The sequence below is a fragment of the Neomonachus schauinslandi genome, chromosome 10 (assembly GCF_002201575.2).
Source record: "Neomonachus schauinslandi chromosome 10, ASM220157v2, whole genome shotgun sequence".
Taxonomy (NCBI): domain Eukaryota; kingdom Metazoa; phylum Chordata; class Mammalia; order Carnivora; family Phocidae; genus Neomonachus; species Neomonachus schauinslandi.
Window position 1 is genome coordinate 35,007,422 of NC_058412.1, and position 70,984 is coordinate 35,078,405.

Below are 70,984 nucleotides of genomic sequence, written 5' to 3' on the forward strand. Positions count from 1 at the left end.
TCCAGATGAGGAAGCTGAGCCTAGACTTCAGGGGATCAGTTCAAAGTGGGTCCATGCAGACAGGCAGAATCTAGTGGTCCAACCGGTTGGCTAAGGCAGGTGCAGGCAGAAAGGATGAACAGGAGGCATCTGACAGCTGAGATCAGAATTCCAGTCCAGGAACCTAGAAATCATGGGGATTTCCTTCCAGAGAGCCAAAGTTCACAGGAGAGAAATAGCAAATTTCTTATATTAGTAATAGCTTGGTTTGTTCTGTCTTACCTTTTCTCCCAGTACCCTTTCTAACCCCAACCTAAGTCACTTTATATACCTGGACACCTGCAACTTTGTCGCTGATCTTTGCTTAACATCTATCTTTCTTGTGTATCTTTGCCATGGTAACCATTCTTATCAGTCTGTACCCACTGCCCTGTCTGAAAGCCTTTGTACTGCCTACAAGATAAATCCTCACTGCTCAATTTGGCATTTAATGCCCGCTCCACTCTGCCTTAACCTCCTGCTGCTCCTGACAAGAACTTCTATTACAGACAAACTAATTTGCTTGCCATACCTCAGACATACCTTCAGACTCCCCTGCCTGTTCCACCAGCCTGGAATGCCCTCTCCACTTCTCTGAAGCCTAATAATTAGAACCCTGTTCAAATACCCTCTCATCAGGGAAGAATTCTCTTGAACACTGATGTGAAGTCATATCTTAACTGATTTGCAATTATAAAAGCACTTGTGTTTGCTTAAGGTTTTTAAAAATGAAAGATGTCTTGGGATAGTTCTTATTACTGTCTTGATCTAGTTAAATCATTTGTTTATCAGCTTGCCACTTTCTTGTCTCCTGAACCAGATTATCAGCTGCATCAGATAATTTCTCATACTTCCTCTCAGAAATGAGCAGACAGTAGGTACTTACTAACCATGTGTTAATTTGGGAAAAACTTGTATTACCCATGTTTTCTCACTGCTTCTGACTTCACACTTTTTTAAAAAAAATATTTTACTGTATAGATATATCCTATTTTAAAAAATATTATTTATTTAAGTAATCTCTATGCCCAACATGGGGCTTGAACTCACAACCCCAAGATCAAGAGTCGCATGCTCTTCTGATTGAGCCAGCCAGGTGCCCCTGACTTCACACTTTGGTACTAGATGAAAAACTTTCCTTCTAGAAAACTACCTATTAAATATTTTCTTAAAAAATACAATGTTGCTTCATGTAATTATTTTTCAAATTCAAATATAGATTGACATTGTTCCATCTTTGGGGGGTGGGTTGGTATGTGTGTACATAAAAACTCATTGCTATTTTATTTTGTAGCACTACAATGAATTCTCATATCAACTACCCAGAATTAGGCCAAACTCCACAGGTTAAAGTACAGTACCCCACAAGACTGCTCTCATTTCAGACACCAGCCACAAATTTGGGGGTCCCTATGCTACTCTGCTGACCAGCTGGCTACAAATTTGGGAGTTTCCACTACTCCTTCAGGTTTGATAATTCTCTAGAGCAAATCTCCGAACTCAGGAAAGGGCTATATTTATTATGATAATTTTATTATAGCAAAAAGATACAAATCAAAATCAACCTAAGGAAGAGGCACATAGATTGAGGTCTGAGAGCATCTCAAATGTGAGGCTTTCATCTTCCCCAGGAACACAGCACCTGCTGGTATAGCAATGTGTAACTATGCAGAGTACCGCCAACTAGGGAAGCTTACCTGAGCTTCATAGTCCAGTTTTCACTGGGGTTTCATTATGTTGTCATAGTTGGTTGACCACACAGTTGAACTCAATCTCCAGTGCCCCTTCCCTTCCTGGAAGTCAGGCTGATACCACATGGCTCAAAGTCCCAACTCTCTAATCACAAGATTGGTCTTTCTGACTTGGTCAGCCTTCTGACTTGGTCAGCCCCCATCTTGAATCTAATTAGCATAAATCAGGGGCAACCAAGAGTCATCTTTTTTTTTTTTTTAAGGATTTATTTATTTGTCAGAGCACAAGCAGGAGGAGCAACAGGCAAAGGGAGAAGCAGGCTCCCTGCTGAGCAAGGAGCCCAGTGTAGGACTTGATCCCAGGACCCCGGGATCATGACCTGAGCTGAAGGCAGATAGATGCCTAACTGACTGAGCTACCCAGGCATCCCAAGAGTCATCTCATTAGCATGAACTATCAGGTGTGGTCCCAGAGACCCACTATGAATAACAAAGACACTTATCACTCAGGAAATTCCAAGGATTTAGGGGTTACCTCCCAGGAATCAAGGACAAAGATGAGCCAAGTTCTTTTTTTTTTTTTTTTAAAGATTTTATTTATTTATTTGACAGAGAGAGATAGTGAAAGCAGGAACACAAGCAGGGGGAGTGGGAGAGGGAGAAGCAGGCTTCCCGCCGAGCAGGGAGCCCGATATGGGACTCGATCCCAGGACCCTGGGATCATGACCTGAGCTGAAGGCAGACGCTTAACAACTGAGCCACCCAGGCGCTCGAGCCAAGTTCTTTATGACAGAAGCAACAACTCAAGTCAATGTGAAAATGCTTCTTCGATTATTTTTTTTTCTTCTTTTTTTAATCCAAGTATTTGTCAATGGGCTGTAAGTTGTAAGGAGACTTAATATTATCTACATTCTTTTGCCTTTGTTCTCCACATCAGCTGCACCAGTTTGCATTCCCACCAATAGTGCAAGAGGGTTCCTTTTCTCCACATCCTCAATTCTTCAATTATTATCCAAATAAAGCATAAACATTTAGACTGTACTTTAGATATTCCTCAACAAATAACTGCTATATACCACTTCTGCTTACAGATCACTGGCAAGAACTTAGATACAGGACCAGAGCTGATGGCAAGGGAAGCCAGAAATTGGTCTTTGTCCTGGGCAGCAAAGAGCCCAGTAAAATTTGGGGGATTCTGTTATTAAGGGAAAAGAGGATGATGGATATTGACAGATGACCAGGAATCTGTTTCTCAAGACCCAGTACTGCAAAGCCATTTGGGTGTGAAGTCACATCCTTAATTCTCTGGGTCTCAGCCGTCTCTGTAAGATGAAGGGCTCTGTACTTGTGAAAATAAGTGAAGCCCACTTAAATGAGAACACAGGCTATTCAGAGCTTGCTATAGCAAAGGATCAGCTACTATCACCCGCCTTTGGCAGAGATCCAGAGGCATGCAGAAAGTAAGAAAAAGAACGAAGCTTCAGGTATGCCCTGATTGGAGATTGTTGGTATGGGAGAGCTGGAGGTAGGTTAGCTAGGAGCAGGACGTCTTATGTGATTGGTTTGGGGAGCTTATTTGGCTCTCTATGGTTGATCCTAAGTTGAAAGTGGGGGCAAACAAAATAGGGGAACTAGCAGTCATTGACCAAGTTCTGGCTGTTCAGAGCTGATTGCTGTAGAGGCTGTGGTTTGCCTTTCAGGCTGGTTGCTGCAGAGGTGTGTGTCAGAGTTCTATTGTCATATATGGTGTGTCCACTGTCACTTGGTATATTTAGTTCTTCAGTTCCCCCTCTTCGGTCATTGGCCAATTCAGAGATACTAGACCTCCAGATCTTCACAACTTGGGGATTGTTCAGTTGTCCCCATATAAACTGTATCCTATTTTTGTTGTTGTATCATCACAGCAATCATTTAATAATAGAGCAGTTGTGCAGAAACACTGAGCCAAGTAGTGTTTTCTTTAAGGCAATATATAGCCAGTGCTACCATGTCTATTTCACATATCTAAGAACAGCAAGAAATTATAGCCATGGCACAGATACCACCATGGTTAGTCAATTAGAAGTTTAGAGTAGCGCAAGTGCCCGTAACTACTTGTGCAAATGAAATAAGGCAGATTTACAGATCTTCCATGTAGGGAAGAGGTGATATCATTAATAACTTCTGCCAGAGTCAGTGATAGGTCTTTATTTATTTATTTATTTATTTATTAAAGATTTTATTTATTTATTTGATAGAGAGACAGCGAGAGAGGGAACACAAGCAGGGGGAGTGGGAGAGGGAGAAGCAGGCCTCCCGCTGAGCAGGGAGCCTGATGCGGGGCTTTCTGGGATCATGACCCAAGCCGAAGGCAGACGCTTAACGACTGAGCCACCCAGGCGCCCCAGTGATAGGTCTTTTAAAGTCTTTTTAATTCCCTCCGTTGGAAATACTGCTCTGATTGTTCACATAAACAATGAGTTAGCAATTCGCCCGAGTGCCTGAATATTCAAGCTCCTCATTCTGGAGCTCCTATCTGAGTTAGAATTTCCAGCATCCGTGACTTACAGTTAGGATTTTTGTACAAAGGATTTCTGTACACACTCAGATCTTAGCATACTATTCCTAAACTGCATTAGGTTTTAGTCTGAGAAAAACAAGACAGTTGTCCTGGCTGCAAAGGAAGCAGAATATACTAGGGACACATAGAAATCAAGGGGAAAAAGGCTGTTCATGACATGAGATTGGGACCAAAGCCTTACATTAGCTTTGTTACCTATTTGGATTCCTATTATCTAAGTGATAAGTAACACCCATTACACTACAAAGGTTGTCAAATTCAAATTTACAGTTACCTGTGGTCTGATCATTAGATTTTAATAGCTAGCCTTTTATGGGAGACAGGGACACTAGCAGTCACAGGTTGATTTAAGGTCTTTTGTCCCTGTAGGTACAACTGGAAAAACCATTGGCTGTAATTCCCTATAGTCTCATTTGATGAGACCAGAATTGGTAATGGTGGCCTGGCAATGGATGGCATATTTAGCAGGTGGTATGACTGAGAGTAGTGCTTACTGTTCGGGATAATTTAAGAATGGCATTAGAATGAATATGTCTGACCTAACAATTATATTAAAGAAGAAAAAAAAGAGAAAAAAGAACCATTATGGGTGGATAACAACCAGAGACCTATAGGAATGAGAAAAATAATATAAGCAAGCAGAAGAAAAACAAAACAGGACTTTGACAGAAGTCTTGGTCTGACATCTTGGGCAGAAGCTATTCATTATGAGGTCATCGATTTATTACAGAGATCTTTGGTTAGCTATATACTTCTGAAGATCAGCTGCTTCTAGAGTATCTTGGAGAATCCTGTCTGAAGTCCTCTATTGCAGTAGGCTTCCAGTTGTATCACATCTACTTTCTGAAGATGTCTTCTTTAGTTGTGAAATATATACTGAAAAATTGACTCTCTGGAGTTTCACTGCTGTATTATTTTTTTTTTTTAAGATTTTATTTATTTGACAGAGACAGTGAGAGAGGGAACACCAGGAGGGGGAGTGGGAAAGGGAGAAGCAGGCTTCCTGCTGAGCAGGGATCCTGATGTGGGGCTCGATGGGATCATGACCTGAGCCGAAAGCAGACGCTTAACGACTGAGCCACCCAGGCGCCCCTAAACTTCACTTCTTGATGGGAGGAATAACATATAAGTTAGAGGCAGAGAAGGAATTGTTGGGACCATCTTTGCAGAAATCCTACCATCTATGAATTTTTTAACTGAGCAGTAATTTTCCCTCTTTAATCCACTGTTTGAGTGCCTCTTACGCAAATCCCTGCCAGCGCTGTGTGATCAATCTCTTTTAATTTAGCCAACTTGATATGTTAAGAGTCTACTAAAAATGGGATGCATCAGGTGCGCCTGGGTGTCTCAATTAAGTGGCTCCCTTCTGCTCTGGTCATGATCACAGAGTCCTGGGATCAAGTCCCAGTCGGCCAGCTCAGCGGGGGAGCCTGTTTCTCCCTCTCCCTCTTCCTGCCACTCCCCCTGCTTGTGCTGTCAAATAAATAAATAAAATCTTTTTAAAAAATAAATAGAAATGGGATGCATCATAAAATAGGGGTGAAACAGGTTGTCTAATTCAGCAAAGAAAAAGGAAAAAGAGTAGATGAAGCGACCCAGTCAGTCTTAATTTTTGGAATCCTAATTTGTCACTGTTTTTGTTTTTCTGTATGTTTGAAAATTGTTATACTGAATTTGAAAATCGAAGGTCTGGCTGAGCAGGAGTATTAGCTTCTTACAAGAAGCCTGTATCTTCAATGAATCATGGAACACTACATCAAAAACTAATGATGTACTGTATGGTGACTAACATAACATAATAAAATAAAATAAAAAAAAAGAAGTCCGTATCTATTCTCCGGCCACATACTTGGGCAATCCGGGCAATCCCAGGTGCTATGAAGCCATGAGCGGGGTTGGTGAAAACACCATAGCGTAGGATTGGGAGATGAGTGTGTGACCAAACGTTAGAATCAGAAGAATAGGTAAATGCGTGCCAAGGTACCTGACGTGCTTAATAAATCTAAAAACTGCAGAGCTTTTCTGGAGTTGGGTATGAACGACTTTATTATACTGTCTTACCTATTTTAAACCTCCTCGAGACATCACCCCCTGCACCTTTACTTAGACCCTTTCCGTGCTCGTCTGTACCTCGCACTTCTTGTTGCCAACGGTCCGCAGCCCCATCTCCTGTCAGCCCTAGGCTGACCTTACCGAACCGAAGCGCCCTGGCCTTTTCAGTCTGGTCACTGTCCTCCCCTCCCGACAGAGTACGCTATGAGCCAGCTCCGCCCACACTCGCAGCCAGCCCAAGCCCCGCCCCCGGGTCCTAACGCAAGGACCCCAGAGGGGGCTGTCCGCGGCTGCGCCGGACTCACTGTATCCTGCTGCCGGTACAGACAATCCCCACCCGGGTCTGCGCTGCGGCGCGGCCCTCTGGCCTCGGGAATTCAGCCGCAGGCTGTGGCCAGTCGTTCGGGAGTTGCAGTCGCTGCAGGCGGTGGAGAAGGCGGTCCTGACGGAGGCGCTCTCAGGGCTCCACCATGGCGGCGGCGGCGCTACGCGCCGCTGGCTGCCTCTCTGCGCTGTGTGGCCTGCGGGCGGGTGAGAGCCGGGATGCTGGGAGAGGGGCTCTGAGCCGGGGCGGGAGCGGGGGCTCGCCCGCGGACTGCAGATACACGGGCGGAAAGAAGCGACAGGACGCGGCTCCTGGGTCCATCATGCTCGGCTCCCGTCCTTTCCAGAGCCGCTGTGTGACCTTGCGGGCTCCCGCGCCTTCTCTGGATCGCAGGGCTCCTGTCTGTAAAGTGAGGGTGGACTGGACGCCGTCCAAGGCTCCTTCCAGTTCACCAAACTGCTCGTGCGTGCTTGGCTAAGAGGCGCGGGGAACTGGGAAGCATGCATCGTCCTCCCGGCGGGCGTGATGGTGATTCATTTGGTGGTGGGTTCATGTGGAGATGTCGATGTGGGTTCGAGGCAGGTGGAGGCAGTCCTCCAGCTTGAGTCGGATAAGGTTAGTATCAGTCATTTTAGATTCCGGGCTGATCAGTGTCATTATTGAAAAGGAGGATGTTTTGAATGTCCGTGGTTTTGCTGTTAAATTGTTCTCTCCCACCTTTGTTGGTTTGCAGCCTGAGGAGGGGCAGTCTGCTATATATCCTTTAGCATAAGGTCTATTTCTGTGCTTCATGATCGACTTGGCCTTTTTTTTTCGCTCTATTTTATTGTAAATCCACAACCCAGCATTCGTAATTCCGAAACCCAAAGACCTCTAAAAACCGAAGATTTTCTTGGAATTCATTTTGTTGGGAAACTTAACCTGAAATCATCTGGCAGAAAAATCTGTCCTGAACATTCTTTACCTCTGTCGGTGTTGTGACTACCTCCTCCTTTTTCAAGGCTCCATTCAAATAGCACCTGTGGCACTTGGAGCTTTACTTCATGAGCTCTTAACTGTGTTCCAGGGACTATCTTAAGCTCTTTATGCTCTTCCTTACTTCATCTGCACAGTGCCTTTGTGAGATAGATGCCTTTATTATTCCCATTATACAGATGAGGGAATCAAGACACGGAGGTTGGAAAATGTGTTCAAGGTTACACTGGAAGAGGGTCAGGTTTTTGTATCCATACCACTTGGCTCCAGAGCCTGGTTTTTGTTTGTTTGTTTTGTTTTGTTTTTTTTACCCACCCCCTTTTCTGGTATATTATAAACTTTTCTTTTGGTAGCAGCTTTATTGAGATGTAATTTACACACCATACAATTATCCTCTTAAAGTGTACAATTCAGTGGTTTTTAGTATATTCACAAAACTATACAACCATCACCATATAATCAACTTTTAGAACCTTTTCCTTACCCCAAAAGTATGCCCTTTGGCTGTCATCTCCCCAGTTCCTCATTGCCCCCAGCTCCGGGCAACCACTTATCTTTCTCTCTCTATAGTTTGCATGTTCTGGATATTTCATATACTATGTGGTCTTTTGTGATTGGCTTCTTTCACTTAGCATAAGGTTGTCAAGATTCATTCATGTTGTAGCATGTATCAGTACTTCATTCCTTTTTATGGCTGAATTTCTGTTGCATGTACATACTACATTTTGTTTATCCATTTATCAGTTGATGAATGTTTGGCTTGTTTCCACCTTCTGGCCATTATGCCTGATGTTGCTATAAATATCTGTGTGAAATATTTTTGTTTCTCTTGTGTGCAGACCTGGGAGTAGAATTGCTGGATCAAATGGTAATTCCATGTTTAACTTTTTGAGGAATGGCTAAATTGTTTTCTCACATAGCTGCATCATTTTACATTCCCACCAGCAGTGCATGAGGGTTCTTCTTTCTCTACATTCTTGTCAGCATTTGCTATTATCTGTCTTTTTGATTATAGTCATCCTAGTGGGTATGAAGTGATATCAGTTTGTGGTTTTGATTTGCATTTCCCTGATGGCTTATGAACATCTTTTTTTGTGTTTATTTGGCCATTTATAAATATTCTTTGGAGAAATGTCTGTTCAAATCTTTACCCATTTCTACGGTTGTTGTTTTATTAGTGAATTGTTAGAGTTCTTTATATATTCTAGATGCAGTTTCTTTGTCAGATATATGATTTGCAAAAATTTTCTCCCAATCTGTATGTTATCTTTTCACTCTCTGAATATAATGTCCCTTGAAGCACAAATGTTTTAAATTTTGGTGAAGTCCAATTTATCTAATTTTGGTTGCGTATGCTTTTAGCATATCTAAGAAACCAAAGCCAAATTCAAGGTCATGATGATTTACCCTTAGGGTTTTTTCTAAGCGTTTTATAGTTTTTCCTCGTAACTTTAGGTCTTTGATCCATTTTGAATTGATTTCTATATATGGTATGAAGTAGGGCTCTAACTTCATTCTTTTGCATGTGGATATTAGGTTGTACCAGTACCATTTCTTGAAAAGATTATTCTTACCCCACTAATTTATCTTGGTACCCTTTTCAAAAAGCAGTTACCAGTAAATGCTGTCAGAGCCTGTTTGGAAGCACTGTTCCGAGTGAAGTGGCTCACAGTATGGTTGCGGCCGGGTGCCACCGGGGCTTCGGAGGAGAGAGGAGAGCAGAGGCCTTGGGGAGTACTGTGGGAATTAGGGAGCCTTCACCCAGAGACTTCACCTCTGGGTGAACATGTCAGAGACTTAAAGGGATTGAAGAGCAGAGTGTGTTCAAGAATGACTAGAAGTCTGGTGTAGTGAAAGAGGGTGGAGGGGGTAGTGGTGGCAGGTGAGGCTGATGTGGAAGGTTAGGGCCATGTTGCAGTCCTGTAGGCCATGTTGAGGAGTTTTGACTTTGTTCTGCAGGCAGTAGGGAGCCAAAGAATGATAAATTGGGCCTGGGAAGTGACCAGGCGTTATTTTAGAAAGGCCTGCCTGACAACAGATAGAGAATTAGAAGGGAGCAGCAAGACCTGCCAAGGGACTATTGTTATCTTGTGGCTGAGGGATGGAGCCTGAGCAAAGAAGGGGCAGTAAGACCATGGGAGAGGATGCGGCTGATAGATTTTTGAGGAGACTTTATAGGGCTTGGTAACTGGTTAGATGTGAGCATGAAGGAGAAGATACAATGTGATATTCAAGTGATCATGGACCCGGAAATGACTCATTTACTTTTCTTGGTTCTTTTATCCTATAGATATGAATATTCTTTGGGTGTTAAAAATGTTCCTTTTAATGTAGAAATGTATCTTAAAAGAATTTTTTTTAAATTTACAGGTCACATATGGTCCAGACAGCTTTACCAAAACACCTTTCCAACAGCTTCCATTTTGGCATTGAAGACTGTTCTCAGCAACGGTGAGATTCGTTTATCCAACTGCCTTTTCTTGTAAGATCTAATGCTAGAGTACTTTATGTAGGCATAAACGTAAATGAACAACACACATTCTTTTTTTTTTTTAATTATTTTTTTTATTCTTATGTTAATCCCCATACATTACATCATTAGTTTTAGATGAAGTGTTCCATGATTCATTGTTTGTGCATAACACCCAGTGCTCCATGCAGAATGTGCCCTCCTCAATACCCACCACCAGGCTAACCCATCCTCCCACCCCCCTCCCCTCTAGAACCCTCAGTTTGTTTTTCAGAGTCCATCGTCTCTCATGGTTTGTCTACCCCTCCGATTTCCCCCGCTTCATTCTTCCCCTCCCGCTACCTTCTTCTTCTTCTTTTTTTCTTAACATATATTGCATTAACACACATTCTTTATAGTGGAAGCGCATAAGGGCTAGAATAGTTTTCAAGTTTTTTTTTGATTACAGTTGTTATACTTCAAGGCTTTAAAAAAAATAATAGCTATGATTTTTGGAGTAATACCTGTGTGTCAGGCTTGTAACATGTTATATTGGTTAATTCTCACCAGTTTTTATGAGGGGGTTTCATTTCCATTTTGTAGATGATCGAGTGAGCCTCTGAGAGGCTTAGTGACTCGCTCAAGATTGCATAGCCAGTAAATGGCAGGACTGGGTCCAGAGCTGTCTGGGTACTGTGATGCATCCCAGTAAAGCTGTGTCTTTGCAGAGGCCTTTGCTCCCACACTGACACAGTACAGGGCCCTGTCTTCAGTTACTCTCCAGTAGGGAAGGAAGCCAGCCTTTCCGGAGCCCATGTTGTGTTTGTGGTCAGTGAAATGCCTTTTCCTATGGTTAAGGCAGAATTGAAATCTCATTGTGTCCTTGACCTTCTGGAACTCTCTGTGCTGAACTTTACTTTTAGTCTCAACTGCCTTTTATCTTGTTAACCCCACTTGTTGAGATGCCTTCATGCCTTGCTTGAGGGGTCCAGAGCTTACCCGAGCTTTCCTCTCTCCCCCTCCTCACTTTTCTCATAGTGACTAAATTCTCCATTGAAATACAAAGCTGGAGTGTGTGCACTGTTTTTGTGATCAACATTCCCATTTCCTTGAGTCCTTGATTCCTGTCACCCTGCCGTCTCTCTCACAGGACACTACCATCCATGGGATTGGTCAGATGGCTGCCTCTAAGACATGGCTATTTGAAAACACTTTCTTATGTGACACATGCATATGGTTAGAAAAATTCCAAAAAAAACGCAAAAAAAAAAAAGGAAATCTCTCCTACTAACCACAAACACATCAGTTTTCTTCCTCAGAGGCAACCGCTGTGACCATTTTCTTACATATTGCTTCTGAAATTAGTCTATAAAGTATATTCATGTCCCCTCCTTGTTTTTTCAACATGAAGGGTAGGCTGCTCTAGTGTTAGGCACTGTGCTCTTCTAACCAGGCCATTTACAGGTCTTTCCACACGGGCACATTGCCTGCTGAATACAGCAGAGGTCACCATTTGCCCAGAGTAACAGTGCTGATCATGGGGTTGTCAGGGCAACATAGCACTGTGGGGACCCCGGGAAGGACAGATCTACTTCTTTCTTTAGACAGCTGCATCCATTATGTGGATGAACTATCACTTCTGTAACAAGGATGGGCAGTTAGCTCAGTGGTCTAAGTTTTGATTTATTTTTTAAAGAAAAGCTGTCCTCAGGATTTTAGTGACTTACTTGCATCAGGAACGATTAATTATTTGGTGCTGGCAATACTTTTTCATAGGCATGGGCATCTAACTCGGAGTTTTATTCCATCACCTACAGGCCCTCTCGCGTCTCCAGGGACCAGAGACAACCATCATTTCAGCAGCTTGACCTGTGCACCACAGACACTGTGCTGTAGTTCTTCTCCCAGTAATTTGATGGGGCAACAGTATAGATCCTATAGTTTCTTCACTAAATGTACGTAGCCTGGCCACAAACTTCCCATTTCGTGAAACAGGAAAATAAAAGGTGCTTTTGTATCTTAATTTTTCTTCTTTCTTTAATGAATTAACACATTAGAAATTAGTATATGATGTGCTATTAAAATAAAAATATTCCTCAGTGTACCTCCTAGAATTATCTCACATACTACTGACTGTACTTTGTATTTGTACTGTACTTTGGGGCGCACTAGTTTACTTTAATCCCCTTGTTTGGGGCACCTGAGACCTAAAGAGTGTTGAATTGTGGGCCGAATCCCTGCTGATTTAGATTCACAACAAGAATATACTCAAAGTCTGTTTTCAGTTGCACTTTTAGCTGGGGAGATAGTACAAATCAGTAAGAGTTAATTTTAACTAGACATTGTTTTGCTAACACTACTCCTACTTGCAGTGGTATTTGAAATAGTCAATCTGAACTGAAATTAGCTTGTAATAAATGGAGATTGATTTCAGAACTCACAGTTAGGCAAATTAAAAGAAATTAGAATTGGGGTGCCTGGTTGGCTCATTTGGTGGAGCATGCAATTCTTGATTTCGGGGTTGTGAGTTTGAGCCCCACATTGGGTGTAGAGATTACTTAAAAAAAACAGAGTTTCTGTTTTTTTTTTTTTAAAAAAAGAGGATTATAAAGCCAGTTCATTTTAGATTATTTGGTAAATACAGAAAATCAAAAAAGAAGAAAATGACCTATAATTTTACAGTGATACAAGTGAAGCTGGCCTCTTCTGGCCTTTTTTATTAAGTAGGGGACCATAGATCATTGCTTGGTAATTAAAAAACCAAAAAACCTGTTTCATTACAGTGACAGCCGATGAGCTTTGGAAAGGCGCTTTAGCAGAGACTGGAGCAGGAGCAAGAAAAGGAAGAGGCAAAAGAACTAAGAAAAAGAGAAAAAAGGATTTGAACAGGGGTCAGATCATTGGTGAAGGTAAGCTTATTTATAAAAAAGCTAATGTGCCTTTTAAGGTTTTCCTCCTAGTTGTATAGAGATTTTTATAGTCTAGAAGCCTCATACATTTCTCAAGAAGGGCATTAGGGTCTGTAGCTTTACAGTTCAACCAGATGGCCCACTTAATGCCCCATGATTCTGGGGGAAGAAAATCCCATAGAAAGGAATTCATTCAGTTTTTCATTCAACAAGCCTTAAGTGCCATTGTGTCCGCATCTTCTGCAACAGTCACTGCCCTCAAGGAGCTTATGATTCATTGAGAGAGATGGCAAACTTTATCTGTAAAGGGCCAGTTAGTAAATATTTTTAGCTTTAGTGAGTCACTAAAGCTCTGCTCTGTCCAACTATTCAGCTCTGCCGTGGGAGCTCAAAAACAGTCCTAGATAATACGTGATCAAACCGGGATAGCTGTGTTCCAGTAAAGCTTGACAAAAACAAGTGGTGGGCAGGGTTTGGCCCCTGGGCCTTAATTTGCCAACCCTTGGAACACATGATCGTTTATACTTGTGTTTTTTGAAGAGTAAAAATAGTACAGTGTACTTGAGTGGATATTTTGTGCTGTTGTGGCTGACAAATTATCCTTTATTGTAATAGGCTTCCAGGCATAAAGAAAACACTGTTCACTGCACTTGCTTGTCTATTTGAATGTTTTTCTCTAGTGACTCACCTTGTATCTTATTTTTTAACGTTTTTAAAAGTTACGACAATCGTATTATATATACCTTCTCAGTAAAAAATTCAAAGATTATAGAGAAATCTAAAGTCCCCTTGATGCCCTTTCTATCTCTTCCAATCCCAGTTGCTGCCCCCAAGCAAGGCATTGATCTCATTTTGATGTTTCCTTCTGACGTTTTTTAATATTTTTATATACATAAATACCCTCAAAAAACCATATATTTTCTTAAATTAAATTATCTCATGGTATGTACTGTCCTATAGTTTACTTTTTTCACTCAATAATAGGTCTTAGAAATTGTTCCATATCAGAATCCATATCGCCACCTTACTCTTTCAGCTTAGTGCAGAATATTTCATGGGTTGAAGATGCCATAGTTCATTTAACCAGTCCAATATTGCTTTACATGTAGATTGTTTCCACTCTTTGCCTTTACAAGTAACATTTCAGTGGCCCTCCTTGTCCAAGCACACTTATGCCTTGTACTTGTTTAGGACTGTTTCTCTAGGTAATCATGAAGTGGAATTACCAGTTACAGGACGGTACACTTAAAATTTTAATAGACAGTGCCAAGTGGCCTGCCAGATGATCGTTAGTTTAAGCTCTGTCCAGCAGTGTCATTGTCTGTACACCCGTTGCCTGCCATTTTAACATTTAAGAAATGAATGATTTTTTAAAAAATTCTTATTAATGTATTTTTTTAAACCTTCAGGGCATCATGGCTTCCTCTGGCCTGGTCTGAATGTCCCTCTTATGAGAGAGGGAGCTGTGCAGACCATTGCCCAAAGAAGCAAGGAAGAGCAGGAGAAGGTAGAGGCTGATCTGGTCCAGCAGAGGGAAGAGTGGGACCGGAAGAGGAAGACGAAGGTTAAACGGGAGCGAGGATGGAGCGGAAACACATGGGGAGGTGTCAGTCTTGGCCCCCCTGACCCTGGTCCCAATGGAGGTAGCAGAGTCCTGGTGTTGCTTCCCTTTGTGACAGAGAGAGCACTTACAGTTCTAGAATTCCTTAATAGGATTTTATTTACTTGTCTGTTTAGATTGCCTTTTTCTAAGAAAGGATTTGAGCATTATTGGAATAACTTCACATTATTATTCAGTTGTAGTTTATGGAACTTTAGAGGCCCATAACCAAGAAGTATTTGACACATAGGAAACAAAGTACTGGCTTTTGGCATCCTTACTGTGTGGCTTCTCAGAACCTTGAATGTGGTAGTATGCATTTTGGATCTATACAAACCACTTGTAGGATGCAGTTGCCCGAAAACAGTTTCCCCTGGGGTACCTATGGAGCAGCATGGTTTGGGAGTGCTGTTTTGATAACAGAAGGTAAACCAGATAGTTGTCGTTCAGCTTTATTAAAGCATACATGAAATAAAAATTGATAAAACTTATCAGGCCAAATTAGAAAACAGTCCTCCCCCCCCCAACCCCATTCCAAATATGTAAAGAAGTAAAAATCCATCTGAAAAATTCACTCTTGTCAATTAGTAGGAGATGAAGAAATAGACAAGAGTTTGGCTACTTTCTCAAGTTTGGCTTAAAGAGGAGAGGAGGAGTTGAGATGGAGAGATTCAGGTGAATGTGCTTAGAATGGAGCAAAATGCTTCAGTTGGGAGGATGAAGGTATGGGTTGGCGAGAAAAAACCCGTAAACTAAATCCCTAATGAGGGCCCAGATCCAGAATGGATAAATGGGTTAACTTGTGCCTACGGATTCAGGGGAGCCTGTGCGGTCGGTAGTGGAAATGTGTGCATGCTGGGGGCATGGTGTGTGAGTGCTGTCTGTCTGGTGGCTTCAGTTAGTCTGTGAGGAGGACGTGGGGTCATCTGTTGAAAGTAGGATGGGGGCATTGATGAGCATGGCCACCACAATCTTTTGATGAAGAGGCAGGGTATCTGGGACTGGCTTCAAAATTATCCAGTGGAATAGGAGTTAAGAGTTTAGAGAAAAGAAGATTGGCTATGAGTTGATAATTATTGAAGCTGGCTAATGGGTATGTAAGATTTCATTTTGCTGTTCTCTCTTATTTTTTATATGATTGGAATTTTCTATAGGAAAAATAAATAAAAATAAAAGAACTCAGAGAGTGTTTGAAATGGCTGCTGTGGTGAGTAGAAAAAGACCTAGAAGGACATAAAAGGCCAGTGGGCAGCAGGGAGGACTTGATTGAGTTGGAGACCATGAATCTTCAGTGGCCCACATGTGTACTGTGCTTTGACTTCTCTCCAGCAGCACCCAGCAGGCCAGGTGTGGCCAGGCAGGCACATTGATTCTGGCCTGGATAGCAGGGTGGAGAGAGAAGAGGGTGAGGGAATTGAGGACATTTGCAAGATCTGGTGGAAGTGATGGCTTGTGGTGTCTTGGCTGAGTGGTAGAGGCTGTGAAGACCAGAGAGGGTTAGAGGGAAGGGAAGATAGTGGTCAAGAGTCTGGAGGTGCTGGGGAGCTCCAGGAACCATCACCATGTGAGTTGTTGGGTGAGAGAGCTGGAAAGGTGGGATGATGCAGTCAGGGAGAGGGTGGCGGAGTTTATGAATTTAGTGTGGGAGCAGTCACTGGTGATGGATGACCAGGGAGTGGCACCAAAAGATCTGAGATTCTTTCTCACTTAAAAATTGGTGGTGGTGCCTGTGTTGAAAAATGCTTTCATGCACTAACTATATAGACACATTAATCTGTGTGCCTGCTTCTTTTCTCTCTACAGAAACATATGATGATTTTGATACCAGGATACTTGAGGTAGGTATGCAGAATTAAATACCCAGTTGAGCCTTTGGAGAAGTTGGGGTGGGTGGAGTGGGAATAGCACAAGAGGAACCATGAGGAAAGCTCTTTTTTTTTTTTGAGAGTACAGGGTGGGGGAAAGGGGAAGATGGAGGCAGGGGTGGGCAGAGGGAGAGGTATAGAGAGGATCTCAAGCAGGCTTCATACCCAGCGTAGAGCCCAATGCAGGGCTCAGTGTCATGACCCTGAGGTCATGACCTGAGCTGAAATCAAGAGTTGGATGCTTCACTGATTGTGACACCCAGTGCCCCCGAGGAAAAGCCCTTGATGCATGACTTTTTCTGAGACAGAGAGCTGATTTGGATAAGGAAATAATGACATTTTAATTTCAGTTACTTGATACTGGCTCTCCTGACTGCTGCCCTTTGTGGGGGTTACCAGTTGTGGTTTCATGACAAGGCAACCTCAGTGGTATTGTTGAGAATGGAATTTGGAAATTACTATTAAAATCCTCCCTCTTAAAGCTAAAGTAGGATTAGCAATCTATCCTTGAATCCTAAACAAGCTGTATTTGGCACTCAGTTCAGAGAGCAGAGGGGAGGAACCCCATGGGGCAGGGGAAGAAAGCTTGGAGTTGCTGTGAGTGCCCAGCTCTTGATGAGGAAATAATCTGCAGGGCTGTTTGTGGGTCCTTGAAACTGAAGCCTGTATCAGGTAAATTTCAATCACTCTTTCCAGGGCACTTCCTAAGAGAGTGAGCTTCCCTTTGAGCTAGTACCACATACGTGGTCAGGGTTAAATACCATATGGAAAAACCACTTGTTGATTTGTGATCGGATATGTATATTCTTTCATCATTATCAGTAATTTAAAATATGTTTATAAGCATTTTATGTCTTTGGGTCCCAGTTTATACCTTTAGGAAGTAATCCCTTTGAAAAATTCTGTATCCGTGGATGATTTCCTGTAAGATTATCCATGGGTGTGGACTGGAGCTTCCTTTTCCTTTAACCTTATTTTATGGGAAAGGACTTGCCATGTAAGCAGTTAAAGGTAACAGGTTGATAATTCCTGGCCTTTTAAATACACCAAAAAAAAAACCCCAACAAAATAAGAAAACAAAATAAAACATAGAATTTCTTGTAGTTTATAATAAGCAGGTATTTCCAAATTTTGTATTATCAGGTGAGCCTAATCCTTAGCATAGAGATCCAGTCTTATCCTAATTCTTTCTATGTACTGCATTTTCATTCATTTCTAAGATGCACATTTTTTCATATCTTAACATCTCTGATAATTGGGATATGTTATCAGTTATAAATTCTTTCAAAATTTAATCAGCAACTCTCTTCCTTTGTGAAGTTCATTAAAATAGTGTATATTGAATTGTAGAGTTTTGAATCCCTTCAAAAGATATCTCAGTCCAGCCTTCTAACAACCTTATGAAATAGGAAGGGAAAGTCTTATGTCCATTTCACTACTGAAGAAATAGTGCGGAGAGAGGTTTCCTTTGGAGAAAGTTTGCTGTTGGTGCTCATGACTTGGACGATGATGTAGCTACTTGGCATGGGCGGGTGTGTGTAACGAGGTCACTCCGGTTCCTCACTTCAGAATATTCTTTTCTTTTTTTTTTTTTAATTTCATTTTTAAGTAATCTCCACACCCAACGTGGGGCTTGAACTCAACAACCCCGAGATCAAGAGCTGCATGTTCTACTGACTGAGCCAGCCAGGCACCCCCAGAATTTTCTTAAGGTGTAATATATATGAAACATTTTGTCTTTTAGGTAAGAAATGTTTTCAATATGACAGCAAAAGAGGGAAGAAAGAAATCAGTCCGTGTCCTGGTCGCGGTGGGGAACGCCAGAGGAGCTGCAGGTGAATGGGGTGTGATAGGCACGGTGCTGGTGGTGGAGGCAAAGGACAGGTGTGGCCTGGGCTTGGCTCTGGAGTCTGTGGGTTCTTGCTGCGGCCCAGACCCTTTGTACAGATTCAACCTTTTGAGTGGTTTGGGTCCACAAACTTTGTGGCAAACCCATAAAATCCCTTAGAGGAAAAAGAACAGATCTTCTTCTACCTGCCTTTTCCATGGAGAACAATGGATATTTGAAAGGGCTTAAGACACTGTTGTATTATGTATAATAATGAAAAATTAGGAGGGAAAAGCCACTAAATGTTCAACAATAGGGACATAGTTACAAAAAAGAGTATAGCCACACATTGTAATATTCTGTAGCCATTAAAGAATAATGGAAAATTACTTACAAAATAATGCTAAAAACAAGCAACTAAAAAAACTTCACAGAAGACTGTATGATATCTCAATTTTTGTTTTTTTAATGTAAGTATGTTTCTATGAAAACAAAAGACTAGAAGGATATACACTGGAAAAAGTTAGTGTTTAATCTGAAGGTTTGTGCGTCATTTAAATTTTCTTCTTTATACTTTTATGTAAAATTTCCCCAGTGAACGTCTGGTTTTGAAGTGTATACATGGATGTATTAGGGAAAGAAAACTGGAAAACTTCCTATTTAAACGCATACCGACACTGTCAAAACAAGTCACCTATGTGATACCATGTTGCCAAAAGAAACCACTCTTAACACTTAACTTTTATATCTTCCAGAAATTCTGTATTCATATATCACCATTTACCTTTTAAAAAAATTTACACAGAGGGATCAGAGTATATCCATAATTTTGTACCTTGCTTTCCTTGCTTAGTATTATGCCCAGAGATCTTCCTTTAGTAGCATAAACAGATTCTCTCTCATTCTTTGTACTGACTGCATAGCCTTCCATTGTGTGGAGAAACATAATTACTGTAACTTTTTCCCTTTTGGCGAATGTGTTATTTCCATTTTTTACCACTTATAAAAACCAGTGAGCTCCTTGTATGTGTACTTTTCCAAGTATATCAATAGGGGAAGCTTCTTGCAGTGAAATTGCTGCCTTAAAGTTATATGCATTTTAAATGTTGATAAGTATTGCCAGATTGCCCTCCCAAAAGGTTGTGTCAGTTTACGTTCTACCGTACCAACACACCCTGGCCAGCCCTGGGTATTATCAAACTTCACTGATTGTTAAGCATATCTCTTAGTTTTGATTTGTATTTCTTTAATTATGAGATTTTGGGCACCATTTTACATGTTTATTGGCCATTATTTCCTTTTTGAGATCTGTTAGTTTACATGTTTTACCCATTTTCCTATTGGGTGATTGTTCTTTTCTTTACTGATTGGTATAAGCTCTTTGTAAGTTAAGGACATTAGCCCTTTATCATACATTTGACTTAGTTTTTAATTTTTTTCTACACAAAAGTTTTAAATCCACAGAAGTTTTAAACCTTTCTGTAGCAGCTTTTTTTTTTTTTTAAGAGAGAGAGAGAGAGAGAGAGAGAGAGAGAGAGAGAATGAGCGGGGGAGGGGCATAGGGAGAGGGAGAGAGAGAATCATAAGCAGGCTTCATGCCCAGTGTGGAGCCTGACTCGGGGCTTGATCTCACTACCCTGAGATCATGACTGAGTTGAAATCAAGAGTTGGACGCTTAACCAACGAAGCCACCTAGGTGTCCCTATATAGCAACTTTATCAGTCTTTTATCTCTTCTAGTTTTGGGTCTTGTTTACAAAGCCTTCAATACAAGTTCACTTGTATTTTCCTCTAAAACTTATATGGCTTAATTTGTTTTGTTTAAACTAGGGATTAGGGGGCGCCTGGGTGGCTCAGTCATTAAGTGCCTTCATCTCAGGTCGTGATCCTGGGATCGAGCCCCGCTTTGGGCTCCCTGCTCTGTGGGAAGCCTGCTTCTCCCTCTCCCACTCCCCCTGCTTGTGTTCCCTTTCTCACTGTCTCTCTCTCTCTCTGTCAAATAAATTAAAAAAAAAAAAATCTTTAAAAAAAAAACCAAAACTAGGGATTAAAATCTACAGCCCCTTTTGTCCCGGGTTCTCAGATGTCTTGCATTTCTATCTCATGGAGCAGTATTACTTTATATTACTTTCCTATGTGTAATTTAAAAATAAAATACATTCTTCAAAGTAAATAATTAACATAATAGCAAATAATGGCAACATTTCTGTTAAATTGTGATAAATCTCATTTCATAGGGTTAAGCATTCACAAACTTAGAATTGTTGATTTTATTTCCTGGTTAATTGAAATCTGAATTGCATTTGAAAGTTCCAGTGAAGTCGTGGTTTTACTCTATAGCAATATATATATATATTTTTTTTTTTTTTTTAAAGATTTTTATTTATTTATTTGACAGAGAGAGATAGCGAGAGCAGGAACACAAGCAGGGGGAGTGGGAGAGGGAGAAGCAGGCTTCCTGCCGAGCAAGGAGCCCGATGTGGGACTCGATCCCAGGATCCTGGGATCATGACCTGAGCCGAAGGCAGACGCTTAACGACTGAGCCACCCAGGCGCCCAGCAATATATATTTTTACCCAACCTTTCTGGTTATTTTAATCTATTTTAAAAAATGTTCAAAACCATTTATCTTACTAATTTAGAGCATGGTTAAGTTTTTTTAAAGTATATTTAGTTTTATCTAGAGGTTTATAAAAGTTAGTGTTATATACCTAACCTTGGATTTCATAGATAATTTCAAATGTAATCTTTCCCAAATGCCCCAAAACATAAGTGAGTCTCTATAGGCTCATGTTTTTGTTTTTGCTTTGTTTTGTCTTAAGTTTTATTTATTTAAGTAATCTCTACAACCCAGTGTGGGGCTCGAACTCACAACCCTGAGATCAAGAGTTGCATGCTCTTCCAACTGAGCCAGCCAGGTGCCCCCCTATAGCCTCATGTTTTATCATTTGTTTTGGATAACAGGTTTTCTTTGGGCAGAAGACAAATGAAATGCTGTGCAATATTGTAGGAACTGATACTTGAAATGTGGTGAAAGACATTGTGTGCCAAATTTATGCCCTTTTTTATAGTTCTACTTTTTTTTTTTTTTTTTTAAGGTTTTGCTGTTGGGAAGGCCAGTGATCGGATGGATGCTTTCAGAAAAGTATGTACATTTTTCTTTTGTTGATAGTAAAAGATCAGTGTGCTAGTCACCATTAGAACTACAAAAAAATAACAATGAAAGTAAGAACCTTCCCCTGAGGCTTCCTGTCAGAAGTTACTTATCTCCCCCAAAGCAGCCTTAGCAGCACCTGTTTTCTTTTCCGTTGGTTTTAGCAGACTTGTGATTGCTTACCAAAAGTGGGAGACAGCTGTGAAGGTTGGAACTCTGACAGGATGTTCAAAGATACTAAGGAATTATTGTTAATGTTTTTTACGTGTGATAGTGATACTGTTACAAATTTTTAAAATTAAAATCCTTAGCTTTTAGAAGTATATAATTAAGTTTTTGTATAAGTGTGAAATTTTCTGTAATAAAATATTTTATGGAAGGTATTTTTTTTAAATCTCCAAGAAAATGTAAATTCCATCAATAGATTTAAGAAAACTATTTGCCTTCTTTCTTTCAGGCGAAGAACAGAGCAGTTCACTATTTGCATTATATAGAACGATACGAAGACCATACGAGTGAGTGTTCATCTTCTCTTGTAAAATTTGCAGGATTACACTTGTTTCATTAAGTGTGACAGTTTAGCTCTATGGCTATCGTTGTATTTCTCTGCTGGTTATCATGTTCTGGAACAAATAATTGTGTAAAATACAGAAACAAATTTTCTCCCCTGAGAAGGTTAGTAATGAGTGAAATCAGAGTTTTGTCACTCATCCTTGGCCGGTGTGTGCTAGCTGCTTAGGGTAGTATTAGTTGCACTGTGGTATTTACAAGGGCATTAAAGCTACACACCTAATCCTTCTTATGTTTATGTTTTTACCCTCCAGTATTCCACGATATTTCTTTAAGATTTAAAAGGACACATATCAAGATGAAGAAACAACCCAGAGGTAACCAAAACTACTCTTATAATTTGTTAAAGATAAAGCAGAGAAATTATCACAGATCCATCCTGTCCTCTCTTTTTGATCACATGTATTGAACTCCCTTTTGAAAACACCAAAAAGGAAAGGCCTACGTTAGATTTAAGCAGGCCGCGGCTCTCAGGGAAATAAAAAGTAGTCAGCCTCCTCAGGCTCCCATGAACACAGGCATGTTCCAGGGCAATTCTGGGTGGAAAGAGCACACTCTGAATGGGAAAGCGCAACTGAGTGAGTTGTTGGGTTTGGATGAGTGGGACCATCAGTTCCTCCTGGAGAATTATTGATGGTATTAGATGGCGGACTCTTACAGCTTCTTCGGTTCCAGTCATTCATTCACATCGTCAAGTATCGATTGAACACTGTGAGCTGGTTGCTATGCTAAGCTCTGGGGATGCCGAGGTGGACCTTCCTGTCCCGTGGGAGAGCAGGCAGGCAGAGCTCAGGGTCACGGAGCTGGGGCAGTCATGCCCAGTGGACCCTGGGTATACAATTCTTTGAGCACTTTGATTTGTGTTTAGCCTGTGGTTCTACAGTAAAAATGATACTCTAGGTATGTCTTAAAAAGTTTGGCTCAGAAAAAGATAAAATATCTAAATTTTTCATGTCAAAGCTTCTAGTATGTGGAAATAAATGAAGAAAAAACGTCAAGTTCAGTACTAATTGTGCACCAAGAGAACTTGCCTTCTCCATTAAAATCATAATCATTTATATGCTTAATAAAAACCTTTATTTTTATTAGAAAAGTACTGAGTCGCACACTTAGACGTCAGGGTTTCTTCACTTGTGCTGTTCCCGGGGTAGCTGGGACCCCGAGTGGCTCTCAAGCACTTGAAAGGTGGCTGCTGCCAAGTGTCAAGTATACTCCAGATTTCAAAGGCTCAGTGTGGGAAAAAAAGAAGATAAAATATCTCAAAGTTATTATTGATTGCATGTTGAAATGATAGTGTTTTGGGGATATTAGGTTAAGAAAAGACATTACTAAAATGAATTTTACGTCTTTTTAAATAATGCGTTGATGAGAAAATTTAAAATTCCATAGATGGCTTGCATTTATGGCTTATGTCCTATTTCTGTTGGACAGTGTTGGTGTAGATACATTTGTATCTGAAAGACTTTTGAAAGATGGCTGAATTAATTGCTGAAGTTTGCTTTTTTTATCTTCCCTGTCTCCTGAAGCTGTATTTTTCAGGTTTCTATATAGTTGAACCCGTTCCCTGTGCATTGGGGCTAAATATTCTGATCTTGAAGCTAAAACAGTAGGCTGTGTTATAGATAGCAGTTCCTAAACTATGTTCCTGTGCATTTCTATTTCTGTGAGGAGGTATTAATTAAGGTGTGAACTCCAGAAAGAGTGCCATGTGGGAAAACAGTTAGGGAAAGTAAGAAAAGATGCTTGTACATCTTTGGGATTGTTGCAGTCTTTCATGCTCTGCGATGTGAATCTCCCGGGGGGATGGAGAAGGCGGCGTTCGCAAACTGATTTGACCATGGGACGCTTCTTCCTTGGCTGCAGCATGATGTCTAATGCCTCCCGCAGCACTGCCAAGCACGTCCCATATCACACCACACACACACACGCACACACACACACAAATTTAACTTTGATTAAACCGGGGTTTTGACACAGTGCCTGCCTGGAAGTGTTCACAATCAAAGTACATTCAAATAATTACCACAGGACTGTGACCACTCTTACATGGATGTTTGTATATGTACAAAGCTGGCTACTGTTTGGGGAGTGTCGTGTGTGGTCCAGGGACTGTGCAGTCTACCTGCCTTCCCTCCGGAGCTCAGCATCACCTCTGCTGAGTAGGTGTGGAAGAGAAGGGAGGCTCTTGCCTGGGATCATCCAGTGAGCAGTAGCAGGTTAGAGTCTGCCTTCCAGGCCCTTCCACGATCTGCCTTGCACCCTCTTTCGTGGGCACCAGTCTCTAGATGTGTGTGCGTTTATACACATCTGTGCATGCATGCATTTGTTCACACATGGACACTTGTTCTGTGTATATAACTCCGCACAGAAGGACAAACCACCCTGTTGTTGCCTGTCTTAGCTACCCTCTGAGGTCGCTAGTTTTCACATGATCTGGCATAGCTCTGGGATCCACATTTAACTGACTCTTTCAAGTAGAAGGGATGGTTCTGTGTTAGGTGCTTGGATCCAAATAGAGTTTTTATATACATATATTGAATTACCATTACAAACTGGAAATTAGAAAGCCAGTAACATAGAGTAGATCCTCTACCTTAAAGCAGGGAGGTGTGTGCTGAGTTCCATATCTGGCTAATCAAAATATGAGTCTAAATTTGGAGTGTCTTTCTCTCACTGCTACCTGCATTTGCTGGGTACTGATCTAGGCTCTGGGGATACAATAGAAATAATTTCTTAGCCCTCACAGAGCCCACATTCTACTGGGGGGAAACATCAGATAAGCAAGTTCCACTAAGTGCCTGAAAGCAGCAATTAAGATGCTGTGTTTTGGAGGGAACGGAGGAGAGGGTGTGTTACCAAAGCCAAGAAAGGAGTTTTTCCAGGAAGAGAAGGAAGGTCTCGGTGCAACTGAGCAATTGAGGGGGTGAAAACAGATGTGTCCCTCTATTAGCCAGCTCAGGCCTGGGGGGGGTCAAGAACTTCCACGCATTTCTCTTAATCTTTATAACATCCCTGTTTTTTTGCCCACATGGTTTGCTTTTGCCCATTATTTTTTTAGTCTTTATAACATCTCACTTAAATCAGTGTCATTTTGGAAGTTTTCCAGGGAAGTGGTGAATCCAGAATGTGAACCAGGGCCTCCCAAACTCAGAGGCGAAAGCTGTGTGAAAGGCAGCAGGGTGACTGATGGCGTTTTTCCTTTTCTAGGCTACGGCCTCCGCTGCCATCGGGCCATCATCACCATCTGCCGGCTCATTGGCATCAAAGACATGTATGCCAAGGTCTCTGGGTCCGTCAACATGCTCAACCTCACACGGGGCCTCTTCCATGGGCTCTCCCACCAGGTAACCCTTCCCTGGGCTCTGAAATAGAAGTTCGTGTTCATATTTCAGTTGTGGGCATTTAGACCGTGATGTCCTGGGAGCCTCTTGGAGTTGCTGTCCCGGCGCCGCCTGAGCACTTGGGCATTCTTTGCTGCCTGTGGCTGCATCAGTTTAGTTACTCCAACTGGAGAGTTCATGAAAATTACCCTTTAAAAAATACTTCATGGCTGTTTTAAAGTGAAATGAAATATTTATAAAAGCCAGTAATTATAATCTATGTTTTATTATGAAAAGAATTTGTGCTTGTTCTACAACTCTTATGGTATAGAAATGTAAAGTAGAAAGAGAAAGGCTGTTACCTAATTTAGTCTGTTCAGTTGGGACTAGAGTGAAGCCTTTCCACTCGAGAGCACTGTCTTCAGGAGAAGCACAGCCAGTTTTCATGTTACCCGCATAGGTCATTCAGACGGACACCCAAGCTAGAAGGAACTATGAACATTAAAGATTTTATTTATTTATTTGACACAGAGAGAGATAGAGCAGGAGCACAAGCAGGGGGAGTGGGAGAGGGAGAAGCAGGCTTCCCGCTGAGCAGGGAGCCCCATATGGGACTCGATCCCAGGATCCTGAGATCATGACCTGAGCCGAAGGCAGACGCTTAACGATTGAGCCACCCAGGCGCCCTGAACTATGAACATTAAAATGCCAAGTTATTTCTCTGCAGAGATGAGAGCCCTGGGCTGCCACCCAGCCTGCCCCGCTCAGCCTGGGCAGGGCGCACAATCGCTCTACTCCACAGCGGAGAAGCCCCTCCTCCTGGGCTGCCCTCTCACCTGCTCCAAAGGATGGCCTGTCCTTTGAAGGGCTGGGTAGACCTTAGCAGCTGGATGAGCAGAAAAGACAGCCAGGTTCAAGAGATTCAACTTTGACAGTCTTCCTGATATTTAGAAAGTGTGATAGCTGATTTTGAGTGAAGTGGTCCGTGGAATAATTGTACGTATCTCTGTGTAAAATAGGAAAATTAATTGGAAGAAAAGCTTTGTTTGAAAGATCCTTTTTGAACAGTTGTGTGTGTGTGTGTGTGTTGGTACTATCTAAAATATGCTTCAAAAGCACTTCTAAATTCAGACTTCTCATTAGAGGTTTGTTTGATGTAACTAAGGTATTGGTTTTAGATAGGTTATATTTATGATCAAGTAGACTTGTTCTTTTGTGTAATATTTTTTGTTTGTTTGTTTTTTACAGATTTTATTTATTTATTAGAGAGAGAGAGAGTGTGTGCACGAGTGGGGGGAGGGGCAGAGACAGGGAGAAAAAAGGCTCCCCGCTGAGCAGGGAGCCCAAAGCGGGGTTTGATCCCAGTACCCGGGATCATGACCTGAGCCGAAGGCAGACGCTTAACAGACTGAGCCACCCAGGTGCCCCTGTAATATTTTTGTTTTATGTTAGTACTTTGAATTTTCTGATATGATTACCATGTATCATCTCTTCTAAAATGCCATCAACTATAAAATGTTGCATTATTTGGGGCGCCTGGGTGGCTCAGTCAGTTAAGCGACTGACTCTTGATTTCGGCTCAGGTCAAGATTTCAGGGTCATGAGATTGAGCCCCACATTGCTCTGTGCTGAGGGTGGAGTCTGCTTGGGATATCCCCAAACCACCCCCCGCCCCCGCACATGTGCTCTCAAAAATAATAAAAATAATACATAAATAAATAAAATGTTACATTATTTCATGTGCCACTAGAAAAGAAAAAGAATGTCACCAATTTAAGCAATATGCCATTGATTGTAAGACCCACTAATTTAAATTATTTTATTTTGTTTTTATGAAATAGCTCATTTTTCTAATTTCAAACTTACATAGAATTAGAATAGTACAAGATGGTCATAGAGTCTGGAAACATGAGGTTGGACATACCAGCTATTTTAATGTACTATCACTAAGCCGTCTACTCAGTGTATTTGCCTTTTTCCAGACTTCTATGGCTGCTGTCTGTAATGAATCCGCACGGCCCTCTCACCAGTGCCAGCAGTTAGCAGCCTGTGGCCAACCTTTGTCTCTCAGCACCTCCCCCTTGCAGCCTAGTTGTTTTGAACCAGGTCTCAGACATCACCTTGTAGCATTCATAAGTATTTCAGTATGTATTTCTAAAAGATAAGGATTAAAAATTATCCCCCACTACTATTATACCTAAAAGTTAACAGTGCCTCAGTATCATCAATTACCTAGGTAGTGTTTGTAGTAACATATCCATTTGTTTGAATTTTACAAAAGTTTTTTGCATAATTCATTTGAGTTAGAGTGCAGAAAAGGTCAATACATTATAAGTTCTTGCCATGTCTTTTAGGGCACTTCTAATCTGTAGGTTTCCCTCTTTTTTTTCCTTGGAAACTGGGTTGTTTGTCCTGTAGCTTCCCAGTGTGCTGCTAAATACCCGTGGGTTCTTAATGTCTTCTCTCCCTGCATGTCCTGTAAAACAGTAGCTAGAACTAGGGGCTTGATAAGATTCAAGTTCAGTTTTGGGCATGGCATGGCACATAATTGGGGGGGTTTGGAAGGCAAGAGACCAGAGGCAGGGGCCCTTCCTCCATTCTAGTGGGGAGATGATACCATTCACTCCAGGTACCATGGTTTAGCTGCAAGATACATTACCCAGAATCCTCTGAAATGGAAGTCCCCCAAGTGGTACATGGACGTTCCTGTTCTTTCAGTTATAGATGTTTCTCATAGACCTAACCTGGTGTTCTCAATTTGGTATTGCCCAGGAAACCCATCAACAGCTGGCTGATAAGAAGAGTCTCCACGTTGTAGAATTCCGGGAGGAATGTGGCCCTCTGCCCATCGTGGTGGCCTCCCCGCAGGGAGTCCTGAGAAAGGATCCCGAGCCAGAAGATGAGGTTCCAGACGTCAAACTGGACTGGGACGAAGTGAAGGCCGCACAGGGAATGAAGCGCTCAGTATGGTCGAATTTAAAGAGAGCCGCTACCTGAGCTTCCCTCTGGCCTCATACAGCTGCAGCAGCTGGTCCTGTCCAGCACCTAGAGGAGGCTCAACCCCTCACATGTTGGAATGTCACTTTCTTTTTAAAGGACAGGCCAACCTTCTTTATTGACAAATAATAAATAACTATAGCTTTAACTTTTTGAGCATGTGGTACATACTAGGAACTGTGATAGGAACAGTACATACATAGATTCAAGGCGACTTTATTTTATTTATTTATTTTTTAAGATTTTATTTATTTGATAGAGCACAAGCAGGCAGAGTGCAGGCAGAAGGAGAGGGAGAAGCAGACTTCCTGCTGAGCACGGAGCCCAATGCGGGGCTCAATCCCAGGACCCTGGGATCATGACCTGAGCCAAAGGCAGATGCTTAACCGACTGAGCCACCCAGGTACCCCTTCAAGGCTACTTTAAATATTCATTTAAACTAGCAAAAGTAAATGAATTAGGAAGACAGGGCTTATAGCCTGATACAATAAAAAATAATATGCAAAATAATTGCTATAATATTTATAGCTAATATATATTAACTTTGATTTGTCCAAAATGAATGTTATTAACTTCATTTTACAGAGCAGTTAAGTACTTGACTACAGTCACTCAGAAAGTAGAGGAAAATGGGCAAACCCTGTTCTTTTTTTTTTTAAGATTTTATTTATTTATTTGACAGAGAGGGACCCAGCGAGAGAGAGAACACAAGCAGGAGGAGTGGCAGGCAAAGGGAAAAGCAGGCTCCCTGTTGAGCAGGGAGCCCGATGCGGGGCTAGATGTCAGGACCCTGGGATCATGTCCTGAGCTGAAGGCAGACGCTTAACGACTGAGCCACCCAGGCGCCCTAACCCTGTTCTTTTTGACTCTAGAAATTCTCTTTTAAACCTCTTTGTATGCTGTTTTAGTGGTTGCTCTAGGTATTACATTATGCATACATCACTCATCACCTGTCTACTGGTGTTGATATTTTACCCTTTTGAAGTGTAGAAACCTTACCTCCCTTTAAATCCTTTACCTTCCCCAGTTTCTATAACTTTCAAAATTTCCTCTACCTACATTTAGGACCAAGTTAGATATACTTTTTTGCTTCAGTCATCAAACATAATATGGAAAACTCAAGAAGAAAACAAAAGCCTATTGTATTTACCCATATTTTTGAATTTTATTTATTTATTTTTTCATTTTCTTTTTCTTTTTTCTAAGTAGTCTCCATGCCCAGCATGGAGCCCCACGCAGGCCCTGAACTCACAACCCTGAGATCAAGACCTGAGCTGAGATCAAGAGTCAGACTCTTAACTGACTGAGCCACCCAGGTCCCTTTATTTATTTATTTATTCATTCATTCATTCATTCATTCATTCAGTAAACTCCAGCCCCGATGTGGGGCTCGAACTCACGACCCTGAGATCAAGAGTCCCACACTCCACTCACTGAGCCAGCCAGATGTGCCCTACCCATATTTTTATTCTTTCAGTTGTTCTTTCCTGACCTCCCAGAGTCTTTCTGTTAGCATTCTGAGTAGGGAAACACCCAGTTCTCCTGCATATCCCCTTTACTGCTGAACTCACAACACTTCTGACACCAGACTTGTGGGGATTTTCCTCCCCCAGGCAGTTGGCATGTCCTGCAACTTAACACAATTCTGACACTGTTGACCTGAAGGTGGGGGCCGATCCCACCGGTTGAGGGCTCAGTCCCACAAGACCGCCCTCACCCTACTTTAGATGCCAGTCATTAAGTGTATTGTCCCCTGTGCTTCTGAGTTCCCACAGCACCCTCACTGGGTTTGATGAATTTGCTAAAGCAGCTCAGTTTACTTCCTGTTTACCAGTTTATCATAAAAGGATATGATGAAAGATCCAGATGGAAGAGGTGCCTCGGGCAAGGTACGTGGGAAAGGATGCACCAGTCTCAGCACCTCCATGTGTTCACCAACCCAGAAACCCCCAGAGCCCTGTACTATTGGGAGTTTTATGGTGGCTTTACCACATTTACCACATAGGCATGATGGATCATTAACTCCATTTCCAGCCCCTCTCCCCTCTCTGGAGAATGGGAGGTGGAGCTGAAAATTCTGAGCTTCTAATCATGGCTTGGTCTTTCTGGTGACCAGACCCCATCCAGGAGCCCACCAAGAGTCACCTCATTAGAACAAAAGACCGTGCCATCACCTAAGAAATTCCAAGGGATTGAGGAAGTGTCAGGAACTAGGGTCAAAAACCAACTATTAGAACAAAAGATGCTGCCAGTGCGCTTATCACTTAAGAAATGACAGTGGTTTTAGGATCTCTGTGCCAGGAACTGGGTGCAGAGAGCAATATGTATTTTATTTTCTATTTTCTACCATATATATATCTGTTTTCTATAATAAATAAGCAAACAAGAAAGTAAATAAATCTATTATCTCACACATTTCCTTCCTGCTTCAAGAACTCCCTCTAGCTAACAAATTCTCTTAGTTTTCCTTCAATGAGAATCTCTTTATTTTTCATTCCTAAAGAATAGTTTCACCAGATAGAGAATTGCAGGATTGTTACCATACTCAAACTTGTCCATGTCCCCAGTGCACAGTAAGCCAATGTCTGAGACGCTGGTTTTGAAGCAAAGAAAGCTTTATTATCAGAAGGGCAGCCCAAATCTGCCTTGCCCTGTTGAGCTTACATGCATGAGAGAAGGGTAAGGGGTTTCTTAAAACCTTCAGTGGGGGGGGGGGGGGGTTGAAACAATCCAGAGGTGAGCATTCTTCTGGACAATGAGGCACTATTTTGGACCTGGCATGATCAGATATGTCAAGACCAATGTTACCATCCCATTCTCATCAGTGGGTAAACAGGGAGTAGGAGTGGAAAAGGTTAATTAGGTAGGGAACAGAACAATGTGGAGCTAAGTTAATAATGCAACTAATACAACTGTAGTTCTTCTTACGCTTTCAGAGTAGGTCCTGGAGCCAGGTGTCAGGCTCAGGCTGACAGTCTTTCTCTCACCACTCTACAAATGTCACTTCTTCTGGCCTTGGTTTCTGATGACAATTTGCTTTCCTTTGAATGGTTTCCCCTTACAGACAAGGTATTGTTTTTCCTTTCTCTGCTTTCAAGAACTTTTCTTTGGCTTTAGTTTTCTGAAGTCTGATTATGATATGTCTTGGTATAGATTTCTTTCAGATTATTTTGGGGGGGGGGGTTTGCTCTCCTTGAATCTGTAGGTTGATCTGTCTTTTGCCAAACTTGGAAGTTTTTCTCCTAAAATTTCTTCTTTTTAAGTTTTTCTCTTAACAGTTTAGTAGTTTTTAGTTTATTCACAGAGTTGTGCAACCATCACCATAATCAATTTAAGAACTTTTTAAGAACAAGATACTCCATATGCATAAGCAGTACCTTCCCAGGACTCTCTCTCTCCAGCCTGTGGTAACCACTGATTTACTCTCAATGGAATTGCCTATTCCGGACATTTCACGTAGGTGCAATCGCACAATATATGGTCTTTTGTAACTGGCATTTTTGAATGAGCATTATGTTTCAAGATTCATTCATGTACCTGTATCAATACCTCATTTTGTTTTATTGCCAAAAAATACTTCATTGTGTAGATATACCACATTTTTATTTATCCATTCATCAGTTGAAAGACATTTGAGTTTCTACTTTTTAGCTCTTATGAATAATGCTGCTATGAACATTTTTTTAAAGATTTTATTTTTAAGTAACGTCTACTCCCAACATGGGGCTTGAACCTACAACCCTGAGATCAAGAGTCTCATGCTCTTCTGACTGAGGCCAGCCAGGTGCCCCTGCTATGAACATTTTTGTACAAGTTTTTGTGTGGACTAGTGTTTTCTTTGGGGGTATATATCTAGGAGTGGAATTGCTGGGTCACACCGTGATTCTCTGCTTAACTCTTTGAGGAACTGCTAACCTGTTTCCCACCATGGCTGCACCACTTTACATTCCCACTGGTGATGAATAAGGGTTTCTCTACATCTTTGCCAAATTCATTTTGTCTTTTGGTGATAGTTATCCTAGTAGGAATGAAGTGGTATCTCATTGTTTTAATTTGCATTTCCCTGATGACTAAGGATGTTGAACATCTTTTCATGGCTTGTTGGCTATTTGTTTATATTCTTTGGAGCAATGTCTATTCAGATCCTTTGTGCATTTAAAAAATCAGGTTATTTGTGTTTTTATTGAGTGGAATAGTTCTTTAGAGAGTTTAGATACAAGCCCCCTATCAGATATATGACTTGCAAAAGTTTTCTCCCGTTCTGTGGGTTGTATTATTATTTTCTTATTTCTTTGGCTATTTTTTTCAACTTCCTACTGGGACGTTGATGACATAAGCATTAGATCTTTTGTTGTAGTCCCATATGTATCTGAGGCTCTGCTTATTTTTTTGTAGTGTGCTTATTCTGTTGTTCAGATTGGGTAATTTCTACTGTTTAAGTGTAAACCAACAATACTAGGAGAGGGTGGGGAGGGGTGGGAAGGAGGGGTGACAAAGGGGCATAAGGAAAATTTTGGGGGTAATAGATATGTTTATTATTTTGGTTGTGGTGATGATTTCATAGTGCTTTCATGCGCATATGTCAAAACTTACCGAAGTTTTGGTACGTTTAGATCTGTGCAGTTTATGTCATTTAAACCTCACTGAAACTGTTAAAGAGTTATACTTACAACCACCAGGGGGCAGGGGGCGCTCCTCCACATAGTCCCTGTTCTGTTTATCCAATGAGGCAGGACCTACTACAATGTCGAAATTGATGATTCTAGTAGAAACGTGTACCTCTGCTCTTTCAAAGAAATATTTTGTAGTTAGGAATGCTTGCTTACTACCTAGATAAATCATTCCAATTTGCAATGCTAGAGGTGGGATCCCCGGGGGCGTGGATATAAACACCTTCCAGCAACAAGATTCAGGTTAAGCTTTCAGATTGTGCTACAAATACTGTCTTGAAAGAATCACATTTGCTCCTCTTCCTCTCATGAGGATATTCAAATTTCTTTCAGCTGCAGATCACTGCATTCAAACTAAGGTTTACAAACCCAAAGTGTAAGTCAGGGTTGGGGGGCAGCTGCAAGAAGCACGCGGGGTCTGGGGACCATAGCTCAGAGGCCACCAACTTGCTGTGTGACATCAGTCACGTTGCTTAATCACTTTATGCACCTCTAGCCCCCAGTCTCAGCTTTCTAAAAATGAGGAATGACATGAATGTTGCTTATAAAATCGACACTGCCTGCCGGGGCAGCCTGGGCCCGTATTAGAGGGAGGGGAGCACGTGAGCAAAGTCCACGGAGGAGAACTGTGGCTGGTGGGCTACAACAGACAAGTGGCAGTCCTGGGAGGGGCTCCAGTGTCCTCTATTTTGGGGACTCTTGGACCTGGGTAAGGTGGGACTGGCTCCTCTCACCAGTCCAGCCCCGCTGCTTCCTTTTCAGAAAAAGGCAACACTTGCTGGCAAATGAGACCCGGACACAGGGCAGAAGGTGCCTCACTCTGAGCATACTTGGGAACAATGACTGTCCTTGTGCTGTAACCTGTATCAGGCAAGGGCACCCCCTGCCTTTTTCTCAGCATGAAGTCAGCGATCCCAGACCCTCAGACATTTGTCCATTACTTTGATGTTGAGAGCCTCATTCTTACAGAGAATATTGTTTGGCATGCATTTATGTCCTGTGACTTAAAATTTTTTTAAGGATTTATTTATTTATTTATTTGAGAGGGAGAAGGAGGAAGCAGACTCCCTCCTGAGCCTGGAGCTCCATGTGAGGCTAGATCTCAGGACCCTGAGATCATGACCTGAGCTGAAATCAAGAGTCTGAGGCTTAACCAACTGAGCCACGCAGGCACCCCTTAAATTTTTATTCTATAATGAGCATGGTAATGGCTGACATTTATTGAGGACTTAACACATACTAAACAGAGTTGTAATCCACTTATTTGTTTAAACTAAAAAGCCCTTGAGCGCTGAGATTCCCAGATTATAAAACTTGCTCAAGGTGACAGCCGGTAAGAGGCAGAGCCAGGGTTGGCCCCAGGCAGACAAGCTCCAGTGTCCAGCCCCTAAGAAGCTGGAGAAGTTCCTTTATCGAGGAATCTTGGGGGCGGAGGGGGGAAACCCAGCACAGAGGGTCTCGAGGAGGTCACAGGATTTCGTAGAAGTTTGGAAAGAAATCTCCGGGAGCTCTGAGAAGTAAAGGAACTTGTGCCTTAAGGGATGCATAGAAGTTGTGTGGGTGTGGGAGGCGATCCTCCAAACTGAGGGACTGCCAGGTGAGCGCCCTCAGAGGCCTGGGAGTGGGGTTAGTTCCAAGCCTTAGCTGGAAACTCTGGGGGCCCGGCGGGGCGACCCCTGCTGAGACGCGGGGCTGCGGGGGCTTTTCGGGAGCGGAGGGGGGGTGGGGGTGCGTGCAGCCGCGCAGGCGCGCGGGGTGGGTCGGCGGCAGGGCCCCGGCTCCCGGCCTGCCTCGCTTTCCCTCCCGGCCCGACGTCGGCGCCGGCCCGGACGCTGCAGCCCTGGAGCAGCGCAGAGCCCCCAGCTCCCAGCTGAGAGGCCGCTGCAGGCGGGCGGCGCCCGGAGGACGTCAGTTCTCAGCTCCCTGGGCCGTGGGAAAATCTGGCCGTCTCCGCCTGGGAGTTGCCCAGGGCGAGAGCGCCCTTGTGTTTGGGTCACCGTCGGTACACGCTCCAGCCTCGGGAGTGTCCCCAGCCCTTACTGGACAGCGGGCCTGCTACTTGCCCTTGGGCTGGGCTCCTGGACTCTACGTGCAGGAAGGAGACTTTGTTCTTTTTCACCAGGAAGGCCCCTGTCCTGTCCCCCCTGACACTGCAAGGCTGAGCCGCTGGTGGCTTAGGGAAGGCTCTGTGCGGATCTAGACGCTCCCGCCGGACACCACGCTTTCTGAAGGGGGTAGTGAGTCAGTAAGCCCTCGCTGTTTCCTTTGGGAGCACCACCCCCTTGCCCGAACCCGGTTAGATACCAGGATTTCAAGAGAGATTGAAGCCGGAGGCAGGTAGGGGGCACCAATTTCTAATAATAAAAAGACAGCAAGCTGGGGCTGCTCTAGCTTCCTCGGGCCTCAGTTTCCACATCTATAAAACAAGGGATGGACCAAGTGATCATTAACTGGGGCTGAGACCACGACTTCAGGCTCACTGGAGACAGATCTGGATACTGCGGCACGATGTGAGGTCACAGCTACCCCCCCCCCCCCCCCCCCCCCCCCGCCCCCCCGTCAGGAGATGGACATATCCCTAGGACACTCACTCATGGTACATTCCTGAGCAAATAGCTATAAGCCCTGAGCTTAAGGTTCATCGTTGGCAGTGGTGCCTCCTTGGGAAGGAAGCTGCCGCTGGCCTCCTAGTTGTCCGGGGAGGGCCCACACTGCACAGCAGGGCTGTATTATTTTTGTCTCATCATGTCCCGGCGATCAGCTCAATTCATGTCTAGTAAACATCAACCAGGAGATTCTCTCTTTAAGGACACTGCAGATATAAGTAAAAAATCAGGGTAAGATTTTCATCTGACAAATGCAGCCGCTGCTGCAGAAGTGTGGACCCTAGTTCCATTGGGGATTCAGCTCACCAAAACTGATATTAAACTCTCTTCAAAGTATGTCATCTTGGGGGCCCAGGACAGAGGCCCCGCATATGTTTTCTCTGTCTCCTAAGGCCAGACCTGGGAGAAGTCTCTTGGGGCAGATCCCAGGGGATGCATCAAGGGTAGGGGGGATTGCCATCAGCATGGCCAAGGGCATTCTTCCAAGGCAAACAGAAGCCCATGAGTCATGGTCTCTGTGGCTCTCAGGAATCTCTTGATGACTCTTTTTTTTTAACATAGGCTCGACACCCAGCATGGAGCCCAATGAGGGGCTTGGAACTCACAACCCTGAGATCAAGACCTGAGCTGAGATCCAGTCGGATGCTTAACCAACTGAGCCACCCAGGTGCCCCCATACCTCGATCTTTTTAAAGGGGAGTCTGACGTCACTCAGGCCTTTTGCTAATGCTGGGATCACAGCAGTCTTCACAGGAGACTCCACAGTTGTACCCCTTCCTGATGTCCCCTTGGTGAGTGGCAATCCACTTGCAGTCTCTTCCTGCCTGGATGCTGCCCTGCCCTTTCTAAAGGCTCCACAGAGATTGTGGTGGCAATACCCTTTTGGGTTCTAGTCTTCTCCTGGGGAGCAAGGCTTCCCCTCCAACTGCCAGCTCTCCTTACCTGTTGCCCAGGGGGCTTTATCCCTGTTTACCCCATGCCTGTAACCTGTGACCAGGCCTCCAGTCGCCTTTGCCCTCTGCTCCCTGGAAGCCCTCAGACTGGCAGCCCCCACCCCAAAGCTGATAACCCCTCTTTCCCTGTGTTGAAACAAAACCTGGAGGAATTCCTTTTTTTTTTTTTAATTTTTAAAAGATTTTATTTATTTATTTGAGAGTGTGAGTGTGCATAAGGTGGGGGAGGGGCAGAGGGAGAGGGAGACACAGATTCCCCACTGAGCAGGGAGCCTAACGGGGGACTCCATCGCAGGACCCTGAGATCATGACTTGAGCCAAAGGCAGACACCTAACTGACTGAGCTACCCAGGCACCCCAGGAGTTCCTTGTCATTATGTTGTGCCAGAGGAAGACGGCTGCTTCAAAGCACTAGAACAGGAAAGGACCTTGCTGGGGTCAGGCGGGAGGTAAAGGCACTGAGAACAGATGGCAACACTTCTAACAATGGAAACAAGAGCAAAGTTCTAAGCGTTCTGTCATGAAAGTTTTAGCAAAATAAGATTACAGGTTTCTCTGCTATCAGAAAGTAGAGCATTTCTATGAAACCATTCATAAGCCAAAATGGCATAATTTGAAGAAATAATTACCATTAATTTATATGGGAAAAACTTTGAGCATTCCCAGACCCAAAAAATAACCTCTCTTAGGCTTTTCTGAAACCTTAGGACATATCTTGCTAGTGTGTGCACAAAAGAAATCCGGATAAAGTACAGACTCAAAGCTCTGGCGGCCGGAGGCTGAGAGGCTGAGTGTAGTTCCCGGGGAAGGAGCTGGGTGGCGCTGCTCTCGCTCTGGGCACACCTCTGTGACAGCTCACTGAAAAATAAACACTGCACAGCTATTTTTGCCTTTTGCCTTTTTTTCATAAGAGCAAAATCCAATTCGGATTTCTTACAGTTGGCGAAAACAGGTAGTGATGCAGGTGTTTCTCGTAAAAGCGAAGCAGCCTAATGCAAACTTTCAAAAAGCAGGTATACCTGTCTTGGTTGGCAAGAGTAAGAACAAAAGGACCCCTAAAGTTTCCTTGAGAAGGCAGGAGTGCTTTTTTCTCAGAAACTGCATTTACTCAGGACTGAATAGAATTTCCCAGCTGGGGTGAACGGGGTTTGGGGAAAATGCTGTGAGGACAGGGTTTTCAAGATAGTTCAGGAAAAGGCAATCTTTTACCACAGGCACACACACACACACACACACCTCAGATGTCCTGTGTGTTCTCAAGATGGTGGCATTGCCAGGGCTTTTGTGCCCTTGAGGTTCACAGGAACAAAGTCTGATGTCCTCTCAGTAGGGAGCTATGGGGGAGTTTCTTTGACCATATGATTTAAGCCTGTGAGTCAGACACTCCACCAGGTCACCAGATTATAGCTTTTCACTTGGGAAGGGCCATGAGGTTGGTTAGGTAATGAGAGCTTATACATGGTGTCTTCGTGGCCCTTACAGAAGCTTTTGAGGCTGCTAGCACATAGACTCTTCCACTCAAAGCTGGGAGGGCTGAGAAATCCTCTAAGGATCTAATAGTCAGCCCGAAGTGGGCGAGGGGAGGGGGAAGGCGTCCACTTGGATGGCAGCCATAGTGCCCTCCTCCTCACCCCCTGCTACTGTTCTATAGTCAAATGACCCACTGCATCCCTGGGTCCTGAGTCTCCTTTCTAACGGAGCCCTCACTGTCACAGACTGGGATGACTCAAGTCCCGGGGAGCACCCGGCCAGCTGGTCACCCGAGTAGGCGGGGTGGGGGGGCTGGGGGGTGGTGACTGCCTGCCCAGTGGACAGGGCAGCAACCTCCCAGCTGCTGTTAACTCAAAGGACACTGCTGGCTCCAGAGGGCCTCTCCCTAGGACTTCCCAGCCTTTCTATGGATGAAGATCCCTACTTAAAATTGAAAACGTAAAAAATAAAAATCACAGATTGGCCCCCTACCTGAGACACTTATAATAGTAGGTGCGCTTCTAGTAACTGTTGATAGAGAAAAATAAAACCTATAAAAGGCTTCTCTGAGTTCAGCAGTGTTTTTAAATGATGTTGTATTGTAGCTATCACAAACACATCCACACATGTTTGAAAAAGAGCACTAAAGAGTATATAGGTGTTTGTACGCAGATGGACACTCAGATGCAATCCTCAGGATTATCAGGGCAGGGACCACAAGTCTATGAAGTCTGAGGTCCCCCATTTCCCAGAGAGAGCTGGATTCAGTAGTGTGCACACAGACACACACACTCCTGCTTCACTTTGGCTACATCAGGCTATAAGGTCTGTGGGATCCATGTGATCTCTAAGACCCTAAGGAATCCCTAGATCTCAATGATGATGAAGCTGAGGCCAGGACCTTCTGGGATCTTCCTGGTCAGTGGTTCCCAAACCTGGCTGTCCTTAAGAAGCCTCTAAACAACTTCTCAAAAATGCAGGTTCCTGGGGTGACTGGGTGGTGCAGTTGGCTAATCGTGTGGCTCTTGGTTTTGGCTCAGGTGTGATCTTGGGGTTGTGAGATCAAGCCCCAAGTCAGGCTCCAGGCTCAGCGTGAAGTCCTCTTGGGATTCTCTCTCCCTCTCCCTCTGCTCCTCCCCCCACCCCCGTTCTTTCTTCCTGTCTCTCAAATAAATAAATAAATCATTTAAAAAATACAGATTCCTGTTTCCGTCCTGGGGCAACTGGATCGGAATCTCCAGGGCTTGGACCCTGTGCTATATATTTTTTTAAAGCTTCCCAAGTCCATGCAGTGCATGAAAAGAAAACTGCATCAATCCCACATATTCATCCCCAAACCAAAATCCCCAATAAATTATGGTGCATATAAAGAACATTAACGCCATTACTGTGTTGGGCCCTGCTGAAATTGGCAATTAATCCCCTTTCTGGGCGAATCTTTACTTTGATTCCTTTGATCTCAGAAAGATGAACTTCCAAGACACCAAGAGATAGAGACTAGCAACAGTGTTGCTCACCCCCAGCCATCTTTCTACCAAGGGTACAATTTCTCCTGAGCCTGAATGTCCTGGACTCTGGAGCTGGTGGCTCACTTGTCCGACAGGCAGACACAGAGGGGTTTGGCTGCCATCCATAACCAGGCACTGAAGGCATGAGCAGGTGGATGTGTGTGTGGGGGGGTGTTCTAAATGGTTGCTTCTATCCCTTGAAGCAGAAATCACAGGTCTGGATCATAGCCTAGCTTGGCTCCATCCTCCTTCAGGACCTGAAGTGTGCAATTCTTCACTAAACAATAAGCAAGCCCAATCGCCAAAGACTGATCAGACAAGGAAAGTGTGCAGAGCTACACGATGTTGCTACCTGAGGCTATCTTCCAGTAAGGGGACTAACAGATACTGGTGAGACTTGCTTAGGAACATGGGCTCTGGTTTATTCTCTCTGTCCACTCCCCTGAGAAGGAGAAATCATCACACGATGGGGTTAAGGTGGCAAGAAGGCTGCCAGAACAATGGCTCCAAGGTTAGTTCAACAATAGTCCACCAGTGTAATTTAGTAGAATAACAGCTTAAAAGGAAAAGCCTTGTGATGTCTCTAAGAGAGGCCAAAGAAAATTGATCCAAGTCATACCCACTCTTGATAAAATTTCTTGGCAAACTGCGAGTAGAAGGGAACGCCTTTAATGTGATAAGGGGTCCTGACCAGAGTAAACCTTGAACTTAGCGGTGAAAACTTAGAAACATTCCTTCCATTCAAAGATGGGACAGGACATGCATGCCTGCTCCTCTACCATTCAGTTCTGTCTTGGAAGTTGACCCAGCATAGCAAGACAAGAGAAGGGACAGGAAGGAGCAAAGCAGTCTTCACTTACAGGGGACATGATTGTCCACCTATATTATCCAAGAGGATCAATGGATAGACTCTTAGAGTGAATACAAGTGAGGCTCACGGTGGCCAGATACAGGTGACCCCATAGGAAATCATCAGGAGGCCAGTGCCCCGGAATGTCCAGTTAGAGAATGTAACATCAAAGTAACATCAAAGAGGTTCCAGCCATGATAGCAACACAACTATAAAGAACACAGAAACACACACAACAGAAAATATGCAAGATTTTTAAGAAGACAACAAATCTCTACTGAAGGACGTAAACATCTTGATCAAATGGAGACATGTGATGTTCATGGATGAAAAGACTTGGTAGGCAGTTGTGTACATGGATCTGGAACTTGGGTGAGAGGCAGGGATAAATGGACTTGGGAATCATTGGCGTGGATCTGAGTGATTTCTCCAAGGAAGATTATGGACATGGGACGGGGGGAGAAGAGAAGATGGCTCCAGTTGGAGTGTTGAAGGTCACCAAGCCAGAGAAATAGGTGGGAGACCAGGACAGTGAGGTCACTGAAGCCTAGGAAGGAAGCAGTGTCAAGCAGGGGGGCCAACTGATATCAAATGCTGGTGAGAAGTTGGGGAAGAGAAATGTTCATTGGGGCCCATTGTACTTCGTAAGGAGGAGTTAATTAGTGAGCTAGGAAGGAGCAGCTTTCTGTGGAGCAGTGGGATCAGAAGCCAGATTACAGTGGATTGAAAATAAAAATGAGCACCTGGGTGGCTCAGTCGATTAAGCACCCAACTCTTGGTTTCAGCTCAGGTGGTGATCTCAGGATTGTGAGATGGAGCCCTGCATGGGGCCTCTCTCTCTCTCTCTCTCTCTCCCTCTGCCCCTCCCCCCTCATGCACATTCGCTCTCAAATAAATAAATCAATCAATCTTAAAAAAAAAAGAAAAGAAAAACGTTCTTTGGGGGGTAAATATGGCAGATGAAACATGCATATCTACTTTAGTGCTCTCTTGAAACTATACTCAAATGATAGTAAAGGTTGTTTTTGAAAGGCATAAACCTACAAGGACAGGACTAATGAGAGAAAAAAAAGTTTAGAAGCTGGAAACCAGAAAGACTGTAACTAGCTTTTCAGACTAAAAAACCCCCTGAACCCTGAGGAGGCAGTAGGGAAAGCCTAGAACCAACCCAATCTATAACACGGAATCCTCAAAAGGCTTGGGAACTGTTGATGCCATGGAACTCTAGAGGTTGGGCTGAAGGAGTCTAAAATAAGAATGTTCCCCCTTTGGGCTCCCACAGGGCAGGGCGCCAGTCTATCCCCTTTGGGCTGGAGAGTGAAAGAGCCTGCTCTGGGGGAATCTAACTAGGCAAGAGGAAAGACTAACAGATAGTGGTATTAGAGATTCCTTTAATAAACAGTCCATCCAGATCACCCTGCAGCGACACTCCAGGAAAGCCCACCCTTGTACTCAGAACTTAAATATGAGCTGTCACTCAAAGCAAACTGCAGATTAATTCAACCAAATATTTAAAGAATAAAACAATGCCAATCCTACACAAACTCAGAAAATGGGAAAGGAGGGACAACTTCCCAACTCATTCTATGGCCAGCATTGCCCTAATGTGAAAACCAGACAAATACATTACAAAGCAAGAAAACTAAAGACCAATAACCCTTATGAACAAAGACACAAAAATATTTGGTAAAACATTACAAAGTTGAATCCAGTAACATGTATTGTTATATAAAAACATTAAAAATACACCATGACCAAGTGGAGTTCATCCTAGGAATGCAAAGTTGGTTTAACATTCAAAAATCAAGTGATGTAATCCACCACATTAACAGAATGAGGAAAATCCATATGATTATCTCAGCAGATACAGAAAAAGCATTTGACAGAATTTGGCAAAATTCAACAACTTTCATGATAAAATCTCTCAGAGAATTAGGAATAGAAAGAAATGTCTTCAACCTGATAAAGACCATCTGTGAAAAAGCTGCCACAAATATCATATTTAATGGTGAAACACAGAATGTTCTCTCTCTAAGATTGGAAACAAAACAAAGATGTCCAGTCTTACCACATCTATTCAACATTGTACTAGAGGTCATAGCTAGTATAATAAGACAAGAAAAAGAAATAAAAGGCATCCAGATTGAAAAGGAAAAAGTAAAACTGTCTTTATTTGCAGATGATATGATTGTATGGGTATAAAATCCTAAGGAATCTATGAACAACTTCTAGAACTAATAAGTGTTTAGCAGGATCATACAAGATCAATACATAAAAATCAAATATGTTTTTATATATAGCACCACATATTTTAAAATTAAAACTTATTTGCAATAGCATTAAAAAGGAAAATGAATAATAATATGTGCAAGATATGTATCTAGAAAACAAAACATTGCCAAAAGAAGTTAAAGAGATTAAATAAACAGAAAGATAGACTGCATTTAAAGATTACAAGACTCAGGGCGCTTGGGTGGCTCAGTCGTTAAGCGTCTGACTTCGGCTCAGGTCATGATCCCAGGGTCCTGGGATCGAGTCCCGCATCGGGCTCCCTGCTCCTCGGGAAGCCTGCTTCTCCCTCTCCCACTCCCCCTGCTTGTGTTCCCTCTCTCACTGTGTCTCTCTCTGTCAAATAAATAAATTCTTAAAAAAAAAAGATTAGAAGACTCAATACTGTTAAAGTATCAGTCCTTCCCAAGTTGAGCTGTAGATTCAATGAAATCCCAGTCATAAACGCTTCAGGGTTTTTTGCTGAAATTGACAAAGAATTTATATGAAAATATGAAGGATAAAGAAGAGTCAAACAATTTTGAAAAAGAAGGAAAAGGGGGGCTTACAGTACCTGATTTCAAGACTTATTATAGAGGTACAATGACGAAAACTATGGTATTGGCAAAAGGATAGACACATGGATCAATGGCACACCAAAGAGAATCCAGAAATAGACCTACACATAGAGGGTCAACTAATTTTTGACAAAGCCTCCAAGGTAATCCAATGAGGAAAAGGATAGTCTTTTCTTTTTTCTTTTTTTAAAGATTTTATTTATTTATTTGAGACAGAGAGAATGAGAGACAGAGAGCATGAGAGGGAGGAGGGTCAGAGGGAGAAGCAGACTCCCTGCCGAGCAGGGAGCCCGACGCGGGACTCGATCCCGGGACTCCAGGATCATGACCTGAGCCGAAGGCAGTTGCCCAACCAACTGAGCCACCCAGGCGCCCCAAAAGGATAGTCTTTTCAACATGCAATGATGGAACCCTTGGATATTCATATGGGGAAAAAATACATCTTGACCTTACTTTAGGCTAAACACAAACATTAACTCAAAATGGATCATAAACCTAAATATAAAAGTTAGTTCAATAAAATTTCTAGAAGTTAATGTAGGAAAAAATCTTCAAGACCTTGGGTTAGGCAAAGACTGATGTGTCTGAGAAACACAAAAAGCACAAATCATAAAAAGAAACAGTGATAAACTAGTCTTCATAAAACTAAAATCTGCTTTTCAAAAGACAGACTGGAACAAATATTCACACTACATACATCTGACAAAGATCTTGTATCCAACTTGGGCCATGTATTCCTCTGAATATTTATAGTTGCCTCTCGTTAAGTGTGGATTCCATACCACAAATTCATCTACTCACTAACACTTATTTGTGACCCCAAATTCAATACTTGTGGCACTTCTGCAGTCACTTGCGGCAAAAAAATTTGAGTTTCTGGATGTGCACATTCTGGCTGGGGTTGACAAGCTGATGCTCTGCTTTGTGTTTCAGCCCTCATGCTGTAACCAAATGTCCTTTCTGTGGTCTGTGTCATGCCACGTGTCTTGCAGTTTTGTGGGTTTTGTTAGTGGTTTTGCTTTTTAAAATGGTGCCCAACCATAGTGCTGGCTGGTACAAAAAAGCTGTGATGTGCCTTATGGAGAAAATACATATGTTAGGTAACTTCCTTCCTTCCTTCCTTCCTTCCTTCCTTCCTTCCTTCCTTCCTTCCTTCCTTCCTTTTCTTTCTTTCCTCCCTCCCTTCTTTCTTTCAAAGATTTTATTTATTTATTTGACAGAGAGAGAGATAGCGAGAGAGGGAACACAAGCAGGGGGAGTGGCAGAGGGAGAAGCAGGCTGCCCGCCGAGCAGGGAGCCCGATGCGGGGCTCGATCCTAGGACCCTGGGATCATGACCCGAGCTGAAGGCAGATGCTTAATGACTGAGCCACCCAGGTGCCCCCCTTTCTCTCTTCCTTCTTTCTTTTCTTTTTCTTTCTTTCTTTCTTTTTCTTTTAAGATTTATTTATTTTAAAGAGAGAGAGAGAGCGCATGTGAGAGAGCGTGGCGGGAGGGGTGGTGAGGAGAGGCAAGGGGAGAGGGTAAGAGAGCCTCAAGCAGATTCCACTCAGGGTGCAGCCCAGCCTAGAGTTTGATCCTGAGATCACAACCTGAGCTGAAACCCAAGAGTCAGATGCTTAACTGACTGTGACACTCAGGCTCCCTGTGTTAGATAATTTTCAGGAATAAATTAAAATGCTGTTGGCTATGAGTTCAATGTTAATGAATCGAAAAAATAGATAAAATACGGTGTCTTTAAAGATTTTATTTATTTATTTGACAGAGAGAGACACAGCGAGAGAGGGAACACAAGCAGGGGGAGTGGGAGAGGGAGAAGTAGACTCCCCGCTGAGCAGGGAGCCCGATGCGGGGCTCGATCCCAGGACCCTGGGATCATGACCTGAGCTGAAGGCAGACGCTTAATGACTGAGCCACCCAGGTGCCCCTCAAGTCAGTGTTTTACTTGGTAAACATGTCTGAGACCATGCATCCCTGGCTGCTAAGCACCATGGCGGACAGGGCTAGAAAGGTAACAGCTTTATTTTGAGCAGGGGGCAAAGACAAGGTAGCACTTTACAGCTACATTGTAACTAGATCCTGCATCTAAAATACGGTGTCTTTAAACAGAAACACACATAAAACAAGTTTATATATCTGTCAGATGATGAAAATGTTGTGACCAGAAGCTCATAAGAACCTAATCCTGTATTTAGCCTAGGAGGGTATTTGCTAGGTCAGTGTTTGTGGTGACTTTATAGGACATAACTACTGCAAGTGAGAATCAAATATATATCTGATACACACACACACACACAGAGCCCAGTAGAAAATGTGAAAAAGATTTCAACACACACTTCACAAAAGCAGATATACAAATGGCCAATAAGCACGTGAAATGTTGTCTGACGTCAGTAGTTACTAGGAAAATGCATATTAAAATCTTACCCACCAGAAGGACTAAAATTTAAAAAGACTGATAATATCAAATATTGGTAGGAAGAGGAACTGGGACTCATGCATTTCTGTGGGAATGCAAAATAGTACAGCCATTTTGAAAAGCAAAATGGTTTTCCTATAAACCTAAATAGGCACTGACCACATGACCCAGCTATCCAACAACTAGGGTTTTTTTTTTTTTTTAAGATTTTATTTATTCATTTGAGAGAGAGAATGAGAGAGAGAGCATGAGAGGGGGGAGGGTCAGAGGGAGAAGCAGACCCCCTGCCGAGCAGGGAGCCCGATGCGGGACTCGATCCCGGGACTCCAGGATCATGACCTGAGCCGAAGGCAGTCGCTCAACCAACTGAGCCACCCAGGCGCCCCCAACAACTAGGTTTTTACCAAGAATAAAGAAAACGTGTTCACACAAAGACAAAGCTTTATTCATAATATCTCAAGCTGGACCAACCCGAATGTCTATTGACAGATGAATGGATAAACAAATTATGACACATTCATACAATGGAATACTAGAAAAAACAACCATAAAAAATAATGAATTTCTTCTTTTTTTTTTTTTAAGATTTTATTTATTTATTTGAGAGAGAGAGAATGAGAGAGAGCACATGAGAGGGGGGAGGGCCAGAGGGAGAGGCGGACTCCCCGCTGAGCAGGGAGCCCGATGCGGGACTCGATCCCGGGACTCCAGGATCATGACCTGAGCCGAAGGCAGTCGCTTAACCAACTGAGCCACCCAGGCGCCCAAAATAATGAATTTCTTAAAACTGGATAACATGGATGAATTTCATAGACATCATGATGAGCAAAAGAAGCTAGGTATAAACGAGTATATTCTGTAAGATTCTATTTATATGAAACTATAGAAATGGCAAATCCATCCATAGAGACAGAGAGCAGATGAGTGGTTGCCTGGGGCCGAGGGGTGGGAGCCTAGGATGTTGACTGAAAGGGACACAAGGGAACTTTTCTATGTGATGAAAATATTCTATAATTTGATCAAGGTAATTGTTACATGGGTGTGCGTGTTGGTCAAACTTATCAAAATATATGTGAAAATGGGTACATTTTATTATAGCCTAATTATCCCTCAATAAAGTTGGTGAAATAATTTCACCTGTACTCTCCGAATGCACAAGGGGGCACCTCCTTCACCAGTCTGGCTGTGAAGTGAAGAGGAGGTTGATGGACAGGTTTTGTTTGGGTTGGTTTCACTTGGGTTGTTTTTACTTTCTTGTATTTTAGTTTTGCTTTTTGTTGATCTGGTTTTGCCTCCTGTTGGTGTTGGTGCCGTCTGGGAAGAGGCAGACATGTGAGCGTGTGCCCTGGTGGAAACCTCAGCAGGGAGGAGAGCAGCCACGGAAGGTTAGGAGGGGGAGTGCTGGGAGAAGGCGTGGGGTCTGGGAGTGCCGGAGAGCCTGGCCTTGGGCAGGTGAAGGGGCAGTATGTGGCCAGGAGGATGGGGGTAGGTTTGTAGACTAGGAGGGATGGGGCAGGAAGAAGGAGCCCAGGAAGGACAAGGCAATGGGGAAGTTCCTCTGATGGGCTTCTTCTTTTTCTTCCTTTTAAAGTTTTGGAAGTAGGAGATGAGGTCTCTTGTGGTGCTAGAAACACGTGACCAATTGGAGCTTGAGGAAAGATGTGAGTTTCACATTGTTTTGGGCTATGGATGGGCCTCCGTTGCTGGTGGAGTTCCTGCGGAGGTTGGAGGCAGGGAGCGTGGTGGCCAGACACACCAGTTTGGAGAGCCACAGAGTGTTCTCAGCACCCTGGGGGTGGGGGGAGGACAGAAGATACAGAACATTTCTCCTTGCCTAGGGAGGAGGGAAGGGTCCCTGATGCCCACCCTCTGGGCAGGTGGCAGGAGAGTGATCTGACAGGTGACTTTGGCCCTAGTGCTGAAGTAGGGACCTGGAGGGAACGAAGGCCGCATAGAAATCAGAACACCAAACCCACATCTGCCACGTGGTCACATCCAAGAAAGGAAGGGGTCCTTTTACTCATCTTTGTCCTCTCCCAGCCACCTGATGGCTCGCGGACCCTGCCGGCTTCTGGGCTTCATCAGCTCTTTCTCACAGCTGTTGGGGAAATCACTTATCTGGGCCTAAAGAGGACGGAGCTTGCTTAGGCATGCTGGGGCCTGCTTACTGCTCCTCAGGACTGGGGGTGGGTCGTTGTCCCACTCCAGCAGGAAGAACATGCTCATTGGTGGAGAAGTTTGGGGCTGTGCAAGAGTGGATTGTGTGTCTGAAACAGCACCATTCAAGTCTTCCTCTCAGATTTGCAAGGGTCTCTTGCTTAAATGCAAGCATCTTCTGGAACAGGAACCCCTTTGAGCTCCAAAGATGAACGGGGCAGCTGAGAACCGGTGTCCAGACAGGCCAAGGGGCTGGGGGCGGGGGGCAGTGGGCGAGACGAGCGCTGGACGGAGGCAGGGGGATGTCAGGGATGCATCAGTCCATGTGACACTTCTGCAGGGCTGGCTCCATCTCTGCTTCCATCTCCAGGTGGGCCTGCCCCGGTTCAAGGCTGGGCTCAGCCTGGGCATTACTCAGGTGGTCATTATTCAGTGTCAGAGAGCCTGCTTCCTCATCTGCACAGGGGAAATGATCATAGCATCTACCTAGCAAGATTGTCGTGAGGGGATAGCAAAGAACTTGTGGGGAACTCTTAGCTTCAGTCCTACTGAGAATGCCCTCCAGCCATTGGGGACCCACATATGTAACACAGGAGGGAACAGAGCTGAGCAGGATGAGGGACAGGCGGCCCCCGATGACCACAGGGCAGCTTTCTCTGTCCCTCCATCACTCCTCTCCCCGCCACCTTCCTGCAGAGGGAGGTGAGAAACCCCTGCCCCTTCCATTACAGCGGGGGGCTGTGCCAGAGCACGGAGGACAGCCAGTGGGGCCCCCCTGAGAGGCCAACATCGTTTGCCCGCTAGCAGCAGGGGCCGGACACTGCCTGCCGCGGGTGACTGGGGTGAAGGGCAGGGCGGCTAGCTGTGGCGACCTGCTCCCTGGGCACGCGGTCTCAGCGTGCACTCCGGGTATTGTTTACACCAAGCAGGGCCTAGGCCAAGACTGGGGGCCCCAGCCCTGCTTTTAGATGTGAGAGGTCCATGGAAATATGCTGTCTGTCCACCTGCACCTCCCCTGCCGGCCCTCACTTCCTGGCCTGGATGGGAGGAATGCAGAGGCCCGGGGGCCAGTTCACATCCCCCTTCCTCTGCCACTTTCCATCCTGGGAGCTGCATAGAGGCCGTCGGTCCTTCTGGCCTCATTCTATCCTGTCGGGGGGGGCAGGTGCGCACAGGTTTCTGCAGAGAAACCCGCCAGGCCATCTGCCCGGGAAGCGGTGGGGACGTGGGGTGCTTGCAGGCTTAAGGAGCAGAGGCTGGGGTGTGGAGAGACAAGATACCCAGGAGCAGGAACCGGCTGGGTAGGGGGACAGTGCCCTGGAGGATGTGGCATGTCAGCCAGGCAGGGTTCAGGCTGGTGGATGACACCATGACCACCATCATCACCGTCACTGACATTCATGGTGTCTCATGTCAGAGTGTGCTGGGTGCTTTGTGCATGACGTTTGAGGACAGCCGTGCCCCTCACTCAAGCCATTGCTGGATGCGTGTCCTGTGTAATGCTCAAGATGGTCATCAGTTCTAACCCCCGAAACTGAAGACCACGGGGTCTCCCAGTGGACCACCAAGCCTGGGTATTTATCCAGGGATGGCTCTTCTCCCCGCCCACCTTGCCGTGTCACCAGCACAGTTTGCTAATTCAGCTCTGCTCTGTTCACCACAGTGCACGAGGCAGAAAGCAGTGGGGTGTCTTAAGCAGGGTGTAATGCCCTCGAGGTCCATCCATGTTGTCACAAATGGCAGGATTTCCTTCTTTTTTATGGCTGAATAATATTCCTTTATTCCTTTATAATATTCCTTTAACCCATTCGTCCAGGTTGTTTCCACGTCTTGGCTGCTGTAAATAATACCGCTGTGAACAGGAGGGTGCCCGTATCTGTTTGGGATAGTGACTTCCTTATGCTAAGTGAAATAAGTCAGAGAAAGATGAATACTGTGTGATCTCACGTGTGTGTGGAATCTAAAAAAAAACCACAACAAGTGCGTGGAAACAGGTGAGATTAGTGGTTGCATGAAGTGGGGGGTAGGGGGCAGGAGAATTGAGTGATGGGGTCAAAAGGCACAAACTTGCAGTTACAGGTGAGTAAGTTCGGGGATGTGTGTATAACATGATGACTACAGGGGCGCCTGGGTGGCTCAGTTGTTAAGCGTCTGCCTTCGGCTCAGGTCATGATCCCAGGGTCCTGGGATCGAGCCCCACATCGGGCTCCCTGCTCTGCAGGAAGCCTGCTTCTCCCTCTCCCACTCCCCCTGCTTGTGTTCCCTCTCTCGCTGTGTCTCTCTCTGTCAAATAAATAAATAAAATCTTAAAAAAAAAAAAACATGATGACTACAGCTAACGACACTGTTCTGTATATTTAAAAGTGGCTTAAGAGTAAGTCTTAAAAGATCTCAGCCCAAGGAAAAAAAATTTGTAACAATTTTTTTGTAATAGGGATGAGATAATGGATATTAATTAAACTCATTGTGGTAAGCATTTCACAATATATACACATATTAAGTCATTATGTTGTACACCTTAAACTTGTACAATGTTGCATGACAATTACATCTTAATAAAACTGGGGGAAAGAGGAGGGCAGCAGGGGCAGGAAGACAAGGGGATGGCTGGCAGAGGAGGGTACCTGGGGGCCCAAGGCTGAATACCAACTCTGGCACTAACTTGCTGGGTGCTGGCCGGGTCTCTTGGACTTTTGGATCTCCTGTTCATCGGCAACTTCTGTGATCCCTCCCAGCACCGCTGTCCCGCCTGACCCCAGGGGAATGGGGGCTTCAGGCTGCTCAGGCCTGGCTACTGATGCCCAGGAAACGGAGGGGAGCCAGGGTCTGGTTGGATGACCCTGACTCTCTCGGGCCTTCATGGTGCACTTCACGTAGCGGTCAGAAGGGCTCTGGAGGAAATGGCCCCTTTCAAGGGACTGAAGTTTGGTTTGCTAAATGGGGCTATTTTTTTTTTTTTTAAGAGCTAGAGAGAGAGAGAGAGTGCGAGCATGGGGTAGGGCAGAGGGAGAGAGAGAATCCCAAGCAGGCTCCACCCCGAGCCTGGAGCCCTGTGTGGGATTGATTTCACAACCCTGAAATCATGACCTGAGCTGAAATCAAGATTTGTACACTTAGCCGACTGAGCCACTCAGGCTATTTTAAATAGGGTTATTTTAAACTATGTCATGGCCAATTAAACGTTCAGTTCTGTGGGGAAAAGCAAAATATCCAAGTTTCTGATGTCAGGAACATGGTTAACAAATAAAGACAAAGCCAGTAACCATCATGTGCCCAGGTTAGAAACTTCAGGATCATTCTAGACCTTTCCCTTCATTCCCATAATGGTGATCACTGCTGGCACTTCCTCAGGCAAGGGAGCTGAGGTTGAGAGAGAGGCCACACGCCTGGGTGAGCTCAGAGATGCATGCCCTCGGCCACTCCCTTCTACCGGCTCTCAGTCCACCACAGTCTGGTCAGGCCTATCCCGCCTCCCCAGCCCAGCCTGCATGCCTGCCCCCCCATACCCCCACTGCTGCCGTCCAGACCCACCGCCATCTCTTCTTAGACATCTGCCACCGTCCAACGGGGATTCTGCCCCCCAGTGCTCCTTGGGTAAAAGCCAGGCTGCGGCCTCACCTTCAGGGGCACCCCAGGTCCTCATAACCTCCTGAGACCTCTTCTTCCCCACCCTCCCTGGGTTGGATCCCCACCCTGGCTCTGCCCAGGAAGGCCCTCCCTGCCCTCTTTGCCCAACAAAATCCCCCTCATCTCACACCTACCTCCCAGGCGGGCTGGGCTTCTGGCTGGGTTTTGCCCACACTCCTTGTGTGCCGGTTGGAACCTTCTTATCTCGTCTGTCAGTGTTGTGGGTGTGAAGAACGTGCTTGGCCTGTCTGTGCTCCTTGCTCCCAGAGGGACAGAGACCCTATCATGGTGAGATGTGGCACATGACAGGTATCTTTGGGGCTTTGAAGCTAGACACCCTGGAACTGGAATCACATTGACTTGCTGTGTGAACTTGGTTAAGTCGCTTCACCTCTCTGTGCCTCATATTCCCCATCTAAATGACATCCGTCACATAGGATTGTCCTGAGGATTATGTGAAGAGGTCAGCACATCACGTAGTACTGGGAACATGGTGTCATTGGCGAGTCTTCCCCCCTTCCTGTCCCTGGGTGTCTGTCCTAGTGAGCTTTCGTTGCCCGTGCATTGGCTGAGAGAAGCCCTGGACGCTGAACACACTGTGTGTATCAAATCCCTGAGCCTGGCACAGTGACTGTCCCTGTGGTACCTGAGAGGGAGCCCTGGCATCTGCCCCCAGCACCGCACCACGGCTGCCATGGCCAAGCGTGACGGAGACAGAACAAAGGCCTTGAATCATGCAAAGAGTGGGCAACATCACTGTTATTTTAAATGCCCTGGGCAGATGCCCATGTGTGCAGGGACACTCCGCTGGGCCAGAGGCTCTTTGTCCCTTGAAAGGCCCCATTGTGACCCCCGAACCGGCCCCGAGTGATTCCCGGGACAACAGGCCCTTGTGTGGGCCCCGAAGGCCTGCTCACTCAGGCCCTCGGCTGGCAGCACGAACCCTTTGCTGTCTCTGTAAGGTCAGCGAGGGGAGGCCTGAGATCCCCCATGCGGGTTGCTGCCAGGGTTCTGATACGAAGGGCTTTGTAGAGTTGGCTTCTAACTGCTGATGAAGCTCAACTCCCATCAACTGTCCTCTCTAGGAGAAGGGCAGATCCATTGGGGGCCCCCTGGGAGCAGAATGGGGGGGTCAGGGATTGGTTCGCGGAAGAGGACCATCTGCGGATGAGGCCCCCATCAGGCCACCCTGCCCTGCACGGGGAAGGCCACTAGGAGAATGCCCCCAGAGCCCCTGCAGTCACAGGTAAGAGTCCCCACAGTGTCCTGGTTGGATTTGCTCCGCAGCTGTCTGTCACCGTTTGCCCTCCCTTGATGCCGGCCCTCGCCACGTATTTGCGGTGACCGTGATTTGTTCTGTTCTGCAAGCTTTGGCTTGTGGTCACATCACAGACATCAGCTTCTTAATTCTCTCTTAGATCCATGGAGGGATTCTGCTCTTTGTTCCATGACCTTAAAAGCATCCAGTTATTCACCTTCTTGCGAAGGATCCGCTGGACTGGGTGGGCCTTTGGCTCTCTGGACGCTGCAGAGCGGAACTTGGTACCTGCCTGGGCGGGCACTTTTGTCACGACTTTGCAGCCCGGAGCTGCCACCCCTTTCAGTACGACGCCACATGGCCCCCTGCACACCCTGCCAAGAGGCTGGGCTGTCCCAAATGCTGGCCTCACCCCCGCAGATGACCCCTGCCCGCCGGTATCAGGGGTACTCCGAGGGCTTGTCTCACTGTCGCTTCCTGAGAGGCAGGGGGTGGGGGACAGACTGGTGGAAGGACGGGTCTGGGCAGCCTAGGGCAGGAAGCAGGAGGAGCCGGCCAGAGACCCAGCTCCAGTTCCCGTCAGCTGAGTGAGCCTGTCTCCTCCCCTGTAAAACGACAGGATTCGCTATCTCCTGTGGCCACTGTGGGGATGACAGGGGGCTACACGCATCCATGGAGGCTGCTTACACAGTGCTGGGCCCAAGGCAAGAGCTCCAGAAATGGAAGGCGAATGGTCACACAGGTGCCCAATGGGTCCTCTGGGCAGTCATGTTTGGGTGTTGGTGCTACCCTACCTTTGGCCCGTCAGGGACACCGAGCAAGCAGTATCTAGGGAATGTCCCATCTGCCCTTGGGCTAGAACCAAGATATACCCCAGAGAAGGACCCATTCTCTTCAAGACCCAGAGGCAAAGAGGTGAGACATGCCGGCTACAGGAAGCTTTGGGGGGCAGACAGCATCCCACACCATCCACGGTCCCCGCAGAGCAGGTGCTCAGTCGATGCCCGTTCCGTGCGATCCGAGGACCATTTGGCTATTGCCCTGCAGACTTCTTAAATGCTGGGGTTTCCAGAGGGTCAGTGCCCTTAGCAGGAAGGCCTGCCCAACAGTCAGCCCTTGCCCCGCAAACACCTTCTAAACAGCAGGGTGCAGAAGAGCTGAGCAATGAGACACACGAGCAAGGAAACTAGAGGAGGTTCCGGGGCGGGGAGGAGGGTCTGGGCGAAGGGAAAAGCAAGACCAGGAGAGAGCATTTTTGGAGGCTGGCCATCCATTAACATCCAAGGAGAGCAGGATGCAAGTCAAATGCCAGATGAAACTGCAAGTTAAAAAAAAAAAGGACTCGGTGGGAGGAATGAGAAAATCTTGTCAGAGAGTCACCTGCAAAGCCTTGGAGGAATACGGATTTTATCCATTTTATTGTTAGACCAGTTTGCACATGAAAAGGAGAAAAGAGAAAGAACAAATCAAGATTCCTTTAAAGAGAATGATTAAAATTCCAAAACACTGAGGAACCTTTGGGAAATTGAAGCAAGCCTTCGGTTTCTCTTTTTTGATGGGGGCCAAAAATGCTCCTCCATTGGCATCGTGTTTCTGGCTCAGCAGCATGCAAACAGGCAGTTTTGTGGGGAATAAAATGCCCCTTCCCTCAATCAGCACTTGATTGCAAATTTTGTTAAACACACGACAAACTTCCTATCATTTCTTCATGATTTTTAATGTGTACTTTTTCAGGATAAAGCCTCAATCAAACTTTTTGCTCCTAATTTACTATGAAATATTTACTTCAATTTTGTTTAAAGTGGATTCACTAAAAGTGGCCTTTTTCTGGTACAATTACCCTGGGATCATAAAGGATCTCCTGAAAATACCACTGAGACCCCATTTAGTCAAGGCGTCCCCAAGTTGGAAGGGGAGTAAATGTCAGCTTGCTAAACCTCTGCCCGAGGCTTGAATCTTCGTTCTATGTGGCCACTAGCAAGAGGTCGTCCAGCCTCTGCCTGTAGACTTCCATAGCTGGGAGGTTTTTGAGGCACCTATTTGGTGCCCAGCTGTGGAATATCATTAAATTCTCCGAGCAAACGGACAAAGCAGCATTTTAAAATGGAAACTGGGCTTTCAGGATTGATTCCTAAGGGAGCGCCCTCCTTCCTAACTGCCCCCTCTCCTTTCAATCCAGACATCCACACCTAAAACATGGCACTCACCACTTGTCCTCTTACTTCCTTTCCCTCAGTAGTCTGGTCCTCTCGCTCTCCTTGGGAGTGGCCCAAGGAAATTCTAAAAAACAGTTTATTACCCTCATCCCTAACTGGAACAAGCACAAAGCACACTGCCCAGAGAATTTCCGATCAGCTTCACGAGGAGTGAGAAGAAACTTTTGCACCTTGTTTTCTTTTGGCTTAAGGACTTTTTTTTAAGTAGGCGCCACACCCAGCGTGGAGCCCAGTGTGGGGCTTGAACTCATGACCCTGAGATCAAGACCTGAGCAGTGATCAAGAATCAGATGCTTAACCGACTGAGCCACCCGGTGTCCCCTGGCTTAAGGACTTCCTAATGAGCACAGACCCCTTTGTCTTGTAGGGGGTCTATGTTCCATTAGAAAGAAGGGGTCCCCCGGGCTGGTACTTGCCGAGTTTCCAGAGAGGGCAAAGCCATCTGACAAGCGTGGTAGCTGGGGAGGGTGGGATACCCAGTGACGGGCTCCCTGGCAGCGTGGTGGCCGAGCTTATGCAGCTATCATGTGAACTGCCATTTGATGCTGCCTTTAGAGATTCCGTCTGAGCCAAAGGATTCCTCAGGAAGAAAGCTGAAGTGATGGAGTCCCTGATACTGGGAAATTAAAAACAAAACCCCCCAAACACCCCACAAAAGTACTGAGCATAAAGGCACTTTATAAAGTATTTCAAAGGTTTATCATCTTCCACTGTGGACATCTGCAGATACTTGTTGGGTGAGCTTTACTCCCCAGGACAGGTAGACTATCCACGAAGACTTGGAAACGAGCCCCAGGATGGGTACTCAAGAGAGCTTGTGGAAAATTCCAACAGACAGTTCTCAAGATCTCGTCCAGGGGTCAGCAGGGGATCTTGGTTTCACGGTCACAGTCCCCATTTCCCACCACAACAGCCCTCTGTCACAAACAGAAAATGACTCTAGAAAGACAGCTCAGTCATTGGAGATTAAACGCAGCAAGCCCCCAACCCTGACATGAAGGTATATGGGAGAGTAAACATAACACCCACAAGAAACAGAGCGTTGCTTTTTGTTTTCTTTTTTCCACGATTGGGAGTATTTGTGCATTCTAAAATGTTATGCTGGAAGGCGGGCTGATCAGTGAACACCGTCTGAGTTTTCAGCAAAAGTTCTGCGGCTTTATGAAGACTTCCATCTGATTAAAGAAAACACTGCATGGACCACATACAGCAGAGTGGCCATGTATGAAAACACCTGAAACCAAGACAAACAAGGATTAATGGGGGTGCATGGGGAGATGGCAACTCGTGGGCTGTCCACATTGAACTGGCCATGGGCACGGTGCTCCGGGTCGATGGCCCGAAAGGGTGTGGGCTGCCCCTGCTTCCCATCCTTCCCGCAGACATCTTTTCCTGCTGAGCCCAGATGTGGTCCCAGAATGCTCTCAGCACAGAGCTCAAGGTGACCCATTGATCCAGAGGACTTGGTGTGCAAGGTCAACTATCTGCCATCACACGTCATTGTGCTGGTGCGACCCAGCTACAAATGGAGGCCCTCAGAGACCCCTCAAATGACACTGCTCTCCATGGAAAACATCCTCCCCCCACACCAGTAAGGGCAGAGCCCATATTCTCTTGGCTAAGAGAATATAAACGCGTGAGTTTGCTGGCTCTGGTTAAGGTCCTGTTGATGTCTGGTCATCCTCAGACCCCCACCAGAATTTTATTCCAGGAATCTTAATTTCACAAGCATGGGCAAGGGTGTCAGGCTCACAGGAAGTGAGGGACTGGGATGGGGACAAGGGATTGGGGCTTTAGCAAAAAGGAGGGGGGCTTACTCAGAAAGCTGTTGGAAAGATCCAGTCAGTGTTTTGAAGCTGGGAACAAAGGCCCTGGAAATGGGGCAAATGGTCCTTTTGTCCCTGTCAAAGCCCTGACTTGTGTTCACGTGGGCCCCATCTATTCCTATCACCTGCTCCGGGTGGCTGGCCTCCCTGAAGGCTTGCCTGCCCCCAAGTCAAATATCTGCACCTGGATTTGTGACCTTGGGTGTGGGGTCAACAGTTTTCAACCCAGGCACATTAGGGCAGCTACGGTTCCATGACTCTCGAAAATGCCCATAAACACCAGCAGTCCTCATGCCTGATCTCTCCCTGCCTCCACACATGGGCAAACCCTTCACCCTCATTGGCCAGGGGCGATGAGTAAGCCGAGTTATTCAATAACAAATTTAAGAGCACTCATCCGGGAACACCATCTAAAAGGAGCGGTTGCATGTGAGTGAGCAGCACCCCCCCCCCCCCAAAAAAAAACCCACCTCTCCCTGTCCGATGGGAGCAGTTTATTGTCTGGGGAATTCCAGACCCAGTGAGAACCATTGGCAGGAGCACCTCCGATGTCCCCGGCAGTAGCAGGAAATAGACACTTACTCTCCAAGGGAGGTCAAGCAATGGCACACTGGGGACCCTGAGAGCCAGGGACATGAATGCATATCTTGGGCCTTCAGAAACCCCCTCCCTAAATGGCTGCCATTATTGTTATTCCAGATTTCTGCACACATTTCCAGCTGCCCTCTCCGTTCTCACCAATCCCAGGGATCCCTCTGGTATAGACTCTCTGCTGCCAGCAAAGAAGAGAGGGAGAAGCTTAGCTTTTCAGGCAGCTCCAACAAGTAACATGGAGGAGGGAGCGGCAGGCCAGATGCTTCCAAAGGCCAGGAATGCATGGGAGAAGGTCTTGAGGTGCCTCCCCACTCCCCTGGCTGGCTAACCCCAGGACTCGGGAAAGGCTCGCTGTGGTTGCGCAGGGTCTCCCCCGCGCACGGATATGGCTGATATTTTGAATAGAAAGGCGTGACTTTACACATGACCTTTGGCCCAGGGCATTGGCCTGCTGGCAACATTTTCATTCTTGATTCTCGCACTCCCGACTTGGCCTGGACATGCCCATGTATGTCTAATTCAACTAACAAAAATGGGGGGACATGATCAACTGCGGCGTGGATGAATAGATGTTGGTGTAGTCATCAGTGGAACACTAGACAGCAGCGAGAGTGAACACTCTACACCTCCACCCAAAAATGTGGATGAGCCTCACAGCCCTAAGGTTGAGAGAAAGAAGCCAGACATAAAAGAATGCACATTGCATGACTCCATTTACACGAAGTTCAAAAGCAGGGACAGTTGAACTAGGCAGCTAGAGATCAGGAGGCTGGTACCCTTCGTGTGGGTGCAGCCATAGCAGCAGGGCGAGGGGACCCTGGGAGCCAGTCATTATGTTCTATTTCTCAGTGTGGATGCTTGTTACACAGAGGAGTTCACTTGATGGAAATTTACCCATCTGTACACTTGCAACCTGCTCACTTCTCTGGATGTATGTGGCATTTCGGTAAGAAGAAAAAGAGGGAAGTTGGAACACAGTAGATCACAGTGGTTCTCAACTAGAGATCTCTCTGCCGGAAAGAGGCAGTCATTCACCCTAACTGGCTTGTTCCCTGCTAGCCACATTCCACGTGCATTTCACGACTGTCATCTGCAATAGTTTTATGGAAGTTGTTGTCAAATGCCTTGCTGCTGATGTCTGTTCGGAGAGAAGGCTTCCCGGGTTGGGATAGGGCGAGGTGTGAAGGATGACAGAGGAGGCAGGTTACCAGCCTCCCAAGGGAAGGAAGAACAACCAAGGTGCCGCCTGGCTGTGTTCCTATTTAGAAACCAGCCATCTTGGGAGATAAGCCAAATTGGGAGACATTCCCACATTGTGGGACATTTGAGGGGGTGCCAGGGACCAGAAGTGGCCATATTTATGGAACTGGAGAGTAGGCTGGGAACTTAAGGGGAACATGTGTCTTCTTTGGGGCAGGGGATGGCCCCTAGGGACCCACAGGCTTTCAGGAACTTTCCTCCAGACCCCTCTCTCAAGGAGCAGGAAGAACACCCCTGCCAAATCTTTTCCTAGAGCCCAACAGTGCCCCTCCCTGTGGGTTTTCTCTCAGCCTCTGCTCTACTCTTTCCAAAAAGTGGGGATGGCACAGTTTTGGCACCTGGAGCTGGAATCTTGTGATCGATCATCCCATTTGACCTCAGGATTTGTATAATCCACATGTCGACTTCTAGAAATCTCAGGAGTGCTACTTCCTGAACCTCTTTCATATTTTTTAAGTGGTTAGAAATACATCTGATATTGTGAGTTCGCATGCTGGTGGGAGCCCACACGTGCAGAGCTCTGGAAAAAGGTTTTATGAATCAAAACATTCTCTACCTGTCATTCTGATTCATTCCATTAAAAAGAAAATCTGGGTTATAATCTCGAAGTCCACCAATGGGTCTGGCCCCACAGTTGGGAGAACGCCTCTTTCAGGGTCCAGAGGCCCGCATGCACCGTGCACTCTGGTCACACACGGCGGGTACTCCCATTTGTTCTGCCGACAGAGTGAATGAGGCTCAAGCCCCCAGGCCCCCCATTGCTCGCTGTGAGACCTCGGAGAAAGGCATTTAACATCTCTGTAGTTGTGAGGGAGTCGGACAGGAGCCACGGGCTCATTTCAAAGATGAGCAAACTGAGGTAACTGCTCAAGGAAATGGTGGAGGTGTGAGCTCCGGCCCCTCCTGCTGTAGCAGGTTCTCAGAGCTGCCGGGCAGGAAGCATCGTCACGAAGAGCTGAAGGCCTAACAGCAGCAACGAATACGCATAGCCGAGGGGTCTGGACTCGCTGGGCCCAGAAAAGCTTTTTCACAGCCCCAGCCCTGAAGCTGGGGCTTGGTGAGACCCTGGCCACTCAATTTTCCATCTGTGGCCTCAGTGCTTCCCTGAGCCTGACCGTGTGCTTGGAGGGAAGACCACTCAGGGAGAGCCAGGAGACCCACGTGGCCAGACTCACTGCTCCCAACGGGTGCTAAGAGCACCTGCCTTGGACACCAACAATTCCTGGCCCTCTTGGAGCAAGGTATCCACAGTCTCAGTGCCCTGGTTCTGCATCTGTGAAATGGGTTTAATAAGAGCGCCTACATCTTAGTGCCATTGGGAGAGTTAAATAAGATCCTTCGTGGAGAGCTCAGACAGTGCTGGACACTCGCGGTCATTTCCCTTTGTCCAAGCCCACCCAGGCGCGGACCCTCGGGCCAGTCCAGGCCTGCACAGCACGGTACGGACCGGAGGGCTCAGGGCGGCTGGGGCACGTCAGCTCCCTTCTCCAGGGCTTTCTCAGGGCTTTCTTTCTGCAGAAGTCAGTGAAGTAAAAAGAGAGGGGAGGGCCCTTCTGCTGACCCTCTATCAGTGGGCGGGGTGGGGGGAGGGCTGGGCCCAGGGGCAAGGGGCCTGGGACACTCACCACGGCAGAGATGTTCTCGTGGTACTGTTTATAGGTGTAGCCCTCCTGCATCCCGATGGTGGCCAGAGCTTCCAGGACAGAGGCGCTGAGGTAAAACAGGGCAGCGACACAGTGGTAGGCTGCATCCTGTAGGGTCGAAAGGGGCCGTCAGAGAGGGGGACAAGCTGCGGTCTTAGCAAGGTCTGTCTCCCCTCCCCCTCTTGTCCCCTCCTGGCATGGCTCAGCTCCTGCCCTCATCTTCTGCCCCTTCCTTTGGGAAAGAAGGGCCTTCCCGCCCCGACCCTTGCCCCGTCCACCCAACACCACACCCAGGCCCCCTCTTCACAGAGCATGTGTAACCAGCACTGCCCAGATGCTTCTATCTCACCGGTGTGGGGGCCAGAGTCAGGACTTCAGGAGAGAAGGCACTCTGCTTTCCCTTGAGGTGGGATCAAGGAAGAGATGGGGGTCAGGAGGGGCAGCCTGGGATCTAACAGGTAGAGATGGGCTCTGGCCCTGAGAAGCATCCCCTAGGTGGTCACAGTCCCAGTTCAGATGTGGCCTCAGTGGCCAGGGCAGGGTGAGAGAGCCCAGGCCATTCCCACTGTGCTTTTGTCTTGTTAGTCTTTGGTTTTTCTTGGGTGGGGGAGCTCCAGGTATGTTTAAAGGCAAAAAAGTACTAGAATGGGCTTTTGAGTAGCTGTAATTTGGAGGTGATCTCGAAAGTCTAAGTAGGGGGTGCCTAGGTGGCTCAGTAGGTTAAGTGTCTGTCTCTGACTCAGGTCATGATCCCGGGGTCCTGGAGTCCAGGGATCCTGGGATTGAGCCCCGAGTTGGGCTCCCTGCTCAGTGGGGAGTCTGCTTCTCCCTCTCCCTCTGCCGCTCCCCCTGCTTGTGCTCTCACACTCTCTCTCAAATAAAATCTTAAAAAAAAAAAAAAAAACTTAAAAAAAAAAAAGTCTAAGTAGGAGGCCTTTTGAGAGTAGAGGCCTCACCAAATGGCCCTGCCCCCTTCCGCCATAGGTAAAAGGCAGGTGTCCCATGTGTAAGTTTTACTCCCTTCAAGGACCTCAAGGCAGAACTTATGCAGAATTAGGACCACAGGCCATCCCTCTGCCACCTCCAAGTTCTTCTCTGGGGACCCTGCTTAGAAGGCCATCACTGGGCACTGGCCAGGAAGCCTAGCCTCACACTGGGCAGCCAAGGCCAGGCCCCAGGTCCCTGCCCCCTCCTAAGATGGAAACCAGCTCTCCTGGATGTTGGGAGATGCCAGCAGGCACCTGGCAGGTGCAGGTGGTGCGGTGGGGGCGGGGGGGTGGGTTGGGCTGCTGGTTATCCATGAAAAAGGCAGTCATGCAGGAGAAAGCAGAGCAGGCCCAATGGGAATCAGGCAGCGACAATCAACCTCTGCCTTCACCTCCTCCTGATCTCCCTGCTGTGGGGAGCCCTGGGCTGCTGGGGAGAGCTCAGAGCCGAAGGCCTGGCCAGCTCAGTCTGGGAACGGGGCTAGGAGGCATCGATGGGACAGCCTCACCCAGCACTGGAAAGGCCAGCCTGCCAGGGGAGAGGGTCCAATACCCACCCGCCCACCTCAAACATTCCGGGCTGTGACTCACCAGGGTGACCCAGGAAGTCTCCCCGCCATGGGCACCAATTATGTACAGGACAAGCAGGGTTGTTGTGGCCAGGAAGTAGAACACGGACACAAACATCACCCAGCCCTGGATCAGGGGGATGGGCACCAGGGATGAGGCGACCAGGATCCACACCAGGCCCCCGAAGACCTACAGAGGGAGGGAGGGCAGGAGTGAGCATCAGAGCAGGAGAGCCCGCACCTGGGAAGGGCCAGACCCAGCGTCATGCTGGGGCATTAGGGGCAGAAAAACAGGAAGGAGCCAGAGAATAGCAGTGGGCATTTTCCTCACCAAAAACCACTCTTTCTGCCTGCATTGCCAGTCTCAGTCCAATCCCCTGCTTGCTTGCCTTTATTCACGTTTTAAATGCAATTTTAATTTTGTATTTAACAAAAACGTATATCACACACTTATATGATATGCCAGGCACCGTCCTAAGCGCTTTGCAAATATTAACTCAGTTAATTCTCATAACAATCCTACGGACGAGGTACTGACCCATTTGTCAGATGGGGAAACTGAGGCACATGGACGCTAAGTAATTTGTCATCCCAAGAAAGGACTTATCTCCTCCAGTATTATCATTCTTCTGAGGTTTTATCCTAGATTAAATCCCTAATATTTTCACATTAAAATATCTTTCCTTTCATGAAAGGTTAGTGACTAGCAGATTCTTTTGGTCTTTACTTGGCAAAATAATCGACCACACTACGTCATAAGCATAATTTTTTTTTTTATTTGACCCCTTAAATCCCAAGTCCAGGAAGTGCTCTGACTACTGGGGTCCAGGCTGGGATGGAGAGGTCAGCCCGCCTCCTCACCTCCTCGGGTGGCCTAGGACTGGTGTGAGAGAAGCATTTCCCTGTTGTTATCCGGAAGAAGCCCCTGTTGGTGTCTGAAGGCTCAGGGAGCCCCATGTTTTCAAAGAGGAGTGCAGGACAGCATAGGAATCATAACACCCCCCTGAGGCCACAGTCCTGGCTCCCCGAGGACAAAGGCACACATACTGAAGCTGGGATTGTCTTCTCTTCCCTCTCCCTCCTCATTCCCGGGAAGGCAGCTCAGTGTCCTCCACCATCCCCCACCTAGGTAAGGACTGTGCTTGGAAAGGCTGGGACACAGGTGGAGAGGGCTCTGTGGCCAAAGGTCTCCAAGGTCCTTTGGAGCATCTAGGGGCTGAGGACAGGCTGCCTTCCCAGCCATACGTCCCCTATAGTGTGAACTCAAGTGGTGCCTGGGCTCCCTCTCCTGCACCTGCTGACCACCTGCTGGGCAAGAGACCGCCATCCTCACAGGTGCTCTCTGAGCCTCTCAGCTGAGAAGCTTCAGGATGGAATCACATTTGAGTAGAAAAATCAGAGCAATGAAGAAACTGGGGTTATCAAAACAAAGCTGGGCCTAATGACTCAGATCTGGGCATCTCTGACTAGAGCACTTCCTCTACTGTTGAATCTGAGGGTCCATGAGGGCACTGGCAGAGGCGGTGGGGCACATTTGACAACTTGCAGTCATTGGAGCAAACAGTTAAATAAAACAGTTAAACAAAAATCCTTAGACCCCCGTAGCATCCGATCTGAGTGTGTGTGCATTTCCTCCATAGCTGCCTCTAAGATCGCACAGATGACTTGGCCTTCTCCATCACGGGCCCTGGCAAAGGGACACGAACATGCTGGAGGATGAGAACATGGCCGAGCGTGGCCTGGAGAAGCAGGAGAAGGGGACATGCCTGTCTGGAGGGCAGAGGCAAGGGCCAAGGATGCTCCTCTCTGGAGCGCCCTTTACCTGGGCGCCAGGTGACCATCCAAGGAGGACCCATCTCAGTTAGGTTCCCTCATATGCTCTCAGGGAGCCCCGCCCTTCCTTCTCCCTGGCAGCACCCAGGTGTACTTGGTTAGTTACAAAACGGCACTATCCCTGACCAGGTGATGGAGGGGGCGAGGTTCCCCTTGCTCACAGTTAACTCCTGGGTGTGAGACACCTGTCCAGCTGTGTGTCAGTGTCTGAGTTAGTTAACCGGCCTTCAGGGGCTCCCGTCAGGTGGGTATGGGCAAACTGGAATGATTTATGCGTTGTGTGTGGAGGGCAGAGCCTTGCGTTAGGGAATCCTGTGGGGACCCAGTGGTCCGGAGGTGCTTGTGGGCAGCCAATGGACATGGTATTGATGAACACCAAATACCACACTGGGAAAAACGATTCTCTTTTTCACTCTTTGGTTTTTCTAAGGCAAGAAGGGCTCAGGGTTGAGCCAGGGGTCTGGCGCTCCCTTAGAGGATGGGCTCCTGGAATGGGCTGGCATAGGTGAACTGGGCAATGACACTGTTTTTATTTTTAAGGTAGTGATACAGTTATTTTGGACAAAATTAACTAAAAACCTTATGGGGTAAGTTAATGCACAGGTGGTACCAGGAAATGGCAAAATCTGAGAATATGGCTCTCAGGCTGCTCTACAGACTCCTGTAACTTTACCTCTGTCAGCTGAGTTTCTCCCTGTGGGGCTTGGTCGGGAATCACAGGCAGGAGAAAGAAGGGGAAGTCAGAGTGAAGCCACGGCCCGGAGCGCCTGCCATAGAGTCTGGAGCATGCACTAGCTAGAAGTGGCCTCAGTTTTGATGCTGAGCTTCTGGTACCCAGTGCAGAGGGAAGCTTCAGGGTTCATCTGGACACTTGATCTGCTTCGGGTGTGTGCTTTTACCAGTCTGATGAAGCTATGTTCCAGCTCCCTGGAAAATGCATTCTCTCTCTCTCTCTCAGACTCCTAGAGTCCATGGTAAGAATACCTGTCCATAGGGCGCCTGGGTGGCTCAGATGGTTAAGCGTCTGCCTTCGGCTCAGGTCATGATCCCGGGATCCTGGGATCGAGTCCCGCATCGGGCTCCCTGCTAGGCAGGGAGCCTGCTTCTCCCTCTGCCTCTGCCTCTCTCTCTCTCTCTCTGACTCTCATGAATAAATAAAAAACATTAAAAAAAAAAAGAATACCTGTCCATAGGAGCAAAGCCCACCCTGGACTCAATCCCAGCCCCTGCCCCCCGGCAGACCTCAGGACCTATCCTGCCTTTGGGTCTACGACCTTGCCAAGGTCCTTTTAACAATTATTTCTTTGCACGGTTTGTCTATAGCAGCAAGTTTCATAGTAAGATGGTGGGAAGCAATTCTCTCTCTCTCTCTCACAGCTTTAATGAGATATAATTCATGTACTAGACAACTTGCCTATTTAAATTGTAAAATCCAATGGTTTGAGGATATTTACAGGTATGTGCCATCATCATCTCCAGACCAACTTTAGGACATTTTCATCACCTCCAAAGAAACCCCGTACCCTTTAGCTAGCTATCGCCCGCTTCCCTCCCTCCTATCCCTAAGTGACCACTAATCAACCTACTTCCTGTCTCTAGATCATACTATTCCGAATTTTCACATGAGTTGAATCATATAATAAAAGATGGGCTTTTATGACTGGCTTCTTTCCTTTAGCATCATGTCTTTCAAGGTGAGAAATTCCCTCTCAAGGGGACTTTTACAAAATAGCTCTACCATCACAGCACACCCCACTGGCCCATTCCGACCCCCACCATTTGGGGGGACACTGAGTGAATGTGTCTCATTTCTCTGGAGCGTCCAAGCCGCAAACAGCTGAGGAGCCACGGGTTCCCAGGGACGTTCCCGAAGGAAGCACGCCACCAGCCCAGGCTGTCCCTGGAATGTATTTTAAGCTACACATCATGTGAACGTCATGTCCTCAGCACAGATGAAACGATTAAAACCCGGGGGTTTTGCTCCCAGAAGACTGGCAGGGGCAGGACCCCACTGGCCAAATATTTGTCAAGAGAAGGGTATAGGTGAGGATTCATGCATTTCCCTTTGTAAAGAAAACTCCACGCGGCTCCCAGGTCCCCAGCAGCAAGTGCTCGGAGGCAATCATTTGGAAACATTAGTCATCCAAGTGGAGGCATGACCCCAGTTTCTGTTTATCTTTGTCAACAGGCCGGACTCCCCACTACCCCCTGCCTACACCAGGTCACCGTCCTCCATAATAGAGACCGGAAACAGTCTCTAAGTTGGGTGGCCTGAGAATGATCTGCATGGAGCTCTCTTGGTGGGGTCCAGAACCCCAAGCTGGAAAATGGTGGTGGGTGTGGTGGGTCTGAGCTAACACCATGGTTTGCAGCCCTCACTCTACACTAGAATTGTCTGGGACACCAATGCCTGCGATCTGACTCCAGTGGAGAGAAGTAGAGTTACAGCACATGGAACAGACATCCCAGGCTGTTTGCTGAAAGCCTTAGAACGTGTTTCCATAACAAAAGCCCTTGGATTATGTCCTAGTAATTCCTGTCAAACAGAATAAGAACTGGCTCCTGTCTCCAATGCCCACTCAGTGGTCCAGTGATGCCCACTGAGGCAACCTCTCCAGGTCCCAACTGGGCTCTCGGTGCAAAGCTCCCTTTCCTCTCCTCAAGCTTCAATCCCTGTCTTGCCTTGAATGTGAGGTTAGCTCGTCCTTGGGCATCCTCCAGATGCAGGGATGTAGTCTGAGTGTCTGTGAAGGGGAATGAGCTGGTGATCTGAGGCCCTTACCCCTGGTGTTTGAGGACTGGAAACCACCCAGTTTGGGATACTGAGCAGAGTTGAGGTTCCCTAGGAACCAGGGGTAATACACAAAACCAGACTGAAAAGTTCCAAAGACTTCAAGAGTTTATATTTGGGCCTGCCCAATCAAATGATTTTTGTAAAGAAAGTTTCCTCAGGGGATAGTCTTTGAGGGAGCTCTTGTGTAAACTTAGAGAAGGTTCTCAATTTTTCTTTCTGAATTAATCCACAGGAGGCAGGCTAGCATGGTGAAGGGTGTAGACTTTGGAACCTGAGCTATCAGGTTTCAATCTCACCTCTGCCACTTACTAGCTGGGTGGCCCATTGTTTCTGGCACATTACTTAACCTCTCTGTTCCCTATTTGCAAAACAGCGATAACACCAGTGCCCACCCCATGGGGTTGGAGTGAAATGGGGTTATGTCTGCGGAGTGCCTGGCACATGGTGAGCGCCTGAGCGCTTGCTCTCTCAACTGTAACCGTGTGAAAATTCCAGTAGGTCTAGGATCTCCACATGCACAGTTATCCACTGCAAACAGTATTGGGACCTAGAATTTAAAAGTAACTTCAAAAACATCAGAAAGGAGAAAAACAGATGATCTCCCAGAAATCAAGTTGAGAAAAATGTGTCCGCCTCTGTGGAAGGAAACATAAAGGACATTAAAAAAGGAGAGAGCCTTCCTTCAAACAATGAGCCTTGGTTACAAAAGGGGGAAAAGGAATCCTCCAGCACATTCTTGAGATTTGTGTGGTGTTTCCACTGCATGTGCTGGGCTGAAAGAGCTCTGCATCCACAATCGCCCAGTGTTTTTCCTGCACAGCTGGGATATCTGAGGTCAATGCAGGAGAATCGCTCAAATTCTCTGGATATCTTTTCTGGGGCTCCATTTTACTTAGGGTCTTCACAAGCAGATACTTTGCCAGTCACAAGTCAAGGTGTGAACTAAAGATTTCCCTGGCAGGGCTTCCCACATACACGCTTGGTAGTGTGGCGCCTTGGGGTCCAGCGTCAGAATTCCCAACAGCTCCGAGGGCATGGTGTGGGTTTCCTGAAGACATGTGAACAGGAGTGTGTAATCTGAACTCTCGAGAAGCAAAGGAAACTAGTTACAGAACGCAGATGGTGCACCCAACACTAGGCTGCCCTGCCACTTTGTGAGAGGCCATAGATCATCTCCCCAGGAAGGAAAAGGGAAGATGGCCACACCAGATGAGGCGGGTCCCAGCTGCTGTGAGCTGGTCCCAGCTGCTGTGAGCTGGTCCCAGCTGCTGTGAGCTCTGAGCCCTTTGGTGCTCTCTCGAGGCCACCAGGAACAGTAACCTCAATTTTTTTTTTTTTAAGATTTTATTTATTTATTTGAGAGAGAGAATGAGAGAGAGAGCACATGAGAGGGGGGAGGGTCAGAGGGAGAAGCAGACTCCCTGCCGAGCAGGGAGCCCGATGCGGGACTCGATCCCGGGACTCCAGGATCATGACCTGAGCCGAAGGCAGTCGCTTAACCCACTGAGCCACCCAGGCGCCCCACAGTAACCTCAATTTGTGTTGAGGGAACTGTCTGTACTCACTGGACTATTTGAGCAGTCAGGGCTTATTGCCATGCCGGAAAGCCATGTGCGTAGGTGATCTGACTAGTATAGTAACTGTGTGCTCTACGAGAAGCTCAACCAGCTCTAAGGGTTGGGTGGCTAAAAAGATTCATCATTCTGTGAGTTAGAGTAGAGAGCGCGCGCGTGCGTGTGCGGGTGAGAGCATGTGCGTGGGAGCATGTGTGTCTGAGTGAGCGTGTGGGTGGGGGTGTAGAGGCTGGTTATGGATGTGCTATTGCAGAGGAGGGAAATGCACCAAGGTGAAGTCAAGAGGACATAAGCACCAGGTGGTAAGAGAAGATGCAGAGGGAGCTCAGAGGGAAAGACCAAGACAAGACCCCCAAACACAGAAGCCTTCTCCAAACATCCCTCGGCTCTTCTCTTCAGGTCTGAGAGGCAGGCTGGGGACTCTCCCTGTTCTGAGGGGTGGTGATGGCAGAAAGCACCCATGTGGGGCTTATGCCAGCGCCTCTGGTTCTTGTGTTAAGCTCACCTCCCTGGTGTGGAAGAGCTCAGCCCCCCGCGAGTCAAAGGAAAGGCTTCCTTCACTCGCTCCCTCGCTCACCCCCTCCCTCCTTCGTTTGGTCATCCGTGCATTTAGCAGTTGCTGACAGTGCTCCTGAGCCCGGCCAGAGCTGAGGCTGCTACGGCCACCGCGGCAGACCTTATCCGGAGACTCGCACCAACGTCCGGAGTCCCTCTCTCCTTTCGAATCCCGCTGTCAGGCTCCACAGGAGCAGCGCTGGCTCCACCGAGGGCAGAGTCAGGCCCTGGTAAAGGTGTCGGGGCCCCAGGGAGGGTGACCCGCTAAACGCCTCTGCCCAGGACAGGGACAGAGCCCAGCAATTTGCACAGACCCCCTAGGGAGGTGTCTGGGGCGGGGAGGGGTCAGAAGATTCTCCATGTGTGGACTCCGCCCCCTCTGTTAACTGACAAGGCAGCTGATTGGGAGTCTGGTCTCTGAGACTACTCGTAAAGATTTTTTATTTATTTATTTGACAGAGAGAGACACAGCGAGAGAGGGAACACAAGCAGGGGGAGTGGGAGAGGGAGAAGCAGGCTTCCCACCGAGCCGGGAGCCCGATGTGGGGCTCGATCCCAGGACCCCGGGATCATGACCTGAGCCGAAGGCAGACACTTAACAACTGAGCCACCCAGGCGCCCTGAGGCTACTCTTAAAGCAAACACCAGGAGTGGTGTCGAGGCCACCTGACTCAGTTTACCTATGCAAGTTGCTCTACCCTCCTGGCCCCTTCAACAAATTCATCCTTCCAGGGGGACCCATTATGCCATTATCCCTCCCAAAGCAGGCTTAGATAGTGTCCCTTTATCTACTCTGGAGGTAAGGCCAGAACTCAGGGGGCCTTGAGTCTGTGAAGAGGGAGGTAGAGACTTGAGATTCAAAGGGATAGGGGCTGAGTTCAGGTCTGCAGTGCACATTAACAGGGTTGGGGTGGAGTGAGAAGAGGCCCCTGTCCAGGCCCGCAATCCCACTTCCCTTAAGTCCCAGGGAAATCTCTTCCAAGGTACGCACTAGACCTCGGCTTGAAGCACCTGCCACTCATCACTCCCTCCCTGGGCAGAGGACAGTCACCCATTCCTGAATGAATGAAAAGTTCTTTCGGGTCCACAGAGCTAGGGGCATTCAGACAAGCATTTCCTCATCTGGATGGAAAAGTTTCCTAACCACACCTATACCCACGGGCTTTAGCCAGCAGGATAAACAGAGACCAGGAGGCTCCATGAAGAATACCAGTAAGCCACCTGTAAAAAGGGCAGATCCGGGGAAATGCTGGACCCGATGGGTGTGGCTGCAGTGCCAGAAAAACAAGAGGTACTAATGGGAGTCACCATGAGGATAATAATGCAGTGAGCGAAAGGACAAAACAGGTGTGTACCCTCTGTAGTGAGAAGGAACTGCCCATATAGGGCCAGGGGCTTCTTTCCAGGGTCCTAGGGGTTCTTTCTTGGGGATTGCTGGTGACTGTCAGCTTCACCTTCCATCTGCCCTTGGAGTCAGGGACTCCTCTTGTGATTCATATTAGCCAGGTGGGAGATGAGAAGTTAGCCCTCGTCCTACTGATGCATGATGAGAACAAATGCTTCAGAGGGCACTGCCTGTGCTGGGGACAGGACAGACTCACAGTCCAGGCAGGAGACAGAGCCGAGCAAGGGCCTGCCGTACAGGTGCCAAGTGCCAGGAGAGGGGTGCTTTCAGGGTGGGCTTCCCGGTGGAGGCACTGAGGAAATCTGGGCCTGAAGGATAGAGGGCTTAGTCCCACCATGCCACCTGCACCAAAGGAACGCCTTAAATGGAGACCAGCGGAGGACTATGGGCTGGTTCTGGAAAGAGTCCTAAGACGCAAAAGCAAGGTGGAACCCTTCCTGTCAGGCCCCTCTATACAACCGTGTTTGGCTTATCACCAGCCACGGGGCAGGATGGAGGCTGGGAGAGGTGGGGGCACTCTTTTGTGCCAGAGGCCGCCCTCTCCCTGAACCAATGCCCTTCCAGATGGCGATACATTGACACTGAAGACAAATCATTTTTGTAAGGCTTAATGCCAGGCCCACTGGTAACTGGTTCCTTCCCCTGGGGACAGATGCAGCACGGTGCCGGGCACCGAGAATTCACAAAGCTCTCCCCACCCATCCTGGCACCAAGCGGGCAGGGTGGTGCGTGAGAGAGGCTTAAGACATTCCCTGCCCCTGAGGCAGAAGACAGGACAGGACTGCCACAGTCCCCCTTCCCCCTGGCCACCGCAGCAGGCTAGCCAGGGGCAGCTCCGAGCAGAGCAGGCACTGGGAAGGCCCTACAGAGGGTGGCATCTGTGCTCTACTTGACAACCTCAGAGCCAAGTCAGGTGTGCCCGCAACAGCCCCACCCGCTCCCAAATCTCACTCACCCCCTGCCTGAGAAGGGCATCTAAGGCAAAAGGTAGTATGGGATGGGTCTTACGGCCCCCCATCCTGCAGTTGCCCCCCTTTAGCAGGGATTGGCCGGT

At 46.3% G+C, this 70,984-nt stretch overlaps 2 protein-coding genes and 1 non-coding gene across 6 annotated transcripts in view; 1 reads left to right on the plus strand and 2 right to left on the minus strand.

The window, feature by feature from the left end:
• The first annotated feature begins 6,614 nt into the window (after positions 1 to 6,614).
• MRPS5 (mitochondrial ribosomal protein S5) lies at positions 6,615 to 28,476 on the plus strand. Its single transcript, XM_021697541.1, has 12 exons — positions 6,615 to 6,852; positions 9,992 to 10,072; positions 11,888 to 12,025; positions 12,854 to 12,979; positions 14,389 to 14,622; positions 16,383 to 16,417; positions 18,189 to 18,279; positions 21,370 to 21,416; positions 21,883 to 21,940; positions 22,250 to 22,312; positions 25,203 to 25,339; positions 28,088 to 28,476. Exons 1-12 carry the CDS (start codon positions 6,792 to 6,794, stop codon positions 28,310 to 28,312), a joined length of 1,296 nt encoding a protein of 431 aa, XP_021553216.1. The 5' UTR covers positions 6,615 to 6,791; the 3' UTR covers positions 28,313 to 28,476.
• Positions 28,477 to 45,168: 16,692 nt separating this feature from the next.
• LOC123326099 lies at positions 45,169 to 45,299 on the minus strand. The gene has a single exon (XR_006540882.1). It is a non-coding gene; the product is annotated as a small nucleolar RNA SNORA63 (small nucleolar RNA).
• Positions 45,300 to 55,571: 10,272 nt separating this feature from the next.
• MAL (mal, T cell differentiation protein) overlaps positions 55,572 to 70,984 on the minus strand; it is a 24,817-nt gene continuing 9,404 nt past the window's right edge. Inside the window, exons 2-4 of one of the 4 annotated variants that reach the window (XM_021697532.1) lie at positions 61,792 to 61,959; positions 60,197 to 60,322; positions 55,572 to 56,125 (exon numbers count right to left, since the gene is read on the minus strand). In XM_021697532.1, the coding sequence (XP_021553207.1) occupies positions 56,051 to 56,125; positions 60,197 to 60,322; positions 61,792 to 61,959 (369 nt within the window). In that variant the 3' untranslated portion in view covers positions 55,572 to 56,050. The remainder of the gene's footprint in view (positions 56,126 to 60,196; positions 60,323 to 61,791; positions 61,960 to 70,984) is intronic. The other 3 variants (XM_021697534.1, XM_021697533.1, XM_021697535.1) reach the window with 3 other exon arrangements.

Bases quoted from the DNA above. Each gene is read 5' to 3' on its own strand.
- MRPS5 (XM_021697541.1), top strand. From the start codon at position 6,792: ATGGCGGCGGCGGCGCTACGCGCCGCTGGCTGCCTCTCTGCGCTGTGT. The intron at 18,280-21,369 runs GTGAATGGGGTG...TTTTTTTTTAAG, and splicing joins GAACGCCAGAGGAGCTGCAG to GTTTTGCTGTTGGGAAGGCC. The intron at 22,313-25,202 runs GTAACCAAAACT...TTCCTTTTCTAG, and splicing joins GATGAAGAAACAACCCAGAG to GCTACGGCCTCCGCTGCCAT.